Raw genomic sequence first — 71,776 nt, forward strand, 5'->3', positions numbered from 1 at the left:
ACAAAATTGAGAGATCAAAAAAGAAATGGGGGATACCTTTGATTCTCTGAAACATAACATGCTACATGTCCTCAAAACCTTACGAACAGCCGGGCACAGTGGTTCACGCCTGTAATCCCAGCACTTTGGGAGACCAAGGCAGGTGGATCACTTGAGGTCAGGCATTTGAGACAGCCTGGTCAACATGGTGAAACCCCGTCGCTACTAAAAATACGAAAATTAGTCAGGCGTGGCGGCACGTGCCTGTAATCTCAGCTACTTGGGAGGCTGAGGCAGGAGAATTGCTTGAACCAGGGAGGCGGAGGTTGCCGTGAGCTTAGGTCATGCCACAGCCCTCCAGCATGGGCGACAGAGCGAGACTCGGTCTCAACAAACAAACAAAATTAGCTGGGCGTGGTGACGGGTGCCTGTAATCCCAGCTACTCAGGAGGCTGAGGCAGGAGACTCACTTGACCATGAGAGGCGGAGGTTGCAGTGAGCCGAGATAGTGTCACCGCACTCCAGCCTCAGTGACAGAGTGAGACCCTGTTTAAAAAAAAAACAAAAAACAAAAAACCTATGAGCAAAGTCAAAAGATATAGTGGAAAAATGTGTTTCACTTAAATAGCATGCAAAAACCTTGATCTCTTTACATACATATACACATAAATATAAAAATATATGTAGTGTGTATACATATCTTTTTTTTTTTATTTTTGAGTCGGAGTCTCGCTCTGTCGCCCAGGCTGGAGTGCAGTGGCGCGATCTCGGCTCACTGCAACCTCCGCCTCCTGGGTTCGAGCGATTCTTCTGCTTCAGCCTCCCAAGTAGCTGGGACTCCAGGCGGCCGCCACCACACCCGGCTAATTTTTTGTATTTTTAGTAGAGACGGGGTTTCACCGTGTTGGCCAGGATGGTCTCGATCTCCTGACCTCGTGATCTGCCCGCCTCGGCCTCCCAAAGTGGTGGGATTACAGGCGTGAGCCACCGTGCCAGCATCTTCTTTTAAATCAGTAAGAAAAAGACAACCCAGTGGATACGGTAAATGGAGGTAAACAGATAATTCACAAAGAAATGAGAATAGTTCTTAAAAATATGAAAAGATGTTCAATTGTTCTCATTACTAGAGAAATTTAAGCCAACCAAGTAACCATTTTGCCTATCAAGTTAGCAAAGAGCAGACCAAGCACCCTCCCTGAAGTTTCCACAGCTTTCCTGTGTTCAGAGACCATCTGACACGAAAAATTAAAAAAGGGTAGAGAAGCACAGTTAGAGAATGAAGTATCTATTATAGGGAAGCTAAATTAAGTTGCATATTTCCCTCAAATGAGTTGCTTTAAACCTGGAGAAACTACTACCTTCAGTTGGCAAGTATTAAATATTTTTCTCCACTGTTGTCTTCCTTCAGGAGTGGACACCCATGAGACTAGTTGAGATGTGCTATTTATAACTAAGTAGTATTATCACGAATAATTAACTGGGTGAATATAAAGGAGTGAAGAACAGTTGAATGTGATTGTTTGTAATATCTGTCTGATGAGAAACCTCCCTGTCTGGGCAAAGTTTACATCAAAGCAGCATGGAGCCTCCGCTTCCAGAGGGATTTTTCTGAATCCTGGACCACAGCTTGAGCTGCACACAGAGCTGGGAGTCTATGGAAAAGTATTACTAATAAATATATGCATTAAGAGCAATAGGCGAGGTAGCCAGAGGTCAGAACAATGGTTGGTTTTGTATTTAGGTGGACAAAGAATATAATTATATGGATAATCTAGATATGTTTTCCTAATACATCTATTTATATTTTTGAGGCAACCAAACTAACCAAAAATGGGTACCTGAATCAAAGGCAAACAACCTAAAGGATAATGTACGTTGTGTCTACAAGGCATGAAAGGTCTGGCAATTGAAATCTGTAATTAAATTAACCGTGGAATATGGTCAAAGATGACAACTTTTCTAACCCCATGAGAAATAGGCATATTCAAAGTTGTCTGACTATTCAACAAATTAGGTTAAGTCTATTTAAATAATTGATTAAAAGTTCCAGCCTATAGTGTCATATAAAATATCCCAATATTCAAGTCATCTACTTGATTAAATGTTTTTTTCTCTACTAGGCAGTGTTATGGGTTGAATTTTATCATACACAACCCCCTCACCCCAATTCATCCATTAAAGTCCTAACCCCAAGTACATTAGAATATTATGTTATTTGAAGATATAGTCTGTGTTAGTCCATTCTCACATTGCTATTAAAAACTACCTGATACTAGGTAATTTATAAAGAAAAAAGTTTTAATTGGCTCATGGTTCTTCTACAGGCTGTACAGGAAGCATGCCTTGGGAGGCCTCAGGAAACTTACAATCATGGCAAAAGGCAAAGCGGAAGCAGACACGTCTTACATGGTGGGAGCAGGAGGAAGAGAGAGGGAAAGGGGAGGTGCTACACATTTTTGATCAGCCAGATCTTTTGAGAATTCACTATCATGAGAACACCAAGGCGGAAGTCCGCCCTCATGATCCAATCACCTCCCACCAGCTCCCTCCTCCAACACCGAGGATTACAATTCAACATGAGCTTTGTTGGGGGACATAGGGCCAAACCATATCATGGTCTTTACAGAGATAATCAAATTAAAATGACGTCAATCCAGTGGGCCCTGATTCAATATTACAGTGTCCTTATTAAAAGGGGTAATTTGGATACAGAGACAGACACGTACACAGGCAGAACAACATGTAGAAATTAAGGCATAGAGTGAATAATGCAGCTACAAGCCAAACACTGCCAGCAAACCACCAGAGGCTAGGAGACAGGCATGGAACAGATCCTCTCTCACAGCCCTTGGAAGAACCAGCCCTGGAAGAACCAGGCCTGGGGACACCCTGATCTTGGACTTCCCGCATCTAGAACTGCTACTCAGTCTGTGGCCCTTTATTACTGCAGACCTAGCAAACTGAAACAGGAAATGAGTACAAATAATTGCATCAGAAATAACATTTTTATAATTTTAAAAAATTAGTAAAATATTAAATATAATATTTAAAATATTATAAAATAAAACAAATTATAAAATAATATTATAAAAGTAGTCTCAGAAGTGAAATGAAGGGGAGCACAGTTACTCTTGTGTGAGAGCTGTGTTCTGGTTTATAAAACACAAACTGAATCTAGACATTGATTCAACCATGGCTAAGATAGCTCCGAAAGAAGAAATCTATTAATCAAATTTACCGTAACAGATATTTCAAAATAGAAAAATCACCTCAACAGATGCTCAAAAGTATTTTGTAAAATTCAACATTCATTCTTAATTTTTAAAATGTCAACAAAATTCAATTGGATGGATATAGTCTCTTCATAAACAAAATATACACACGTTCAAAAGACGACATCATGGTGAAAAATATGCATTTCCTTTAAAATCAGAAGAAACACGGATTTTTAAAATCAACGCCATTATTTAACACTGTTTTATGGGTGGTAGTGCAGTGTGAAAACAGAAGGAAGGAAATATAAGAATTGGAACAAAAATATTGTTTTATAATTAAAATCCTCCCTACTCACCAAGGATCACAAAAAGTTCTATGGCCCCATAAGTCTTCCCAGAAAATATGACTAATACTGCTCTTTCTCTTTTCTTATTAGCCCATGTTTAATACATCTTGGCACCTTATAGAATATGACACAATGGAAGCTGGAAGGACTAGGCAGGTGAGCTACAAGACAAAAGGGCAGAATGAGGATGGATTATGGGGATCTAAGTGTGCATTCCCCTCTCCAAAGGCATCGTTTAAAAATTTTTACAGGTATTTTAAAGAGCTACTATAGCCAGGCACGTTGACTCATGCCTGTAATCCCAGTACTTTGGGTGGCCGAGGTGGGCTGATTCCTTAAGCTCAGTTCAAGACCAGCCTGAGCAACATGGCGAGACCTCCTCTTTACTAAAATGCAAAAATTTAGTCAGGCGCCGTGGCACACACGCCCAGCTACTCAGGAGGCTAAGGCAGGAGAATCGGTTGAACCCGGGAGGGGGAGATTGCAGTGAGTGGAGGTCAGGCCATTGCACTCCAGCCTGTGCCACAGAGTGAGACCCTGTCTCAAAATAAATAAATTAAGTAAACTAAATTAAAATTGAAAGCCACTATGATTGGCCAAGAATGAAAGCATTTAGTGCCGTTTTTGTTATGTTTTGTTTTGTTTTTTTCCTAGAATAGTAGTTTATGAACACTAACAAAGATCTTCCACCTCTTTCTAACAAGGAGGAAAAGGAAGCCTAGGAAGATGAAGTGATTTACCCACAGTTGTAAAGGCACACACGAATTAAAAATAAGATGGCCGGGCATGGTGGCTCACGCCTGTAATCCCAGCACTTTGGGAGGCCAAGGGGGGTGGATCACATGAGGTTGGCAGTTCGAGATCAGCTTGACCAACATGGAGAAATCCTGTCTCGACTAAAAATACAAAATTAGCCGGGTGTGGTGGTGCATGCCTGTAATCCCAGTTACTCAGGAGGCTGAGGCAGGACAATTGCTTGAACCCGGGAGGTGGTGGTTGCGGTGAGCCGGTATTGCATTATTGCACTCCAGCCTGGGCAACAAGAGCAAAACTCCATCTCAAAATAATAATAATAATAATAATAAGAGGTTTGCTTGAGGTGATGGATAGCTCATTTATCCCTTTTGTGATTATTACACATTGTACGCCTCTATCAAAATGTATCACGTACCCCATAAATATATATACTTATGAGGTACCCATAAAAATTTAAAATTTTAAAAAAGAAAAAAAAATAAGAGGCTTCATTCTCCCTGTTGAAAATAAGGGAATATACTCCTACTCTATCCCTTCCCAATTTTCCCCAACCCCTTCCTCTTTGCCTTTTCTGAGAGCATCTACTTATAAAAAGCTTGTTATTTCTCTTTGAAATGCATATAAATCTTTTTAAAAGCTAATAAACCTCCCACCACCTTTATGACCTATGATTGTCTTTCTAAAGGACCTGAGAACTATCTCTTTGAAATTTTATCAAGCAAGATAGTGTCCCTGTCTGACGATTTCTGTAAGAGGGTAAGGGTCTAGCTTTAGCCTGCAGGTGCCTTGCTCCAAAACTGCGTCCCACCATTGAATTTTCCTTTGGATAAAGCCAATTAACTAACACAGAGGGTTACCCCAATTTAGGATGAACTATGAGTGACAAATCGTGCTATTAAGTCTTTGAGAACTAGTTATTGTTCATCACTGAATGGGTTGTATCTGGCTATATTAAAGGGTGAGATTTATTTCTCCGCCTTTGCAATCTCTTCTGTGATTGCCTGTGACATCACCTTCTGGTTTAATGCTTATTCAATAATAGAACTGTCTTCTTTCTCTTCTACTTTTTGTGGAGAAGTTTTCTGAATTGGCAGGAGCTTTTGTTTTAGTTATATGTCCCCAGTAAGGTCACACAGTGAACAAGAGCTGAGTCACAAAAGGAACTGTCTGACTCCTAGCGTGGTATTCTTTCCAATGGCTCACTGCCTCTCAGGAGCACATGATTTTAGCTCTGCTATTGTTTACTGTGTACCTCTTTTCTCCCTCCAGTGAGCCTTTAAGCTCCTTGAAGACAGGACCTGTGACTGATACATTTTCTGCTTTCTCAGTTGCTAACAAAGTGCCAGGGATATGGCAGATATTCAATAAATGCCAACTGGATCACTGAATTTGGAAGAATAAAGTCAAGTCAATTGTGATCTTAACTCTGACAAAAAACGAAGCAAAAAAAAAAAAAAAAAGAACTTGGATGAAATGGAAGAGTGCAGTGTGGTGTGGCATAGAGAAGAGGAAGAATTCCGAATTAGGGGTAAGAAGATCTGGCCTTGAATACTAGTTCTTCCCTGGTTTCAGTGAAGTTACCGTCAATTTCCTTAATTGTAAAGTAACAAAAAATATATAATGTTTATTATGTAAGATTCCTAGGCTGATGACCAAATGAGGATGTGAAAATTCTTTGTAATAAAGACAGCTACCACCAACACAGTGCTTATGATGTACCAAGTATCATTTTAAGCACTTTCCATATATTATCTATTTATTTAACCCTCACAATAACTCTCTACTTTACAGATAAGGAAACTAGCCATACAGAATTTAAGTAACTTCGGCCGGGTGCAGTGGTTCACGCCTGTAATCCCAGCACTTTGGGAGGCCAAGGCGGGTGGATCACTTGAGGTCAGGAGTTTGAGACCAGCCTGGCCAACATGGTGAAACCCCGTCACTACTAAAAATACAAAAATTAGCTGGGTGTGGCCACGGGCGCCTGTAAGCCCAGCTACCAGGGAGGCTGAGGCAGGAGAATCCCTTGAACTCAGGAGGTGGAGGTTGCAGTGAGCCGTGATCTCGCCATTGCACTCCAGCCTGCGCAACAAGAATGAAACTCCATCTCAAAAAAAAAAAGGAATTTAAGTAACTTAACTGTGTAACCTGAAGTTACACAGCTAGTATGCAGCAGAGCTGGGATTCTAACAAAGACAGTGTGGCCCTGGGTTCTGTTCTGCTAACTAGTGTGCTCTATTAGGTAGTGATATTATTATCCTCCGGGAGATTCTACTGCAGTCACTTTGGCCACTCTCCCTTCCATGCCTTGTCTAGCTTGCTACTCAGGATGTGCTATGTTTGCATCTCTTCGAGCCCCTCCTCTGACTCCTCTCCTGTTTTTCAGTGGGTTTCTTTCTGGCTTACTTTCTTCAAGAATGTCCTGGCCGGGCACGCTGGCTTACGCCTGTAATCCCAGCATTTTGAGAGGCCGAGGCGGGCAGATCACGAGGGCAGGAGATCGAGACCATCCTGGATAACACGGTAAAACCCCGTCTCTACTAAAAATACACACACACAAAAATTAGCCGGGCATGGTGGTAGGCGCCTGTAGTCCCAGCTACTCTGGAGGCTGAGGCACGAGAATGGCATGAACCCGGGAGGCGGAGCTTGCAGTGAGCCGAGATCGTGCCACTGCATTCCAGCCTGGGCAACGGAGCAAGACTCTGTCTCAAAAAAAAGATAATAATAATAATAATAATAAAACAAAATAAATTAAAAAAAAATGTCCTTCAGCCTTTTGGCAACACTGAGCTCCCCCAGGCTCATTCACATTTGAACCTGAACTACAAGCTAAGAAGCTTGAGAAGTATGGTAATTGAATGCAAGCCCTGAGAAACACTGTCACAGGAAGTGAGTGAAGACATCCCAGGCAGCTGTCAATTATTTCAATGAAGGGAGAAGCAGCCCTGCCAGGAAGGTCAGTTGAGTCAGGAGAACACAGGGCAAATCAAAAGCCAAAGTCTCGCTCTGTTACCCAGGCTGGAGTGTAGTGGCGCCATCTTGGCTCACTGCAACCTCCACCTTCCGGGTTCAAGCAATTCTCTGCCACAGCCTTCTGAGTAGCTAGGATTCCAGACGCCCGCCACCACCAAACCAAGGGGTTTCACCATCTTGGCCAGGCTGTTCTTGAACTCCTGACCTCGTGATCCACCCGCCTCAGCCTCCCAGAGTGCTGGGATTACAGGCGTGAGCCACAGCGCCCGGCTGGTCATTGAGTTTTAGAGACAGTAAGCAATTTGCCTGAGGTCATCCAGCCCGTGAACAGGGAAACCAGGACTCGAACCCTAGGTGCCCAGCGGTAAGTCGGCAGAATATCCAGGCTAACCCCATTTGTGTGACACAGAGAGGATGACGAAGAGGTTACTGAGGTTCCTTAGAGATTCCTGGAGACTGGCCTTAGCAAGTAGGTGGTGTCACTGGGGCAGGGGATCGCAGCCTGGGCCTGGAGTCAGTTGTGCCCGGATGTGAGTGGTGACTCAGGGACTAAAGCTCCCTGGGCCTCATAGGTGGACTTGGGATAATAATGGCAACAACCGTGCGACCCAACGTTTATTGAGGACTTACTGTACAGATTCACTATCTCAATTTTCCTCATCACTAAATTGGGAATAACAACAAGAATAGCAGTGAGAATAATAAATGATAGATACCATTTACTGAGCATTTATTTTATAAAAATCTCTGTTCTGAGAGATATACACAGCTTGGTGTTCCTCATCTGTAGCCTGGGAATAATAATAATAAATCATATGAACCACTTACTGATCACTTAATGGACAGAAGCCTCTGATCTAAGTGAGTCACACGTCTCAGTTCCCATTCTCTAGGGACTGGGAATAGTGAATCATCCCAACAGTATGTGACAGTTGGCATTCACTGAATACTGACTGTGTGCCAGGTCCTCTTCTACACACCTTAGATAGTGCCCAACTTGACTGGTCCTTGGCAACTCTCCAGTTGCCGTCTCCCATCCCACTCTAACTCATTCAACTCCACCACTCCGGCCTCCTCCAGACGGCTCCTCAAACACAGCGAAGTGCAGCCTCATCTCCCGGCCCTGGCACGAGGCATGTCTTCTGCCAGGTGCACCTTTCCCCAGACACCCACAGGGCTCACTCCCTCGCTTCCCTACCTCGCTTCTCTGCTCAGATACCACTTCCTAGGTGAGGCCGTCGCTGACCGCGCTGTTTAAAATCCAGGGCTTAGAACAGTGCCTGGTACCCAGCAGGCAATCGGCAAATGCCTGCTTAGTCGGTACATGCTGTCAATGGCAGCAGCCTGGTGCTGGGTGCCTTTGGAGTTGGGTCCCCAAGGCCGGCCTCCGGAGTGGCGGACACATTTAACAGATCTGAGGTTGCCTGGGGGATGTGACCCCACAGAAAGACGAGTAGGGCAAAGACCCCGAGGGGACACGTGTTTTGTAGTGTTTGAGAAGGGTGGAGAGGCAGCCTTGGCTAGAACCCAATTTGTGAGGGGAACTCAGATGGGCGGGCATGTCCCAGAGCCAGCGCGAGTCTGCGGGTTTTGCAGACTCTGGGTTTCCTGAGACCACCGGAGACGCACAGGCCCCGATGACCGGAAAGGGTTAACACCTGCCCTCTAGCCCCTGTTGACAACACAGATGGTTTGGGAACTCGAGATGAGGCCGTGGGGCGGGGGATCCTGACACCCACTTACTGTCTCTGAGCTCAGGAGCATTTACCGAGCCTCTGCCCGGCGCTCTGGGCTCGACTGGTGGGCGGGGTCCGGCAGAGGCCCCGCCTCGAGATCCCAGGACGCCCCGCCCCGCTCCGCCGTGTAGCACAGACTCCGGGGAGAACGCGAGTATGGTCAGAAATCATTGCCTTTATTTCTTGGCCGGTCTCGAGGGAGGGTCGGGACCAGGCGGGTCCTGCTGGCCTAGAGGGCGTCAGGGGCAGCCACCGGCGGCTCCGGATCCTCCTCGTCGCGGGAGCGGGGGAGCTGAGGTCCCGCCTGCCGGGGGCGGGGTGAGGGCTGCGGACCCCGCGCTCCTCGCGTCCGCCCGTGTCTGCCCTAGGCCTCCACCGCGGCTTCCTCTGTCCCCGGGGCCGCCCTGCTCCCCACAGACCCCACTCTCAGGGGCCGCTCCCAGGACCCCCGCCCGCTCTCTGCTGACTCGGTCCCTGCCCGCCCCGCCTCCCTTCCCCGGGCTCCCTACCTCTCCCTCGCTGGCCCCGACCTCGGGGGCGCTCTGGACCTGCTCCCCGAGTATCTCCAACTCCGCCTTAAGCCTGCAGAGAAGGGGCCGAGGAGACAGGAGGAAGAGAGCGAGCGTCCAGGGGACGAGGAGGAAGCCACGGAGACGCGGAGACCCGACGACGCCGAGGGAGGCACAGGCCGAGGAAGGGGCAGGCGGGGGCGGAGCGGGGGACCTGGGCCGGTTCCCCTCCGCCCTGCCCCTGCCCTCCTCGCCCACGCCTCCCTTCCCCTCACCTGTCATTCACCGCCCTGGCGCCCTCGACCTCAGGCGGCGAGCGCAGCCGCCGCTCCACCTCCCGCAGCTTGGCGCGCTGCAGCCTCCCTGCGGGTGGGCGGGCGTCAGGGGCAGGGCCGAGGCCCGGGCACATCCCCCTCCCCCCGCCCACCTGGCGCGGGAGGCTCACTCTCCGAGAGCAGCTGCTCCTTGCTCCTCTCCAGGGCACGGATCTCCCGGGCCAGTCGCTGCTCCAGCATCTGCGAGGACAAACAGGAGTCCCCGTTTGGCCGTCCTCTTGGCTACACGGCCCGCCCCTCCCCTTTTGTGCTTCTCGCGAAGTCTTCACCTATATTAGGTCATTCATTCATTCAACTATTTATTAACTCAATGTGCAGTTTCTGCTGTGGCTGGAGACCCACCCACCTCCCCCCAAACGCTCTCCATGTCTCTAGACACCTCTCAAACTTGAACTCTTCCCAGTCTCCTCATCCTCCACTCCCCAATCTGTGGCTCCTCAAAGGTTTCAGGCACCGTCCAGCCCCAGGGCCTTCCTTCTGCACCCGGATTCCTGCACGGCTTCTTCCCTCACTTCCTTTACCTCTGCGTTGAGATAGCACTTGCTTAGAGGCCTTCCCACTGAAGTTCCACGATCTAGCCACTAACTTTCTTGGTGACTCCACTGTCCCCAACCAGCTTGGAACAGCAAAGACGTGGCCTCTTTGATCTGCTACCCTCTCTCCCTGCCTCAAATGCTGACCGGTGCAACCACTGACATTAGCTGAATGAAGGAATGACCTAACCATGGCTTCCTCTGGGCTGCCATTTGCCACTGCAAGGTGAACATACACTAGGTGAGCAGGGGGAAAGCAGGATCACAATGGTACTGCACCCGTCTGGGCAGGTGATGCTGGGTGTGGCAGTGGGGCATGGTGAGACGTAAGTTGACTTTAGATAAAAGCTGAGGGACTGAATAGGTGGGGAAGAGGAAGCAAGGAATCAAGGACTATCCCGCAGCACTGGGCCTGGGCAGGGGTGGACTCTGGGCCAGTCAGTGGGACACTAAAGCCAGGGGAGGAGTGGCTTTGGTTGCAGGCAATGATAATGGCTCACGTGGAATTCCCAGAGGTCCGTGTGCTGGCCCATCAGATCCTCCAGCTGTCCTTTGACATCCAACCTGGAGGCCGACACCCAGGAATGAGAGAACACATTCTAGGCCTGACATCCTGACGGGGGCTTCTCATGCACACGCCTTCAGATCTTGCCCATGCTCCCTCTGCTGGGAGCCCCTTCATGGTTTTATCCTCTAAGCTTTGGCTCCCGTAGCACCTCTTCCAACAAACTCTCCCTGATGCAAGCCCTGTTCCCACTTTCTACACAGTGGCCTGCCAGGCCCCAGGCTTGGGAGTTACCACAGATTCCTCTGTTTGGAACTCTGAAACCTGAGAGTTATGGACAAAAATTTGTTCCGTGCACTCTTGCAACATGTGCTTCCTGGGAAGGGAAAGACAACCCTCAGTCATATTCTCTGAATGACCCATCATTCACTCCAGCAGGAGTGGGAGTGGGGATGTCTGTTCACAGCATTCACCTTTCTCGTTTCTCCTGTTGAATGAGAACCTTCATGGGCCTCTGTTGAGAACACTACCCTGTCCATCCTGTCCCCCATGGAATGAACTCTGCGGTCCCAAGAAAGCTTTATGAGGCATGTGGTAATTTGGCACCACAGATTCTATAACATCCTGGCTTGAAGCCTGATCTGTTACTTCACTGTGACCCTGGGCAAGTTACTTAACCTCTCTGGGTCTCAGTTTCCTCGTATGTAAAATGGTGGTAGTGGTGGGAGGGTGACATTAGCCTTTAACTCCTATAATTGTCATTGTGAGGATTAGGTACATAAATGAGTATAAATGCTCATCAGACAGTGTGAGTAGTGTGGTTAAGTGTACACACATTAGCTAACATCAGGTTTCCCCATGCAATTAAAATCATGGTGCACCAGGATGTAAGACCTCTGGTAACAGGAATGTGCTAAGTAAAGGTTCAGAGGATGCCAGGTGTGGTAGCTCATGCCTGGAATCCCAGCACTTTGGGAGGCCAAGGCAGGCAGGATCACCTGAGGTTGAGAGTTCGAGACCAGCCTGACCAAAATGCAGAAACCCCGTCTCTACTAAAAATACAAAATTAGCCAGGTGTGATGGCGCATGCCTGTAATCCCAGCTACTCGGGAGGATGAAGAGATGGATGGATACATGGCTGGATAGACAGTTGACTGGATGTGTGAGTTGCTGGCTGGAGAAATGATAGCTGATTAGTGAAATGATGACTAGAGGAATAATGGCTGGATAAAGAAAGGATTGATAGAGGGACGGATAGATGTCTGGAAGGATGGTTGGCTAAGTGAATATATGATGGGAAGGATAGAGAGATGATGAACGCATGATTAGATGGATGAAGATTGTTAGGTGGAAGGTTGGAAATAAAACAACCATCTGGCTGGATGACATGGTTGGATATTTGGATAGATGGATGAACAGATGAATGACTGAGTAGGTGAATGGCTAAATGGGTGGGTAGACAAATGGGTGGGCAAGTGGATGACTGCGGCTTAAAATAAGCAGACAAATAAGCAAGTGAATGGATATCAAGAGCCGGATAGCCAACAGAAAAAGACTGAGGCTAACACCAATGGATGGAATATATTTGATAAAGAAATTAGTAACAAATAGTTAAATGAGTAAATTAATCTTAACATGATCATTTAATATCAGAGATAACCAAGGAAGTTTTTTGTCTGGCTGCTCTGTTTTATACAAAGGTAAAATGAGGCTTCCGTGTCCAAGATTCATTTCCATAGCTCTTGCTCCCTCCTTTTTCAGCTGGGAGCAAGAGCTATGGAAATGAATGGGGAAGACCTGAGGCAGGGCCTCTTACCTGTGAGCCTCACTTTCCTTCTCTTGGCAGTGCATCTGGAGGATCCTCAGTTCCTCTGTGGGGAAGGAACCAAGGGGACCCTTTGAGAGGTCTTGGGGAGTCAGGCTTGGCCAGAGGTAATGGGCCCCACATCAGGTCAGGCATTGGAGGGCACTGTGAGGACTTGGGTGTTTACTCCCAGTGAGGTAGCAATCCAGGGAGAGATCTGTGCAGAGAGGGAAGCACCCTGCCTTAGGTTTCAGTGGGATTGCTCTGGCTGCTCTGAGGAGTATGGACTTTTGTGGGGTGGAAGAGTAGAATAAGGAAGACACAGCGACTGGTAAATACTTTGATTTTTGCTCAAGACCTCCTCTAGGTGCACTTTCTCTCCATTCACTGGAAAACACAATGATACTTGCTGCCTCCAGGCACCCCACTGTCATCTCCAGTGCAACTTCATATAAGGGGAAAGCCACACAGAAGGTGCAATACAGCCCTAGGAGAGGTGAGGTATCTTCTTGCCACCCTTGCAACCATCTTCCACAAGGACCATCCTGATCCAGCTTCTCCCCCTCTATGCCCACATTCCTTGTAAATGTTGAAGAAGTGAAGACCCTGAAGAATGTACAAGATTTACACTGAGGAGAGAGATGGCTATAAATACACATACAATGTCAGGTGGACATAAAGGCTCTTAAGAAACAAATCAGCCACGGGCGTGAGAATGACCAAGAGAGGGCGGGATTCTATTCTTAGATGAGAGCATCAAGATAGGCCTATCAGGCTAAAATTTGAGCTGAGAGCTGAAAGATGACATGAGACAGTGAGAGGCAATACAGATTATGTGAGCTAAGAGCATTGTAGGCCAGGGAACAGCCTGTGCAAAGGCCCTGAGGTATGCACAGGAACATCCTCAGTGTTGATGGGTCTCTCTTTTGGCCCCACTTACAGGAGTCTCATTCCCTATGCAGGGCCTCCCAGAGAGGGTGGGTCTCTCTCAGTTCCTCACTGGATTTCTTCTTTGCTGGGACAAGAAGGGAAGAAGACACAGTGTGAGTGTAGTCTCTAACCTTGCTGTTCTCTCACAAATATGACATTGCATATTCATCTTCAAACAACCCTAAAGGGGCCTAGATTTTATAGATGAGGAGGTGGATTCATTATAAATCCAGTCCCTTCCTGCTCACCCCCGCTGGCCAGTCTAGGTCCCCAAGTTTACCTTGCTGAAGCTCGTTAATCCGACTAATCGGGTCCTCTATCTGTGGCTCCAGGCTTCCCTCTGAAGAAAGAAAGGAAGAAAGACTGAGCCAGAGAAGACTGGTGTCTGGCTGTCCAAGGCAGACGGAGAAGAACTGTCTGCTGCTATCAATTAATAGGCATTTATTGAGAACCTGCTGTGTGTTGAGCTCTGCCAGAGCCCCTTGAAGGGCTTGCATTCTGGGTTGGTAAGATGGACATTGAGCAAAGTTAAATAAATCAATTCAGGTGGCAGTAACTGCTGTGAAGAGAAATAAAGTGAGGCAAAGTGTTGAAGAGCAAAAGGGTAAAAGGCGTGTCTGGAGATATGGAAAGGCCCCAGATGAGAAGACGGAAGTAGGTCCTGCAGTTCTGTAGGGGTAAAGAGTGTGGAGGGGGGACCCAGTCCAGGCAGAGTGCAACAAGGCAGAGGGAACAAGTGCAAATTCCCTGTAGTGTGGCAGGAGCGGGTGAGGCACGTGTCCAAAGTAACAGGAGGGGCTGGTGTGGCTCAGGTCTAATGAGCAAGTGGAGAGTAGCAGAAGGTAAGGTGGGGGAAGTGGGAAGTGATATCACTAGGGCCTCTTGGGCCATCATGGAAGCCTTTAGATGTTAACTCTGAGTGTGGTGTGAGCCAATGGAGATGTCCCATCTGCCCTGCCCTGTCAAAAGCCAGGCAGGAAGGGTTGTCACCCTGTCAGTCTGGGCTCTGGTACTGGCCTCATCTGAGAAATGGGGAAACCCTGCTTTTACACTGCTTGTGGCAGCTTGCAAGTTTCCCAGTGACAGGGTGATCACTATCCCTTTAGGGAGTCACCTCTAACTTCTCATAGCCCCTGTTTCAGTGCTCTGTATGCAGAAGACTTCCTTCCCATCCCTCTCTGGCTTCAAGGTTGCCAACAAGGAACTGGGGCAAAAAGCTGCCCAACCCTTGCCAGGTCTCACTGCTGACCCCTCAGACACTCTGGGGTTAATAAACTCAGACCATGGATTTTCCAAGGTCACCAACTCCAGCTTCTGTGATTTCCAGGAGAGTAGGTACTCTCCACAGTGCTGATTATGACAGACAAAAAACTCTGGGGGTCTTTGTTTTACTGGAAATGATCAGGTTGGGTCACTGCATTTCTAGCCCTGCAGTTTCTCTGCCTAATTTTACCGTAGGCAGCAGTCTCAGTGCACTTCTTCTGCAGGAAGCCACAGAATGGGATAGGGGGAGGCTGCTGCTTTTGTTTGGAATAGACTGACGTGATAGTATTTTAAGATGAGAATGGGCTGGGGGTCTAACCTCTGGCCAGCACTGCCTCAGCTCTGATGTAGATACTGGGTGCACACTGGCTCCCAGATTTCCTGCAAAAAGCAAAGCAAGGTGCAAAACCAACTGCATTGCTATTTGTATGTAAAAAGGGAGGACAAAAAATATACATCCATGAATGCACTTTTTAAAAATCTCTGGAAAGATACTTAAGAATTGAAAAACAATAGCTGCTTGCCCGTGAGTCAGGGAAATGGATGACTGGTGTGTGGGGGGAGGGAGTAGGGATGGTGGGAGAACTGGTTTTTCCATTCCTTTAAACTTCTTGAATTTTGAACTGTGGGACTGTATTCTTGGTTCAAAGAATTAAATTGTATAAGAGGGAGAAAGTGCAACGGGATAATTTCCTGAGGTTGTGAGTTGAGGGGGCTGAATTTGTACCATGTCTTTCTGACTTGAAACCCCAGGCTGAGGCTCAGAAACAAAGAGACACATGACCTTTCTGCAGCTTTATCACCATTGCCAGCAAGTCTTCAGTCTTCCAAGACTCGGCTTGCCCTGTAGAAAGGAAAATCAAAATTACAGGACACAGCGAGAGTGATAGGGGAGAGAGAAGGGAGGTAGGAAGTCCCAGTGGGCTCTGCAGACACCCGTGGGCTAGGGCTAAGGATGGGATGAGGGACAGGTTTCCTTCCGAAGGAGGGCCCCCGTCTCCTGCCCTTGAGGTTTATAGTGTGTGCTAGATAAATCAGGACCCCTAAGGGTCAGATTCTCCCTGAGGGGTTAAAAGACACCACCACAAACATCCCCTTAATGAAACTCAGGGGTGAGAGAAGGGAATGCATGTTTGCTGATGCTGCTGTTCAAGATCATTATGAAGTTCTAACCGGAACAATAGGGCAGGAAGATTTCATATGAATTTCTTTGAAATAATTATAGCTCACAATTTATAAATTCTTAATGAACTGATAGATCTAGGTAACAGTTACTAATGGCTACTAACATCAAAAAAAGACAGCTGGATATTATGAGCCACTCTCTTTTTCTTTTTATACCCTGCAGCTCCAGCTCAAAGGATTTTTATTTTTAATATAGAGAGTTTATTTCAGCTAAGTTTGAGGACTGCAGCTCAGGATGCAGTTACTAGCTGCCTTGGGGAGTGCTCCCTATGAGCCTCCAGATGGAGGAACACAACACGGCTGATGAAGGATTTTTGCCCCAAAAACCCCCACCAAGAACAAAAAAGCCTGATGGAATCTCATCAGGTTTCCACATCTAAATACGAACTCAGAGGAAATACAAAGGGTAGGAAAACACATTAAATGACACGACTGGGGAAGTGCTCAACATCATGTGGACTGTGGGAAACTGCGCAGGAAAACCTGGCTTCTTCCACAAATAAGTTGTAAAGAAGAAAATGAGGGAGAGGGAAAATCCTACAGATTAAAAAAGACTTGAGGCATATATCAATCAATTAAATGAACAGACCTTATTTGAACCCTGATTCACCACACTTTTCACCATATATACTTCTATGTATATATGTATGTATACATATATATATATGTATTTATTTACTTCTGTGTATATTTTAACAGGAGCCTGTGTTACTTCTAAAATTCAAACAAGAAAAACCACAGGAAAATATTAACATTAAAGTCTTGAAATCAGTGGTAAAAGTCAAATCTCAGTGGCCTACGCCTCTCTAAGGAAAATTGAACAGAGAAGATGAAAGGCAGATCACAAAACATGATAGCCAAAAAGTTAATGAAGAAATGCTTACCCACAATAGTATACAGTGAAAATTCCATCTCCCTCAGATTTTAAGTTCTCCAATTCTCCTCCCCAGAGGCCACTAGCATTACAAGCTACGTGTAGATACTTGGAGATAATTCAATGTATATACAAACATACCTCCCACATTTTTTTTTTTCTTTTTTTTTTGAGATGGAGTCTCGCTCTGTCACCCAGGCTGGAGTGCACTGGCACGATCTCAGCTCACTGCAACCTCTGCCTCCCAGGTTCAAGCAATTCTCCTGCCTCAGCCTCCTGAGTACCTGGGACTAAAGGCGCACGCCGCCACGCCTGGCTAATTTTTTGTATTTTAGTAGAGACGGGGTTTTACTGTGTTCCCCAGGCTGGTCTGGAACTCCTGAGCTCAGGCAACCCTCCCGCCTCGGCCTCCCAAAGTGCTAGGATTACAGGCGTGAGCCACCGCAGCCAGCCATATCCCACATTTTCTATATAAGTGGTAGCATGTTGTACATGATGCACCCCATCTTTTATTTTTCATTTGACAATGTACACCAGTGATCTTTTTATTCTTTTTAGTGGTTGAGTGGCATTCTACTGTGTGGATATACCGTAATTTCAAAGCAATATCCTACTGAGAATATTTGAGCTGTTTACCTTATTTTGCTGTTACAAAGAATGCCACAATGATCATCTGCCTTTGTGTTGTCAGGCTGCCATAACAAAGTACCACAAACTGTGTCTTCCCTCTGTGTCTGTGTCTTCACCTGCCACTCTCATATCTTTATGTGTCTATATTTCCCTCTACTTATAAAGACACCAGCCATTGAATTATGGCCCTCCCTAATCCAGTGTGACCTCATCTTAACTAATTATAACTGCAAAGACCCTACTTCCAAATAAGTCACATTTCTGAAGTTCTGGTGGACATGAATTTTAGTGTGACACAATTTAACCTAGTATAATAATAATAATACTACAATAATAATCCTTGTACATTATTCTTTGTGCTTGCATTAGAGTATATCTACTGGGTACACATAGAGTACTACCGAGATGCTACCTGTTGGATCAAAGGGAATGTATATTATGAAATCTGGCTGATAGGACATTGCTTTTCACCTGTCTCAAGCCCAAAAAGTGTGATTTTCTTACCACGCAAGTATGTTTTTAATCTTCATTTTTTTTTTTTTGCCAACTGGACAGGCAAAAACTCTTTCATTTCAAACTTTCTGATGAATAAATACCAAAACCTTATTCATTTCCTCTTGATCAGAAATTCCACTCCTAGGAATGTGTCTTAAGGACATAATTAAGAATGGTGGGCGAGATGTTGTTTCACTGCTTATAATTTTAAACTTGGAAGTAACGGCCGGGCGCAGTGGCTGACGCCTCTAATCCCAGCACTTTGGGAGGCTGAGGCGGGTCGATCACCTGAGGTCAGGAGTTCGAGACCAGCTTGGCCAACGTGGCAAAACCTCAACTCTACTAAAATTACAAAAATTAGCCAGACATGTTGATGCGCGCCTGTAATCCCAGCTACTCGGGAGCCTGAGGCAGGAGAATCGCTTGAACCTGGGGGATGGAGGTTGCAGTAAGCCGAGATGGTGGCACCACTGCACTCCAGCCTGGGCAACAAGAGCAAAACTCCATTTCGAAAAAAAAAAAAAAAAAAAAAGGAAGTAACTTGAAGATACCTTAGGGGATTAATTACAGCATGTTTGTAGGATGAAATTCTTTGCAGCCATTAAAATCCATGTTGTAAATCAGGGTTTTTTTAACCTGAGCTTATTAGATTTTTTTTGAAATATTTGGTGGTATGTTCACCTTCTTTACGTCTTTTTGTTTGGCCTGAAATCCTTTATAAATTAGTACATATTATTTTAATTTGCATTTTAATTTTTAAATTACATAATAAACACATGTAGAATAACTTACACAATAAACAAGTGTGGAAGAATAAAATAAAAAGGAAACGTCTCCCCTCACCAGCAGCCCCTTCTCCAACTCGCTCCCCTTCCCAGAAGTAACCACTGCCAGCAGTTTGGTGACAACACTTGGTCTTTTAGTAAAATACATTTCATGTATTGCTCTAATTTTTACTTTCTTACTGAAGTAAAGTTCTAAGAAAATTCAAACAAAGAAGTGACGTTAACAATGACATTTTCTCTTCTCTCCTTAATCCTAAATCTCACTGCTTCCCCGATACAATCACTGTGAACAAGCTGGCATGTCCTCTCCTGAGATATTTTTAATTTCAAAAATATTCTTAATATTTTGGAAATAAGACAAAAAGTAAAACTACTTTAATAACAAGGGGAGGTGTTTGTGATTGTTTTATTTTTAATACCTTATTATGAGAACTTTCAAATGCACAAGAGAGTAGAGAGGATATTATGATTAACTCTGATATGCTCATTGCCCAGATCTGACAATCATTAATATTCACCCTATTTCTTTCAGCTATGTTTTTCCAGTGTTGAATTATTTTTAAGCAAGCCCCAGGCTTCTTGACATTTTATTCCCAGATACTTCATTAGGAGTCTCAACTACTTAAGGACATTTTCTTAGATGACCCCAATCCTATAATCACAACTGACAAGATTAATACTCATCATATGGCTGGCATTTGCAACCATTTCTGCAAAAGCTCCATCTGTGTTTTTCCCCTCTCTGCTTTCTAGTGCTAGTCATGAAATAAGGCCAAGAGTGGGTAATAAGTAAATCTTTTAAATAATCCAACTAACATTTTTGACACACACACGCAAAGTCCATTACAAAAGAAAAAGGCCAGCACAGTAAGAGCACCCTTTTAAACATTTTATTCTGAAATAATTTCAGATGTAAACAAAAGTTGTAAAAATAGGCCACAGTGCTCCCATTTTGCCCTTATATCAGATTCCCCATTTGAGAGTGATTCTGAACAATAAGTTGCAGACATCTTGGCCCATTACTCCTTACTTTTCCGGTGTCTATTTCTTATATACAAAGGGAATCTACCAGGTAACCACAGTACAACAATCAAAACCTGGATGTTAATACTGATCCAATATGAACATAGGATCCTCAGTTACCATTCAAAATTTTGCCTCTTCTCCCTTATATTTTAAAATTATATTTGACTACTTACATTTTTCTAAAAGAAAAATAGAACAATAAATCACAAAAATGCCTCTACCTCTGCACTACTCCCAAAATCCAAATCCCTTGTCCAGAGTTATCACTTAGGCCTTTACCATTCAGACACTTTTTCTATGCAACATACACAGGGCTATACCCCCCTCCATTTTTGTTTCAATCCCAACTGGCTTGTCTCTAATATAAATAAGATCTCTTTTGGAGCTCCTTGTGTGTCAATAATAATCCTATTAGCTTATAATTGAATTTTAATACACTTAAATTTGAATTTTTTTTTCTGCCTCTTAAAAAAAAATCCACCACAGAGACACTCCACGGCATGCACACATAAACCTAGACTTAGCCATTTCTGTGACTATTTCTTGTGTTGTGCCTACGTCAACACTCTAGTGACCATTCCTGGTCCATACACTTACGTATTCTCCTTTGATTACATAGCATGGTCACTGCAGAAGTGGAAGAGCATTTTAGATGCTAAAAATACTCTGCCAAACTGCCTCTAGCAAAGTCTTTACTTTGAGTCAGCTCTCTTCCCTGAGGCAGGAAAAGTCCTCCTTCTCTACAAGGTCGTCAATACCAGATACTATTCTTCCCTTTATAAAGCCAATTTGATGGGCTAGAAACGGCAACTTCATACATCCTTCAATTTTTCCTTTGCTGGTGAAGTTAGTCATAACTTTAATTTTGAGGAATTTGAAAGGTTGATACTAAAATATTTTTTTAATTGCAGTGGCAGCTGCATTACACAGTTAATAAATGAGATTTATTTGCATCCGTCTTATTTCCATCTGTCTTTTGTTGAATGCTGGCACTTAGTATGTGCCTCTAATCTAAAAGAGTTCTCTGATCTTGAAGTTATTTCATTAGTCACACATTAAAAAATTACTGAGCACTTACTTTACACCAAGCAGGCATTGTTTTAGGTGCAGGGGAGCGAGAGGTAAACAGTCTCTGTTCTCATGGAGCTCACATCCTAGGTCAGGCAATAAGCAATAATCATTACTGTGATGTCTGTATGGGTAGGTCTGGCAGGATGCAGTCTAATGTGTTTATTAATACAGTGGTTTAAAGAGTGTGCAGAAAGGGGTGTTCGAGATAGATAAAAGTGGGGCAGAAAGGTGACAAGAGTTAAAGCATACTGATGGGTACACATAGGCTTTGTTTAAAGCTATTTTCTCTACGTTGGTACACTTTGAATATTTCTATAACAAAAAAATACTAGTGGCATACAAATGCATTACTGCCTTGGGAGATTTTTTTTTTGTTTTCTGTTTTTTTTTTTTTTGCTCACTCTGTCGTCCTCACTGGAGTGCAGTGGCGCAATGTCAGCTCACTGTAACCTCTGCCTCCCGGGTTCAAGTAATTCTCCTGCCTCAGCCTCCTCAGTAGCTGGGACTACAGGCGCCTGCCACCACACCCAGACAATTTTTGTATTTTTAGTAGAGACGAGGTTTCGCCATGCTGGCCAGGCTGGTCTCAAACTCCTGACCTGAGGTGACCCACCCGCCTTGGCCTTCCAAAGCGCTGGGATTACAGGCATAAGCCACCAAGCCCGGCCAAGGGAGAATTTTTTCTTTTGAGATGGAGTCTCACTCTGTCAGCCAGGCTGGAGTACAGTGACATGATCTCGGCTCACTGCAACCTCCACCTCCTGGGTTCCAGCGATTCTCCTGCCTCAGCTTCCGGAGCAGCTGGGATTACAGGCCCACAACACCGCGACCGGCTAATTAGTATATATATATACACACACACACACACATACACACATACACACATATATATGTGTGTATGTAGTTTTTTAGTAGAGACAGGATTTCACCATGTTGGACAGGCTGGCCTCGAACTCCTGACCTTGTGATCCGCCCACCTCGGCCTTCCAAAGTGCTGGGATTACAGGCGTGAGCCTCTGTGCCCGGCCTGGGATTTTTTTTCTTTTGGATGTAATACAATTTCCAATAGTGTCTAGGCCCACACCCCTCCACCCTCCTTTGCCTGTCATTCAAGTCAATACCCTGGAGAAAAGAGGCTGTGGGGGAGGCCATGTTCGATTAGGAGGTTTAAGAGTCCATCAAAGTGTCATATGCGTTAGGTGTGAAATGGCGACACTGGGAATTACTGTTAACAAGGGGTGGCTGCAGCATGGTGATTTTTATGAGAACATCCACACCGCCCCACTTTTGTTTGAAGACTTTCATACTGAACTACGTGTTGTTTACGTTCAACAATGTATACGCTAGAGTTGACAAAAGTTAATCTCGGTGATAAGAATATGCCTGTTAATTTATCTCCACTCTGCTCAACAGTTAAAAACTGTTTTTCTTCAACAACAAAAGGCTTTTTTATTAAAAAAAAATTAGAGTATCATTATTTCATTATTGTAATGGGATGAATCCTCCTCCCTCCTTTCTGCCCTGGTTGGAGAGAAGGGAGTGCAGCCCACTTGCCCTCACTACCTTCAGCCTCCTCGGCGGCTTCTGGCGCCTCCACATTCAGAGGTTTCAGCTTCCCCGCCATTTTCCAACGCGGGACCTGCGCGCAAGCCTTGCTTGATGACTGGTTAAAAAAGAAACCACGTGAGGGTGAAAGGCTTTTCAGCGCGCATGCGTGCAGCCCGCGGTTACGCCAGCGGTTGAATCGGGAGTCAGCACTGGGCAGGCGCCGAACACACTGCGGCCCTGACTGCCAGCATGCATGCTACAACCTTGAGGCTGTAACTCCACAAACAAGGGCAGAACTAGAGTAATGGCCGGTTGGGGAGTGAGGGTAGTGTGCACACATACAAAACCCTAGGGAGGTCTCTCCTGCTTTAGGCTGCTTGTCTTGTGCAGGTTGTCAGAGTCTGGGACAGACGTGCATGTGCTATGTGGTAGTACATAATAGTTTGAGTCTGTTTTCGTTTACAAATCTTCATCAAAGAGTTCATGAGAGAAGGTTACTTATCTGTTTCACAGATGAGTAAAATGAGGCTTAGAAGCCAAGTGCATTTTCTATGTAAAAATGCTGGATTTCAGCCACTGTGTGCAGTCAGGTGCTGTGTCCTGGGTTCCACAGGTGGACACTGGAGGCCACCTTCTCGTTAATGTTAGCAGCAGGCAGCATTGAGGGGGGATCATTTCTGGAAGGGTAAAGATGAAGAAAAGTACAAGAAGGGCAAAGGAATATCCTTGTGAGTCTTACTTTTAGGGCTTTTATGTAGTTTTTTTCTTTAAAATACCCTCAGGCCAGTTCCAAGCATAGCCTGGCTCTGAAGTGCCAATTCCAGCACCCCTGTGGGCCACCCTAGAGACCAGATTTAAGGCCAGATCTGGACATTCAGGGCTGAGATTCAACTGAGGAGGCAGACCCCTGAAGCAAGTTTGGAGGGGACAGTCCCTCACAGAGGCTAGAGCATCATCCAAGGGGAGGAGATGAGACAGAGGGAAGGGAGAGGGAGGCTTAAGGATTTCCCCAGAGGGGAAGGTACATGACCGGGTGGGGAAAGCAGCCTGCTCGCCTGGCGGCTGCCACCATCTCTCTCATTGGCGGGCCCTCAGATCTTGCCCCATTGCTTAGGAAGACAATGACTGGCCACGGACACACCCCGACCCACATTTCCAGGGTGGACAGAAGGTAAAAAAAAAAAAAGGTGGTTGCTCCCAGCACTGCCTGGTCTGGGAGCTCCACTATCAGAGTCCAGTGAACAAGCCATTATGGGCAGCTTGGTCCGTAGAGGCGGCTGGTGGTGTGGAGTACTTGGGTGGGTAACGAATGAAGAGCCGGTCCTCCTCTTTCTTCACCCAGCGCAGGAGTTTGGTCACTACCAAGATTGCACCTGCCTTGGTCACCAGAGGGCTGAGGCAGGTATAGAGCTCGAATTTGGAGGTCACCTGGGGATTTGGGAGGAGACAGAGTCAGATGAGCCAGAGTTGGCTATGGACAATCCTGCCTACCCCAATGCAGCTACATGTCTGCCTCCTGCAACCTGGAACCTGTACCTGGCAGCACCTCCTACCGGGTGCTCCTAGATACTGGGCTAAGGTAGGTAAGCTGATACTGTGCAATTAATGAGCCAAGGGTCAGGTGGACCTAGTGGCTTCAACTGGGTGATGCTGGTTGTGTGTGTGGGTACTCTCTAGACCTGTTTGCTCATCTGGGGACTGGGGAAAACAGTAACAATGTTTAATATTCTCTCAGTAACCTATTGTGTACAAGGTCCTGCTCTAAGCTCATACAACTATGTTTTCATCATCTACAGCCAGGGAATAATATAAAGATGAAATCAATTCATGCCTCACACCACATGGAGAGGCCTGACCCCACGCCTTTCCTCTGCCACCTCCCAGAACTCTCCCCTTCACTCCCTCTGCTCCAGGCACTCTACCCTTTCCTTGCTATTCCTCAAACATAGCCAGGCTCAGTCCCACCTCACAGCATATCAGATATCAGTCCTTTCCCTCTGCCAGTGTACTCTTCCTCCTAATATCCATGTAGCTCAATACCTCCCTACTCCACTCAGATGCCATCTGCTCAGGGAGGCCACCCTGATCACTTGGTTTAAAATTCTGCTCCTAACGTATCTTTTTTTTGTTGTGGTTTGTTTGTTTGTTTGTTTTGACACAGAGTCTCAATCTGTTGCCCAGGCTGGAGTGCAGTGGCATGTTCAAGCGATTCTCCTGCCTCAGCCTCCCGAGTAGCTGGGAATACAAGCGCATGCTGCCACACCTGGCTAATTTTTTGTATTTTTAGTAGAGACGGGGTTTCACCCTGTTGGCCAGGCTGGTCTCGAACTCCTGACCCTGTGACCTGCCCCCGCACCCCCCCACTCCCCCACCCCAGCCTCGGCCTCCGAAAGTGCTGGGATTATAGGTGTGAGCGACCATGCCTGGCCCATATCTTGGTTTTTAAATTCCAATCTCTACTAAAATGTACAAGGGCTCCATGGAAAAATGGCTGAGTTGAGGACTGGAATAGAGAACGTCAAGTAAGATGTGCTCACATAGTGAGAGGGATGTGTCAGAGACACAGGGATCAGCCTGCCTAAATCAGGGTACCCACTGGCTAAATCAGAGGCAATTTGAACACCAAAATAAATGCTAGAGAAGGATTTTAGCTCACTGAATTAAAGAAAAATCCATGAGACAATATTGTTAGAAAATTAAAAATTCAATAAATAGAAGAAGGAAAAGTTATTCCTTTTTTTTTTTGAAATGGAGTCTTACTCTGTTGCCCAGGCTGGAGTGCAGTGGCACAATCTCGGGTCACTGCAACCTTTGCCTGCCAGGTTCAAGTGATTCTCCTGCCTCGGCCTCGTGAATAGCTGGGACTACAGGTGGGCACCACCACACCCAGCTAATTTTTGTATTTTTAGTAGAGATGGGGATTCGCCATGTTAGCCAGGCTGGTCTCGAACTCCTGATCTCAAGTGATCAGCCTGCCTCAGCCTCCCAAAGTGCTGGGATTACAGGCGTGAGCCATCACGTCCGGCCCCATGTTATTCTTTATAGTAATAATCCTAGCCAATAAATGTAGAAAGAATGATGGAGTTAGGAAAACCACCATCTGGCCAGGCGTGGTTTTCACTACGCCCTTTATAACTCTTTATAAATATAAAAACTCTTTATATTGTTTTGGCAACTTCTTTCTAAGTCTAAAGTTATTTGAAAATGAAAGTTAAAAAAATTTAAAAACAAAATCCTTAGCCTAGGGCAATGCCTGATCCACAGCAGTCAAGCAATAAATTAATAAATATGCATTACATGGCAGGTGCCATTTCTGATGAGGTCCCCTTCACTGGCCTCCCTTAGTAGCTGACCTTTAGGAAACGCATAGGAAGTGAGGGCTGGAGCCCAGAGGAGACCCAAGGGAAGGATACCCCAGGTGGAGGGCACAGCAAGGGACCAAGCCTGTAGTGTCTGCAGAGTGCTGGGGACTCATGGAGTCACAATGAGCTGGTGATGTATGGGGTGCCTCCAGACACATGGATTGGGCTACTGGGGAATCGGCAGGCACAGCAATGGTGGTTAATGGGGTCTCTGGAAAGTCAAAGACACTGTCCTTGTTGCTAACTGGGGAGGAGCACACAGGAGGATGAGGCCGATGTCGGATTAGAGACACGGTCATTAGTTATCATGGGCTTCAAAGATGTGTGTGTAAAGTCAGGGACAGTGTCACAGGCAAGGCACAGCCCAGCCAGAGGCCTGCTGTGTTTGGTGGAGGCGCTATGGCTGGAGGGGATACAATATAAGGAAAGGAGGCTTGAAGTGAGGAATTAATTCACTCAGAGCCCTGCCCAACTTACCCAGGCCAGCAGCGTCTCCTTCTCAGCCACGTGGTAAATGAGGCGCAGGGGTCGGGAGGTGCTGTGGAGACGAGCATGCAGGCGGTGGTACAGGTCGGACAGCCGCTGTCGCTCCTCCTCTCTGCTGTAGGGGGCCTCTAGCTCAGGGCTGCCAAGATGGAGGGAGGTGGAGGGCAAGGTTAGTCCAGGGCCTTCTTGGCCGGCCCATTTCCTCCCTCAGTCTAGAGATTTCAATTACATGAGGGAGCTGAGCCTCTCCCATGAGACTTGAGGATTCTCAGGGGTTGGAGGCTGACCTTCCCTCATCAAACTAGGGGAGTCCCTGAGTACTAGGGCCCTGCTCTCCTCCAGAAGAGGGGGATTCCTTTAGGTCTGTGGCTGATGCTTCATCATCAAACAGAGACTTGTTCTCTTCCCTCTTTCTTAAGCATGGCCGGTTATCTCTCCTGAGTCACATCCCTGAGATGCTGAACTTCCTGGTTTGACAGGCCTTCCCACCCAGCCAGTTGCCTTAGGGTCAGGGCCTACCTGGTAAACTGGGGCAGTTGGCGGTGGTGGTCAGGGATGTCCAGCGGCTTATACAAGAAGTGCCGGAGGCCTGGCGCCCCCACAGCCTGCACGCTGTAGGCAGGAGCACTGGTTGATGAGGCATTAGAGAAGCTGGCAGCCTCCCCAATGGCACGCATGGCACCGAGGGCATGCATCCCATCTTCGACCAGGCGCCGGCAGGCGGCCATGGCATGGAAGGCTTCACGTTGGGTGCCAAGCAGCAGCAGACAGACAGGCATAGCATCCAGGCGGGCCACGTAGGCATAGAAAAAACCATCAGGGTTGAAGCGGGGCAGGCACACGGGTGCCCAAGCCTCACCCGCCGCAAAGGCTGGTGCACCCACCCAGTCGAGCAGCAACTGCAGGTCAGCTGGGTCCAGCCGGCACTCAGCCAGCACATTCCGCTCCTGGGCTGCTGTTATCAGTCGACCGCCTACTGCCAGCACTGACAGCGCCAGGCCAGGTGCTGTGCAACGTCGGAGGAGTGCACCCAGTGCGTCTCGCAGCGGGCGGGCAAGGGGCACACAGCGCACGGCACCCAGGAGCAGGGCTCCTGGGTCCTGCTCCACACTGTCCAGAAGTCGGTCCAGTGTGCGCTCTGAGCCAGCCAGCAGGCGGCGGAGGTCATAGTTCTGCTTGTGTGCGAAGATGCGGGCGACACTTGCACGTGTAAGTGTGCTCACGATCTGTGCGTGTACAGCTAGCAGCTCCCCCCGCAGCTGGGCTGCTGACTGAGAAGTCCGTGACATGGCCACGAGCAACAGTGGGCCCTGTTGTAGGAACACCAGCTTGTGGTCCTCTGGGGAAGGAAGGGGTAAGAAGGGTGGGTAAAGCTGGATCAGGAATGACCAGAGGGAGACAGTGGGGCTCTTCCGCCCTCTCCTACCATACACACACTGGACCCGAGTCCACATGCTTACTCTGTGGGTACCTGGACTGGGGTAAGGACAAGCTGGAGGAATCTGGACATTTGCAGAGACATGATGGGATGGACAAAGGAACAGGTAGGTTAGATACAAAGCACAGAGCACGGGCAGGCGGGGAGAGATGGTACAAAGGCTGACACAGAGCCAGAAAGACACAGCTCAGCCACACAGCCCCCACAGTCATCCTCTCAGGCGACACAGAAGTATCCACCTAGTCACTTAGACCCCAGCAAGTCAATCATTCAGAAACCAGCAGACCCGACAGAGATGAACCCCCCATCTCCCGCCACTGACAGTTAGAGCCCTGGCTGACCATCCACACACAGGGACCCAACCCTGGCTGGCTGGATAGTGCCTGAGGCAGACAGACCTACCCGTGCCAGCCATATTCCCAGTCACTGTCCCCCATTCTGCCTCCCACCTGTTTGCTCACCAGCGTAGATGGCGCGGATGGCATCTCCTGCACTCTGCACAAAGGACACCAGGGCGGTCATTACACCCATGGTAGCCGACAGCGCCTCCACACTACCGTACCGCGAGTAGATGGGCTTGCCAGCCTCACTCAGCACAAACACATGCTTCCGCTGGCTGCGCCACTCCTCATCACTGGGGTCCCCGCCCTGGCCTCCAGAGCTACTCTCAGGGCTACGTGTGGGACTATTCTCAGGGGCTGCAGGACTCCAGAGCCGACAGGTGCTTGACGGGGCCTCTGACTGGGGCGGTGGTGATGGGCTGGGTGGCTGGTTCTTGTCCTCGGATCCTGAAAGGGAGCCCCTGGTGGGTCATCTGCATGTGAACTCCTAACTAACCCCACATCCCCAAGGACCCACCAAATATCTACTAGCCCTTCTATGACCCCTGCATGCTGACGCAGAACTCCAAGTATCTCCTATGCCCCTCAATGACCAATGACTGCCCTAGGACCCTGCAATGATCTCCACTAACATTTAGGTTCCAGTGATCTCCCTAAAACCCTAATAAACCAACATATTCTCATTGTTATTCCACTGGATCTGCTAAGTTCCTAAAGACCAATTACTTTCCTTTCAATAACTGTCATTCCAAAGTCTTCAAAGCACCCCATTGACTCTGGATGACAATTATTCATCTTCAATGATCCCCCATTAACTCCTCTGACCCCTATTTTTTCTCCTGATATCTGCTCATCCAATGGCCACCATTAACATCTATTAATATCTTAAGTGTTTGAATGCCCCAAGCCCCGCAACTACCCTATCAGTGATGCCCTCTGATACCTGATGACCCCTACTAACTCTCCTGGTCATCCATTTATATTCTTGGTAACGTCCACTATTTCTCCCAATGACTGTCGTTAATATCCACTAACACCCAGATATTTAGGACTCCCCTAATCCACTATTCACTCCCACTGTGGTTCACAAACACCCCAATGACCCCACATTAACGATCATTAACACCTGGTTTTTCAATGACCCTCCATGACTGCCCCGATCCACAATTTATTCGACTCCATGTCCACTCCCCCCACCCCCAACAATGACCATCATTAACCTCCATTAACACCCAGTACTTCAGAGACCTTCACTCACTCCCCTGACCACCTTCAATCTCATTGATATCCACTCCCTTCCCTACAGTAACTATCATAATATCCACTAACACACAAGACTTTAATGACTTCCACTGCCCCTAACCATGACCATCATTAACATTCACTAAAACCCACAACTTCAATGGCCCCTACTGACACATCCATTTATTCCCATTGATTTCCATTCATCCCCCAATGACAACCATTATTATCCATGTGCAACTATGTCTCAATAATTTTCCCATAAAATCCCAATAATTACATATTCTGTCATTGACATTCACTGCCACTCCCATGTCCCCAAATATCATTATTCCCTCCTAATAACTGCTCTTACCTGCTATTAATTCCCAAGTCCTCAACCTCCCCACCCACATTTATTCTCAGTGAGGTCCACTGATCCTTCCCAATGACTCCATTTACATCCACTAATTCCAAAGTGATCAATGGTACAGACTTCTCAGTGACTTCCATTAAATCCCAAATGAACAACTTTACACATCCACTAACATTTGGTTCCTTAAAGACTTCCCCAACAGCCTACCAGTGACTTCAATGATGTAAATACTCTGAGTGACCACTGAACTCTACTGATTCCCCTTCCCACTTCTATTATTTAATAAATAACATCCTACTCCTCAAGAACACTAACTTCTCAACAGTCCTCCTTGGAGTCTATTGACTTTCTTCAGCACATTCTTTGACTTAAACACTCTAAATCCTCAGTGACCCTCTTTGGTCCTAACAGCCCCTTTTTTGATTCCTCAATGACCTAAATTTATACCAAACCCCCAGTGAACATCCGTTGACACCCAATGACTTCCTCAATGGTGTAAACTACACCATGTGTCCACAGTGACCTCCTCCTGTCCCGGCTATGGTTTAAGCCACTTCTCTCGAGTCCCAAAAGACTCCCTACTGGTCACCCACTGACCCTTCCCCCGTCCAACAATGACAACCCCTAGGGATTCCTTTTAAGACCCCACTAAGTGGAGTCATACCTGTTTCCTCCAGGCCCTCGTCTTCGGGATCCGGCAGGACCGCGTGAGCCCCTCCACCTTCTCTAGTTTCCTCACTGGGGAACTGCGTGTCCTCCAAGTCCTCCGCGCCCCCGGGGGCCGGGGCAGCAGTGTCTCCTCCGGCCTCCATCTGCACATCCCTGAGGGGGAGGGGAATCGAGGGTGACGGGCGGTGAAGGAAACTTCTGAAAAGCCTTTATAGAGTCAGGCCCCCCTTGGACACACTCCTACTGCTCGTTTCCCCACGGATTTCAATATGACGAGACATTCAAAATCATGCCCAAGTAAGTGCCCCCTCCACACTTTCCGAAAAGAGACTCTACTGGGCCTCAGAAATAGAGATATACAAACACCTGTTTTAACCCCGAATCTCAATTGGCCGGATACCATTACTTCCCCGTAGCGGCGGTGGCATCACACTTCCGGGTGCGGCCGGGGAGGTGCCACACTTCCGGGTGCGACACCTCCCAGAAGACACTTCTGGTTGCGGAGCTTTATTGGCTCCTCGCTCCCGCCGCCTACGGGTATCCCCTCATAGTTGAGATGGCGCGGCTCACTTCCGGATCTACGTCAGGTCTGTTCGGGAGCTCAACGAGACCTCTCTGCACTCCTTTCAACGGATCTGGCTACGGCTGCTAACCTGGAGTGCGAGGCCCACTTCGCTTACCGGTGGTTGTTGGCGTGAGAGGGGCGCGGCTCGCTCTAGCCAATCCTGGAGTAAACGGGGCGCGACCGCCTTCTTTCTGGGCCAATCGAGATAAGCCGCCTCATTGCCCCGCTGTCTACTCCCCCCGCCAAACCCTAACCAATACCGTGCGTTGTGTTGCGTTTGCACCCGCCTATCCATTGATTGACGTCTCCCTTGACCCAATCGAAGGCTCGAGCCTATTCCTCGTTTCACAAGAGGACTTTTGCAACCTAAGTCCCAGTGGATACCTGTGCTGGACCCACAAACGGGCTCTCCCAGAACTGAGGCAACTCCACTTTCTTTATCACTTAGCCCTGCCAAGAAAGTCAAGGGAGGGGAGAGGCGCGAATGCTTAACGGGCAGTCGCCGCTTCCAATCAGCGTGCCGCCCCAAGTCTGGTCAGTCAATAGGACTCGGATCCTAAAGAAAGAGGCAGGTCTCGCAGAAGGAGGAAGTATTCGTTGGTCTCTCCGTGTTTACCCAAAGGGCTAGGCGGCCTTTGGAAAAGAGGTAGCGTGAGCCACGGACATCCTCGTGGCGCCTGGCTAGGGGGTTGCGAAGGCAAAGCTCAGGCTGATTTGGATTTGTCCAGACCCACAAAAAGCCCGGCTGATCTCACTTGAGTGGGCAGCGTCAGCGGGCAGAACCGTGCAGAGGAAAGCCCAGGCCTACCGGTGGTGCGTGTGTGGGCGCGGCCAAGAGGCCGCGGAGTCCTGATTGGCCGAAAACAAGGCCGCGCCGATCTCCGCGCGCCGCCCTTGCCTAGCGCTACGGCCCCTGCAGCTGCGGTCCGTCCCCTGTAAGGTCTACTGTTCCCTGGAAAGTGGAGCGCAGCGGCTGTATAGGATCTTACGCGGGTGTTGCCAGCAGCCGCAGCCTGCCAGCTGCCAGGGGAAGGAAGGCGGTCCTAGCTGACAATTTTAGCCTGAGGGCGAACGCGGGTGTAGACGCGCCTGGTCTAGACTGCCCATCTCCTTTGCTCTAGGGGTCTCTGACTCTGTCTCTTCTTGCGACTCTCTGAGCCTGTCTCGATTTAGCTGCCTGCGCCCCTCTCTCTTCCTGTATTTGTGTCTCTGAATGTGCAAATGAACACCTTTACACGTCCACGTGCGCTCTCCTTCCTCATCTCCCTACCTCCGCTTCTTTCTCTAGGTCTTGGTCTCTCGGTGGTTCTTTAGCTTTCTCGCCTGCATTTCACTTACTTCCCCCTCTCTCTCCCAGGGCTGAACAGAGGCGCCCCAGGGGCCCTCGAGGGCCTATCGGATCCCGCAGCTCCGTCCCCTGCCGGGTTCCCACGTCTACCTGCAGCTGGGGGAAGAACTCCGCCAGCCCAGGGCAGGGGCGGGCACTCACTTGGACCAGGATCCGCCCGACGCCCCCGGTCCGCCAGGCGAACGGGTCTTCACTTCCTGGGATCAGTTTGGGAAAAGGCCTGGGGGCCTTGCCACGGGCGAGTGTGGGAACCCAGGGTTCGAATTCCCGCCCCGACGTTGCTTCCGGACCGAAAGCCCCCTGAACGCCTTACCCCAAGTGCCCTGGGCCTCGGTTTCTCCACCAGTGAAACAGTGTTGGGAATCGCTTGACGTGAAGTGAGTGGAGGTGCTGGCACACTTCGAGTGATTGCTAAGTGGAAGCCTTTGGTACTAGTTAGGATAATTATTTTAATTACAGTATAGTTAGGGTAATGAATTCCAAATGCCAATGTAGCATCATGTGCCTTATATACAATAGATCATCGATAATAAATATTAAATTTATATAACAGAAACAATAAATTTATGTGCATACAAAATATATTTACCCAATACATTTAGAAGTACATAATATATAATAAACATATAAAAAAGTACAATAAAATAACATAAGCAAACTTATTTATTAATCTCGCTGTGTTACCCAGGCTGGAGTGCAGTAGTGAGATGTTGTTGACTCATTGCAGCCTCCGCCTCCCGGGTTCAAGCAAGTCTCCTGCCTCAGCCTCTGGAGTAGCTGGGATTACAGGTGCCCGCCACCACGTCCGGCTAATTTTTTTATTTTCAATAGACATGGGGTTTCGCCATGTTGGCCAGGCTGGTCTTGAACTCCCGACCTCAGGTGATCCACCCGCCTCAGCTTCCCAAAGTGCTGGGATTACAGGCGTGAGCCACCATGCCCAGCCCAGGGCTACGCACTTTAAACAACCAGATCTCGCAATAATTCAGTCACTGTCACCAAGAGGATGGTGCTAAATCATTCATGAAGGATTCACCCCCAAGATCCGATCAACTCCCACCAGACCCCACCTTCAATAATGGGGATTACCATTCCACATGAGATTTTGGTGGGAACACAGATCCAAACCTTATCAGGGGAGTAGAAGAATAGTCACGCCTTCATCTAGCTTTGTGAATCTGCATTTTTACCTCAGAGGAAGCAATCAGATATGCATTTGTTTCAGGTGAGCAGAGGGATGACTTGGGGTTCGGTCCTTTGTCTCGCACCTGTGAAGATAAACTATCAATTTACGTTGTCAGGGTAAAATTCAGCAGAACCGTTTTAGGGTAAAGATCTTGCAGCCCACAAGGAATCCCTAGAGGGCAAATTATGAGGGAAGTATGTAGCTTTCTTACCTTTGTAGCTACCTTATTTAGGGATAAACTGGGAGGCAAGCTTGCCTGATGCAGTTTCCTGCTTGACTTTTCCCTGTGGCTTAGTAATTTTGGGGTCCTGAGATTTATTTTCCTTTTACACCTGCCTTGTATTTCAACAAAACCATATCACAATTAGGCTCCTTTTAAAAATTCTTGCTGATGTGCTCTGTGAACTTTAATGATTGTTTTCCAGGGAAAATGGCAGAACTAAGAACAATTGTCACACAGTCTCTTATCTGAAACCCTTAGTGCCAGATGTGTTTTAAATTCACACTTTTTCCTGATTTTACAAATGAAATTAGGTGCATGTGCCATATATTATATAGCACCCAGCAAGGGACTGGGAAACACCTGACAACTAAACTCACTTTTTATGAGTGAAACTTTATTACTCCCACTAAGAGAAACACTAAGCCATCTTATGTTAGTTTAGTTCAGGTGTTACCTCCAAGTGAGTTTTTAAAAATTATTTTTCTGGAGCTTTTTGGATTTCAAAACAGCAGACATAAGATTATGGAGCTTTATTACCATTCCATATTTGATGATTTGCCACTCTAAACAATTTCTACAATCAAAGATGAGAGATGGGAACAAGTGAAGGAACATAGGGCTATCTCTGGTGTGTCTGCCTTTTTTTTAAATCAGAAAAGCAAAGACCAAAAAAATCTCAACAAACCTCTCCAGTAGATTTTAAGTTATGGCTCATGGCTTGAACTGCAGAGTGTTTACAAATTGTGGACACACACACAGACGCAGAGTTTTTTTCTGTTTGTTTTTTTTTTTAACAGATCAAAGATGTCTTTGTGACATTATATATGTTTATACTTCCTGACTTCATGGACACTGTGTAAGTCCCAGATAATCCCAAGCTACAGAGGAGTCTAAGCAGGGGATAGAATTGCCTGATCATCTTGGACATATCATGGTCCATCACCTAGGGCTATTGACTTGGCGAATGTCTTTTCTCCATAACAGTCTACAAGAATCACAAAAAGCAGTTTTCTTTTATCTTGCAGGGCCAGGACTATACATTCACGGTACTTCCTGAGGCCTATAGTTCACCTGCTATCTGCCATAATATAGTCCTCAAAGATATTGATCATTTTTTTGAATTTTGAATGTTTATTACTTTTGTAGTTTAATCTTTTATTTATTTACTTATTTAATTAATTTATTTTTTTTTTAGAGGGAGTGTTACTCTGTCACCCAGGCTAGACTGCAGTGGCATGATCTTGGCTCACTGCAACCTCTGCCTCCCAGGTTCAAGCAATTCTCCTGCCTCAGCCTCCTGAGTACCTGGGATTACAGGCATGTGCCGCCACGCCTGGCTACTTTTTGTAATTTTAGTAGAAACAGGGTTTCACCATGTTGGCCAGGCTGGTCACGAACTCCTGACCTTGTGATTCACCCTCCTTGGCCTCCCAGAGTGTTGGGATTACAGCTGTGAGCCACCGTACCCGGCCCTAATCTTTTATTATTCACAATTTCAAACACGTAAAAGTAGAAGGAATAGTATTATAAACCCCTATTACTCATTACCCAGGTTCAACAATTATCAATATATTGCCAATATTGTTGATATTATCTTGACATTCTACAAAACATCACAGTGATCTACTACATTGATGTTATGTTGAATGGATCCGGTGAGCTTCTACATGAGATATCTTAGAAAGCCATATGCAAATGAGAGGGTAGGAAACAAATGGCATGTCCCCTCAGTGAAGTTTCTGGGAGTTCAATGACCATGACAATGTCAAGTTATTCCTCCAAGAAGAAAGACAAATTACACCTCTCACTACCACACCAAAAAAGGTGCACAATGCTTGTGTCTTAGTCATCTTTGGCTGCTATGAACATAGACTAGGTGACTTAAACAACAACAAAAAATTATTTCTCACGGTCTGGACGCTGGGAAATTGAAGATCAAGGTACCAGCAAGATCAGTTTCATTCTGAGGCCTCTTCTTGGCTTGGAGGCAACTGCCATCTCCCTGTGTGTTCACATGACTATTTTGTTTTGTTTTGTTTTTTTATTTGTTTGTTTTGAGACTGAGTCTCACATTGTAGTCTGGGCTGGAGTGCAGTGGCGCGATCTCGGCTCACTGCAACCTCCACCTCCCAGGTTCAAGCAATTCTCCTGCCTCAGCCTCCCGAGTAGCTGGGAGTACAGGCTCCTGCCACCAAGCCCAGCTAATTTTTTGTATTTTTAGTAGAGACGGGGTTTCACCATGTTGGCCAGGATGGTCTCAAATTCCCGACCTCGTGATTCTCCCTCGTTGGCCTACCAAAGTGCTGATATTACAGGTGTGAGCCACTGCACCCAGCCTCACATGACTTTTTGTGTGTGCACAGGGAGAGAGTGGAGCAAGCTCTCTGGTGTCTTTTTATAAGGGCACTAATATCATGAGGGCCCCACACTCATGACCTAATTACCTTCCCAAGGCTCCATGTCCAAATACCACCACATTGAATGGTGAGGATTTTAACATGAATTTGAGCCTGACATAAACCTTCAGTCTATAACAGCTTAGTAGGCTTTTTTATATTTTGGAAGACTTTTAGATTTTGGAGGCAACACATACCACATTTTCAGGGTGTGACTTTGACTCATTTACAGAATTACCTGTAGATTTCAAGTGAGAAGAACAAAAGAAAGTGAGTTCAGACTGCAGGTGAAGCTAATCCACCACTTGGGGCTTATGATCCAGCAGACCCATACATTTTCAAACTGTCCATGGCAAATAGGGATGCTCTACAGAGCACCTGGCAAGCAACAATAGGAAAAAAAAAAACAGTACACAGATGTGTAAGATTTTGAAATAAATATATCCTCTTTTCTGTACTTAATGATTCTTCTTTTGAACAGGTTTGGGAGCAGGCCTTGGTAAAGAATGAGCACCTAACCATGGGATGTCAGGTGATTGCACAGCCTGAGATTTTGATCACGGGCTGGGTGTTGGATACTCACCTAGCTATGAGGTTGGGTGTTTTATTTATTTATTTTATTAATATTATTATTATATTTTTTGAGACGGAGTTTCACTCTTTTGCCCAGGCTGGAGTGCAGTGGTGCGGATCTTGGCTCTCTGCAACCTCTGCCTTCTGGTTTCAAGCGATTTTTCTGCCTCAGCCTCCCGAGTAGCTGGGATCACAGGCACCTGCCATCACGCCCTGCTAATTTTTGTATTTTTAGTGTCACCATGTTGGCCAGGCTGGTCTCGAACTCCTGATCTTGTGATCTGCCTGCCTCGGCCTCCCAAAGTGCTGGAATTACAGGCATGAGCCACTGTACCCAGCCTGACATTGGACGCTTTATTATCAAACAGAAGTGGTATGTAAGAGATCAAGCTCAGGCTCAACTTGAGGGTCTGAGTTCCTGTCCTTAAGTGCTAGGCACTATTTTCTGTTTTCCTTTACGTCCTTTGCTGTCTCGCTTTGTCCTTTCTCCATATCACTATTTCCTGCTCCCTTTCTGGTATCTCTCTCTCTCTCTCCCTGTTCATCAGGGCTTCTTCCAGATGAGCTGAAATTCTGGTAAAATTCCAGGAAGCCACGCCCCATAATTCCACATATAGGTGCATCTTTGCCTCCTCTGATGAACTAAGTAGCTTGAATTCCAATGTGCAGACTTTTAGAGAAACCTAACAGTGAAATAACCAGTACATGATAACAGATTTTTTTTTCATGAACTCACATGACTCTCCTTGGTATCTGATCCTTGCAAATGGACCTACTGAAATTCCAGTCTTCCAAGTCTTTATGATCCTTACACTTGCCCATAGCCTGCTGAGTAAGCCTTTCCTCAAGCTCAGCAGCTGCTCAAGGTCACCAGCTACATCCTTCCCACAGTTTCCTCCATGCCATCAAATTCTGATTATGAATGCTTGTAATGTTCTGTTTCTTGATCTGTGTGTTGATATATAAAATAAAATACTACAGCATCTTCTCAGCTTAATTTTTATAAATTAATGGGCATATGAAAACCAGGAAAATGAAGTATTTTGTCAAGAAAAAGTAAAATCAACCTAGAGCAACCACAAGATGAACCAGATGTTAAAAATACCAGCCAAGAATTGTAAAATAATAATTATAATAATTCTTAGCGAAGCAAGGCAATATGCTTAGCATAGAAACAAAAATTCTAAAAAGAAATATATTGAAAACTCTGGAATTGAAAACTATATTAGATGAAATTTAAATATTTACTGGATGGTGGCCAGGTGAGGTGGCTTATGTCTATAATCCCATCACTTTGGGAGGCCGAGGCAGGCGGATCACCTGAAGTCAGAAGTTTGAGACCAGCCTGGACAACATGGCTAAACCCCATTTCTACTAAAATTACAAAAAGTAGCCAGGCGGGGTGGGGCGGGGCCTGTAGTCCCAGCACTTGGTGAGCCCAGGTGGGGGGACCACTTGAGGTCAGGAATTTGAGATCGTGCCACTGCACTCCAGCCTGGGCAATACAGCAAGCCTCTATCTCAAACAAACAAACAAATAAGTAAGTAAGTAAATAAATAAATAAGTAAATAAATAAAAATAAAATTTACCGGATGGACCAGCTGGTGAAATGAGATGATGGAAAAGTTAAAAACCTATTCTCCAAAGAAATGGTAATCAAGTTCCTTTTGCTGCAGGGAAATTGAATCAGAAACTTAGATCTTTGGAAAACTAAAAGCATTGGGAATACTTGGGGAAGCATTGGAGATGCTAGATAACTTGGTAAATGCAAGACACACTTTCATTTTTTAAATTCTTTTTTCTCTTAATTTCTACACAAACCATATAAATGTTTAAATAAAAACAACATTGTGCTGTGATGTTTATAATGTACGAATATGTACTACATATAAAATCTATTAAATAAAAGTTTACAGTTTTAACTATAATATAAAAGTTTAAAAGGTTAAAAGTTGTGAAACAACTCTCTAAGAAGAGGGAGCTCTGCAGAAAAAGGGCTCTGAATATCTGCAGAGTGGTCTCCTTGAATATTTGCTGGATATAAAGCTGAATGAGCATATGGGATCAACCATTAGCTGGGCAAAGAACAACTAGGGAGCTGTAAGATGACCATCTCACACAGTTAATGTGCTCATGCATTTGGCTGAATAGTCAGAATGGAATGTCCTTGTTAATTACCTAAAGCATTGGTGTGAGACTGCAGAACTGTCACACCATAATATAAGTGCTAAACTATCCCAAAGTCATAAGAGATTAAGCTGATCTCCAAGTAACTGGTTTGCTTGACAACACAAAACCTAACACTCTTAAAATAAGAAAACAAATTCGAGAACTATACAGCATAATATTTCTGATGTCAAACATCCAATTAAAATTATTAGTCATGGAAGCATGAAAACATGACCAAAACCAGGAAAAAAAATTAGTCTTTAGAAATGAATACAGTTAGCAATTATAAATATGCCCAATATATCCAAGGATATCCATGAAAACACGAATAAAAATGAAGAGAAATGGAATATATTCAATCACCAAATGGAACAAGCTATAAATGGAAAACGCAATATTTAAAAGAAAAGTTCAATGAATAGGATTAACAGCATATTAGACACTGAAAAAGAAAAGACTAGTGATTAATAATACAGAGAAAAAAACTAAAAAGAAAGATAAGTTGTGCCTCAGTGCATTTTTTGACAATACCAAGTGGCAAATATATATGCAGTTGAAGTCCCAGGGTAGAAGAATTAGGGGGTACAGAAAAAAATATTTTTAAAAATAGCAAATAACATCTTCCAATTTGATAAAAATTAATTCACATATTCAAGCAGCTTAACAAAATTCATGCAGACAAAGAATCTCACCAGGGCATATTCTCAACAAATTGCTGAAAAACAGTGAAAAGCAAACTATTATAAGTAGTCAGAAAAAATAAGACACATTACAACAAGAGCAAAGATAAGAATTAAAGCAGACTTCTTATGAAAAACTATTCCATCAAGAAAAAAATGGGAACATTATTTTAAGTGCTGTAGAAAAAATTAAATCTGTTAACCTGCATTTTATACATTTGATAAAAATTTGGAAGTTTTCAAAGGATATTTGAAAGTATTCCTAGTGAATTTTCTATTAAAATTCTTTGTCTATTTTTCTATGGACAGGTTAGTATTATTCTTATTGGTTTGTTTGAGCTTCAGGTAGCAGGAATTTTAAGGATTTCTTTTTATACCCTGTAATATTTGCTTTCAAAATGAAGGCAAAATAAAGACTTCCAAACAAAAACTGTGAGAATTTTTCAAAAGCAGATCTACACAATAAGAAAAGTTAAGAAAAATTTTTGAAAATAAAAGTTAAATAACAGTTGGAAAACTGATGTATGTAAATGAAGGAAATATACCAGAAATTGTTGACATGTGGATAAATGGTAAAGTATATTTTCTCATTTAAGAATATAATTGACTATCTAAATGCAAAACCAATATATTGTGGGGTTTATGATATTTGTAGAAATAAAATGTGTGGCAGCAATAACACAAACGACCGAAGTTATAAGTGATAGCACATTATTGTAAGGCTCTCACATTTTACATGAAGAATTATTATTTGAAGATATATTGTGAGGAATTAAAGAAGCATTTTGTTAAAATGGGCAAAAAATACAGAAATGCCAAAGAAATTTAACTAATAGGCCAAGAGTTGAGACAAAGTGGAATACTAAGTGTATGCCATCCAAAAGAAAGATGAAAAAGAGGAACAAAAGAACAAAGAACAGATGGGACAAATAGAGAACAAACAACAAGATGCAAGACACTAATTCAACTATGTTAAAAATTCCATTAAATACAAATAAATAGTAGAATTAAAACAGAGATTGTCCAACTGTATATAACATCAGGGCCTAACTACAGGCTCACTACAAGATCTCAATGTAATTATGTGGTCTGTAAAAATATAAATGGGCTGGGCATGGTGGCTCATGCCTGTAATCCCAGCATTTTGGGAGGCCGAGGTGGGCGGATCACCTGAGGTCAGGAGTTGGAGACCAGCCTGGCCAACATGGTGAAACCCTGTCTCTACTAAAAATATAAAATTAGCTGGGCATGATGGCATGCGCCTGTCATCCCAACTACCTGAGAGTCTGAGGCAGGAGAATCAGTTGAACCTGGGAGGCGGAGGCTGCAGTGAGCCAAGATCGCGCCACTGTACTCCAGCCTGGGCAAAAAGAGCGAAACTCCATCTCAAAAAAAATAAATAAATAAAAATAAATAAATAAGTAAAAACTAACAAAAAAAGGGACTCCTGTAAATATACAAAAAAAAAAAAAAGCAGATCATTTAAAAGTAAAATGTCAAAACATTAAACTATGAGATAATGCAGGTATTATAACATCTGAGGGTCTATGTTACCATCAGAATAAAATACTTCAAAATAAGAAATATTAAAACAGGACATATCATGATGATACAAAAGTCAAGAATATGTTTTCATCCAGAAGACACAACAATCCTAAATATATATATATGTGAATGCAAATTTTCAAAACACACAAATGTCAAATTGTCAGAACAGAAAGGAGAAATAGACAAACCCCTAATTATAGTTGGAGGTTTCAGCACTCCATGCTCAGTAATTGACAGAACACTAAGGCAGAAAACAAGTAAGGGTATAGCTAATGTGAACAACTATCAGCCAAATCGACCTAACTGACATTTGTAAAAATACTCCTCCCAATTAGAGTAGAGTATACATCCTTTTAAAGTGTACATGGGACACTCTCAAGGTACAGCATATGCTGGAAGATGAAACAAGTTTTAATATGTTTTTAATAAGTAAAATTATAAAGAAGGTGTTCTTCGATTACAATAGAATTAAAATAGAAATTATTAACAAAAATATCTGTGAAATCTCTAAATATTGAAAATTAAAACAACACACTTCATACTGACACATGGATTAAATAATAAATCTCGTGGAATATTAGAAAATATTTTGAACTGAATGAAAATAAAGACACAACAAATAATTTGGAAGATACAAAGCAGTGCTTATAAGAAAGTGTATAACTACATGCTTATGTACATAGGAAGAAATGCCTATAATGAATGGTCTACATGTGAACCTTAAGAAGCTGGAAAATAAGGAGGAAATTAAACCCGAAGTAACTAAGAAGTAAGGGAATAATAAAGATAAGCGTGAAATTTGGTGAGACAGAAGACATACAACCAAAAGAGAAAATCAATGCACCAATATATATATTTTTTGAAAAGATCCGTAAAATTACTGAAACTTTTGCTTAAATGATAAAACAGGAGACAAATCACCAATAGTAGGGTTGAAAGAAGGTAACATTAGAGATCCCATAGACATACATGGGTAGTAAGGAACTACTATGAGCACTTTAATGGCAAAAACTTTGAGAATATAGAGGAAAAATTACTGAAAGACGCCAATACAAATATTTATTCACAAGGAACTAAAAAACCTGAGGGCTCTATATCATTAAGTAAATTAGATTTATAATTAAGAGTTTTCCCATAAAAATTCCAGGCTTAGATGACATCAATGGTGGATTCAAATATTTAAGTAACAAGTATTACAAATGTTGTATAATTTTGTTCAGAAAAGCAAAAAAAAGGGAAAAACTTTTCAACTTTATAATTTGATAATTACCCTAATAATAAAACTATAACAAACATTGTAAAAATGAAAAAGCAACCAAATTTCTTCAAGAATATGGATTCAAAAATCTGTAGACTATTGAATTCAATATACTGACATATCAAAAGTGAAGAATATGACAAAATTTGATTACTATTCATTAAAGACATTCTTATCAACTAGGAATAAAGGAAAATGTACTTAAGATGATGAGAATATGGAAGAAAAACCTGCAGTTAACTTTATCCTTTATGGGGAAAGACCCACTACTTTCTCCCTGAGATTACGGGAAAGTCAAGGATGTCTGTTCTTGTCACTTTTGCTCAAGATTACATTGCATATTTAAAGCTAGTGTAAATAGAAAAAAAAAGAGAAAAAAATAAAAACCCCTAAATATTAGTAATGAAAATATCTCTTTTATTCTGAAACAATATGGCATTGTATACAGACATTTTAAGTTATATACATGTGACTGTAACAAGGTTAAAGAATACAAAAATAAATTACATATGGATATACACACAACAATAATACAGATAGATACATACACACACACACACACAGAAAATCAATGAAGGAAAGTAATATGGAATCTTAAAAGCTAAATACCATATGCAATAGCATAAAAACTTGAAATACTTCGGAATAATTATAATGATATATATGCTTGTATAATTATATAACTATAATAATACATATGCTTTAATTATCCACTGTAAAATCAACTTTTTTTTCTGGAGGAACTTAGAAGATTTAGTAAATTGAGATATTCACTATGTCCATCAATTGGAAACTTCTCATTATCAAAATACAAATTCCCCCTAAAATTATCTACTGAATTTTATATAATCTTAATATAAAACCTAGAATGGTTTGTAAAGACAAATTACAAAATTATTTCGATATGAAAATGCCAGTATTTTGGAATAGCCAAGACGTTTCTGAAGAACAAAGATAGACTTAAACTACATTATTTTAATACTTACTGTAAAGCTAAAGTAAGATCACATATTGATGTAAATGTAAACATATAGATCAATTTATCAAATCACACAGTCCTGATTTCTCCATACCTGTATGGTTCAAAAAAGACACCGATCTAATTAATTGAAGAGATGCTAATCTTCCCAACAAATAGAATTGGAACAGTGGACATTGACATGCAGAAAATGAACCTCAACCCTTATATAACACCATACAAAAATTTAATTTACAGTATATTATACAGCTTAACATAAAAGCTAAAATGGTATTTCTTGTGGAAAACATAGAAGAAAAATTCTACCATCTTGGGGTATATATAATGATTTATTAGTTTTGTCACAAAAGCATGAATCATCAACCAAAACAATGAGAAATTGAACTTGAAAAATATTAAAATCAGCTCAAGACAGTGTTAGCAAATGAAAATGCAAGCAATAGACTGAAAAAATACCTGTGTGCAACAAATAACTTGTACCCATCATACAAAAATTTTAAAAGGACACATTAAACTCAATAATATGAAAGCAAACAACTCAATAAAAAAATTTAAACAGAAACTTGATCAAATAAGACACAAAAGGCCAATAAATCCATGAAAAAATACTTACCATCATAATCAGTCCTAAAAAGGCACATTGTATCTAGAGTGAGAAATGACTACATACTAGCTAGAATTGCTAATATTTAAGAAAAACTTACAATACAAATTGCTCGAGGAAATTTGCAGAAACCAACTCTTTCCCATTGCTGGTAGGAATGCAAGATGGTGCAACTTTGAAAAATGCTTTGGTAGATTCTTACGTGGTATAAATACGCACTCTTATAGCATGATCCACCCATTTTATTCTCAGGTATTTAGCATGAAAACATATGTTCACAAAATTATTTCTGCACACATGCTAACAGCAACTATCTTTATAGTAAATAAAAACTGGAGAAAAGCTCCAAATATCCAACAAGAAGATAATGGACAATAAATTGTGGTATATTCATACTACTACTCAGCAATAAAAACAACTGAACTATTGATACGTATAACAACAGCATGAATCTCTAAAGTACTTTGCTGAGCAAAACAGCGAGACACAAAAAAGTACACACTTTATGATTCCATTTGTAAGAAATGCTAGAAAAAAAATCAAATCTATTTTGATAGAAAGCAAACCAGTGTTTGTCTAGCGCAGGGGCTAGGGAGGACTTCAGCAAAGAGTCACCAGGGAGTTTTTTTACTTTTTATTTTTTATTTTTTTAAAATTTTTTTCTGAGACAGAGTCTGGCTCTTTCACCAGACTGGAGAGCAGTGGCACAATCTCGGCTCACTGCAATCTCTGACCCCTGGTTCAAGTGATTCTCCTGCCTCAGCCTCCCGAGTAGCTGGGATTACAGGCACGCACCACCATGCCTAGCTAATTTTTGTATTTTTAGTAGAGATGGGGTTTCACCATGTTGGGCAGGATGGCCTCGATCTCCTGACCTCGTGATCTGCCTGCCTCGGCCTCCTAAAGTGCTGGGATTACAGGCTTGAGCCACCGCATCCGGCTGGGGAAAACTTTTTGATAACTGAAAGTGTCTATCTTGGTTTTGGGAGTAGTTACAGTTGTGAACTCATTTGTCAGAACCACCATCGGTGCTTTTCAATGGGGGCATTTTATAGTATGTAAGTTACATTTCAATAGAATTCATTACAATGAATAGGCTTGCCTTACATCCTTGCAGGTCCCAGGTCCCCCATGGACATGACCAATATACCTCAGTGGAGAGCAGCAGGCTAACAAACGGAATGAGATTCTTGGGAAAAGTCCTCAGCCTCACATATTTCTATAAGGCCCATCGTGTCACTGTGTGACAATTACCCCATGCGGTTGCACCTCATTTGCATAATCATAATCACAAGGTCCCACAACTTTTTATCTCCTGGGAACTGCATCATACTGACCAGTTGACAGAGTGAGTCAAAGGGAAGTTTTCAGTTTAGAATTACCTAACGAATATGCAAGTCCTCTCGATGTCATCACAGTCCTCAGGGTCAAATACATTGTCCTTTATTTTCAGTCCCCATCGGCAATTCTCCCAGATCACCATTTGCGTTGGGGAGTCTTAGGAAAAATAAACTCTGGGCCGGGCACAGTGGCTTACACTTGTAATCCTGGCACTCTGGGAGGCCGAGGTGGGTGGATCACTTGAGATCAGGAGTTTGAGACCAGCCTGGGCAACATGATGAAACTCCGTCTCCACCAAAAAACACAAAAATTAGCCAGGCATGGTGGTGCACGCCTTTAGTCCCCAGCTACTCGGGAGGTTGAGGCAGGAGAATCGCTTCAACCTGGGAGGCAGAAGTTGCAGTGAGCCGAGATCGTGCCATTGCCCTACAGCCTGGGTGACAGAACGAGACGCTGTCTTCAAAAAAAATGGAAAGGAAAAATTGAATACTCTTCTGGACATTGAGGGGTAAAGCCTCACGTTTCTTCACAACAAGGGGTTCTCTGAATCGTGACACTTTCCCCCTTAGGGTGCTGTGCTAAATTCCATGGTCTTCACCATGTCAGCAAGAATACGCTTTTTCATGAAATCAGCATCACCAGATAAACAAACCAACTCTTCCAACATCCACAATCTCACCAACATACAGGGCATTAAAAAACACCTCTGACCAAGGAAGGGCATGAGTTTCCAGAGTCCAGTGAATCCTGGTGAGTTATTAGGTTGGTCCAAAAGTAATTGCCATTTTTGCCATTAAAGCATTGCAAAACCACAATTACTTTTGCACCAACCTAATGCTAAGACTCTGGGATCACAAAAGCATTCCTTATTCCTCATTATAGATGATTATGGCAACCTAAGGGTATTTGACTTCATTTACATGGCTTTTAAGAAGAGTAATTGTGCTAACATCAAAAAGTGAGCAGCCCCAGTAAAAAAATTACTCATCTGGATGAGTTGCCAAGTCTCTATAGCCTTTGCCCTTTTAGCCTCTGCATGGACTCTTTCATACTGGGCCCCACCCACAAGTCCAGGAAGAAGTCCCTTTCCATGCACATTTTCCTACGTGAGGTCCCCAGTACTCTACACACCCAGACCTGGCCAACCGTGTCTAGTTCTATACTTGCCTCAGAGTGTCTTGAGCCTCTGTGACCGACTATTCCATAAGTCACAAGGAATTTCTCTGTGCCCATCTGGATACCTTGTGATGACCCTCAGGCATCTCCTTTTAGACTCCACGAATGCTGGGAAATTGAACTTGAATACATACAGCAGGAATTGGAAACTTGAGTACATATAACTGCCTATACTTCTCTGTGAACATCTTCATTACATATAATCTCTGAATCTTTCTGTACATCTCTCTCCGTATCTTTGTTACTTGTTTCTCAGCTTCCAGCTTTTCCCGTTTCTGTATAAACACCTTGGCCATACAAAGCTCTCAAATTCTCATGTTTATTATTCAGCCACACAGAGAAATCTGACCTGTTGGCCCCAATTCCAAGTTCTTCAGCAAATATCGGATGCACTCAGTTCTGGGACTCACCTCCTACGCAACACCTGTGAGCAGGGTGGGATCACACCATAGAAACGTGGCCCATGGGAACCTGCTCCTACCGTGTGTGGGAGAGCTGCTTTAGGAAAGGGGCACCAAATTGAGGGCCTAGATGAACAAAGCTACATCACCCGGAGAGAAGGCTCACTTTCTAGTTTTGCTTGGAGCAGACTTTGCTCAGGACAGTAAGGGGTAGGGGGTGGTGTCTGAGGCCCCATTTGAGTAGTACTGCCGGGTTCCGGTAGCTGATCTCCATACCATCGGTCTCTCTGGCTCAGGGAGCCGTACAGCTGGAGGGGGCATGTGAGCTGTGATTTCCTTTCATGTCTTTCTCCTCCTCCTCTTTCAGGAAAGTGTTTCTCTCTTTCTCTTTCACGAAAGCCTCCTTCCTCACTCACATGGGCCTTTTGGCGAATGAATCTCCTGGGCCCATCCTTCCCTGGACTTGTGCATAGAAGGCCCGAGCCCCCAGTGCAATCAAAGTGCCCCAGCTAAACCATAGTGTTTGGTCCAGGAAAGGGCATGTGGCCCAAGGCAGACTAATGAACATCCTCCTTGGGACTTTTTATACCTGAGCAGCAAAAGGCTACCTCTTTTCAGTGGGGTTGCTGGGCTGTTAGATGCGAGTCTGGGGCTCTAAAAGTCCCATGACTTGCCAAAGAGAGGGAGCCTGTTGGGAGAATGATGCCAGAATAGAGTCAAGGAGAGCTGTGAGATGGACAGACAGACCAAGAGCCCTAAAGACAGAGTCTTTGGGTCAAGCCAGCTCTGAAGCCGGAAGCAGTTCTGTATTCTCCAATTATGAGAGTTCATAAATCCTTTCTCTTTTGCTTAAGCTACATTGAGCTAGTTTTCTGTCACTTATAACCTAATATGCTGGCACATATGCCTCAACTCACAACAGGCTCTGAGGGTTCCCACAAGCTCCATTTAATCATTTCCTTAATGAAAGATTATTTTATTTGTAAAATCTTCAAAGGAAGACATCTAACTAAGCAGCAGCAGAGCTCTAGAATATCACAATTCATCACAGCCTTGATAGCTGTTGCTATGATTAGTAACATTTGGTGTTGCATCATGAAATAATTCATAGATTTAGGAATATTATCCTGTTATTATGTTTTCCTTTAGGTGAAAACTTTAGGGAAAGACTATGAAATAATTTTTACAAGGGCAAATTGCCTAATTTAAAAAGAAAGTCCACTAAAATTTTTTCAAGGTTAATATTAGGCATTCCTGCAGAGCTAGATAAAATATATTTAGCTACAGTGACTTCGTCGCACTGTATATTATACTGGTTTTCAGTCAATAGTTTCCTCTATAATTGCATTGTATTCTGTATATATTTAAATTCCCTATTATGTATCTAACATTGGTGCTTGTGTATGAATTTAACTACTAGAGCAGTATCAAAGCAGTTAGCAACTTGCAATATTATGCAAATACCTTAATTTTTCATTGTCTCAGGCTTTAGAAACTTTTGTTTGCTTTTCTACTCATAATGGGGCTGCTCTTGCTTATGTAGATAAGGCTGCATCAGCATTTTTAATATAACCTGTTAATTTTAAGGGAATTTATAAGCTGCCTGTAATCCACATACTCAGGATTGGAAAACATCTGTGTCTTTTGAGATAGAAATGTTCTTTTTCCTTTTCTTTTTTTCTTCTTCCTTTTATTTTCCTCCTAAAAGCATGGAATGCTATGCTTTCAGGTACCATGTGTGTCTTTAACAACACCCAGCCTGCTTTAGTTGCATTTAATGATCACTACTTCCAGTTGCTCAGCTCTGACAAAGTTTTTATTTTCTCATTTTTAGGAGTGACTGAGACCCCCTCATAAGATGTGCACCCGAAAGTCAGACTGAATCACTGATGCCCTCCTTGGTACCATGGACTCTGTACTGCAGGGGGCACTAGCACTCTTCATTTCTCTAAGCCCGAGAGCAAGTAACGCCTCAGGTAAAATTTGACAAGTGAACTCCACCTAAGTTTGGACCCCAGCTCCCTATTGCTATTGCCCTTTCTCCCCACATGCCCGCCTAAGCATGGTGGGAGGGTGACCTTGCTTGGTTGTCTGGGAGTTGACAAATGGGACCCAAAACTGAGGAGAAAGAGGCATCACAGATTAAAAATAAAAAAACAACCAAAAACCAAAAAACTAAGGTTATATGCCCAGAAAGTCTGCAAAATGTTTCTTCTGCCTCAGTCATCTTCCCATTCTCATTCCCTGCCAAGCCTATGTAAATGGAAGATTAGAAAGAAAACTCAGGGTGCCCTGTGGCTTTTCCCACTGTGATTTACACCTATGTGTTGGCAGTTTAGAGAGTCTCCTAGAGCTTTATAAAGACTGGGGGCTCGCAGAGGGTAGGACGCTTCCAAAATATAAATAGCAAATTTCACTTGCTAGAAGGATGTGTACTTTTCCAGGGAACTAGCTGGAAGAGTGGGAAAGAGAACTTGAGACAGGAGCGGAAAGGAAGGAAGATGGACTGCAGTGGTACCCCTTCATTTTCAGGGTATGCCTGTGTCTCACATGAATCAAGAGAAGTTGCTGAAGAGGAGACGGTCTTAATTCTTCTTGCTGGCTTCATCAAATAAACATCAGTTATTCTTATAAAGCCTCATAAACAACATTAATTCCAGGTAGACTGTAGGTCTATATATAAAGATAATACAATAATGATCTGAAAATAATTAAGAAGACTATCTTTATGATATTCTGGTTGATAATTTTTTCAACATGACACATGCACACACTCACACACACTTTATATACCAACATTATACAGTGACAGGTTTTTTTACATAATTTAACTTCGTTCACACAATTTTGTGTTTAAGAATAATACCCCACTTCTAAATCTTGGAAAATTAAATTTCAGCATATCGCTGACCACTGACTTTGCAAACCCAGTGGGTGCATGACAAAGATGACTTTTTAAAGAGAAAATAAGAAGCTAGTTAGAGCTTTCATGTGGATCAAAGATCAACTCAAGTTGACCTTCAGGTGGGCCACAAGAATATTTGTAGTTAAAATGTAGTCTCCTTTTACAGAGGAGCATTAGATATATTGAAATTAAGAAAAAGCCACCCCTAATATTTTCTTAAGTATATACCGCAAAACCACCTGGCTGGGGGTAACAGGGTCCAAAGTTACTAGAGCATATAATATAAAATACCAAATTTTGCACAATACATGTAAAGAAATAGGAAAGTGTGACTCATGCAGAAGATAAAAAAAAAAATCTATCAATACAGACTCTTTCAGGCCAGGGAGCTAAGGCATTGTACCTAGCAAGAATGGACTTCAAAACAGCTATTACAAATATCTTCGAAGAACTAATAGAAATAATGATTAAAGAATTAAAGACAGCACCATGACAATGACACATAAGGTGGATAATATCAATAAGGAGGTTGAAAGTATAAGCATGAATCAAATGTAAATTCTGCAGATGGAAAATACAATGACTAAAATGACTACTTTACTAGAGGGACCCGACAGCAGATTTGAGCTGGTGGAAGAAAGAACCAAGAAACCTGAAGACAGATCAACAGAGATGAGCCAATTGGAGAATGGAAAGAAAAAGTAACATAGATAAATAAAGATAACTTCAGAGACCAATTAGAAACCATTAAGCTTATCAACATGAATTTAAGTCTATACTCAGAAGAGGAAGAGGGAAAAAAGGGAGCAAAATAATATTAAAGAAATGATGGCTAAAAGTTCATTGAACTTCCAAGAAGTTTAACAAATCTGTGCACAAATCTGTGGGGAATGTGTCAATATTTGGAAGTGCGTATATTCCTGTCAGTGCACCTCGGATCACTCAGATTCCCAGTGTGCATCAGGAGCACAGTGTCCTCTGCACAGTTTCCCCTCCCGCAGCCAGCCTAAGTGCTCCTGGGAAATGTTTGTGACTTCAGCATAGGACCCTGTGCAGTAGCCGTTGACTGGATTGTATTGGTTACTTTACAACCCTAAAAACTGAGAGGACACATTCATGGTTGCTCTTTGGAAAATGCTGTAAATCAGTAAGTTAGGTCCGAAGACATTAATCAATTTCCAAAATGTGATAGGCAGATCCCATCTTTATCACAAAACTATAAATCCTTTACAACTCCAATTGTCTCCTATCTTTTTCATCGTGTTATGTTTTCTTTGTCTTTTTTTTCTTCTGAGACAGAGTCTCACTCTGTCGCCCAGGCTGGAGTGCAGTGGCTCACTGCAACCTCTGCCTCCCAAGTTCAAGTAATTCTCCCGCCTCAGCCTCCTGAGTATCTGGGATTACAGGCGCCTGCCACCACACGAGCTAATTTTTGTACTTTTACTTGAGATGGGGCTTCACCATGATGGCCAGGCTGGTCTTGAACTCCTGTCCTCAGGTGATCCACCCGCCTCAGCCTCTTGGCCTCCCAAAGTGCTGGGATTACAGGCACGGGCCACCGCGCCCGGCCCCATCGTGTTATGTTTTGATGTTGTGGGGCCAGGGAAACCTTCCTTTTCCCTCAGCCTAAGCAAATCCTAGTTCAGAAAAGCTTTGGTGTTGTCAGGTGCAGTGTTTTACCCAGGCACTCTGGATTCAGCCTTTTTCCAGGGCCCTGGGCTCCTGCTTTGTGTAGGGTGGGGAGCCAGGGGGAGCTTTGTGGTGAGAAGGATGAAGGCAGGAGCATTTGCTGGATGCCTAAGAGATTGAAAGGCAATTAGAGAATTAATTCATGTATTAACCATGTGCAGAAACTGCACAATACCTAATTGTACAGCTAACGAAGCTTCAAAAACCAAAACCAACTTTGTCACCAGAATCCAGTTGGATGGAAGGGTTTGGAAAAGCTTTGGGACATTGGGAAATGGCAAGAGGCACGTGCCCAGATAGTTGTGCCAAGTGAAGCCAATGCTTCCTTCTCTGTGGGCCCTCTCTGGAGTCTTCCAGACTCACCAATATCTGATAGGTAGTGGGCGATCTAGGGTTGCAGTACTTTACAATCACAAGAATGATAAGGTGTGCCTGACTATAGCCAGAGCAAAGCAAAGATCAGAAAGAATGCAGAGTCTGTTGTGGTCACTGAGGGATATCTGAAATAATTTGAATCATGACCCTTTCCCAGCTCAGGTGGTCCCATAGCTCTGAAGAGAAACAGGGCGAGCTGCATTTTTCTTAATGTTCAGTGGCCTGGGGTGGTCTGGGTCCTATGATCCTGTGGACAAGATGACCCTAGTCTGGGACAAGTTTCTTTTCTTTTTTTTTTTTTTGAGATGGAGTCTCGCTCTGTCGCCCGGGCTGCAGTGCAGTGGCACAATCTCAGCTCACTGCAACCTCTGCCTCCCAGGTTCAAGCTATTTTCCCTGCCTCAGCCTCCTGAGAAGCTGGGATTACAGGCGCCCGCCACCATGCTTAGCTATTTTTTTTAATTTTTTATAGAGACAGGGTTTCGCCATGTTGTCCAGGCTGGTCTTGAACTCCTGACCTCAGGTGATCTGCCCGCCTAGGCCTCCCAAAGTGCTGGGATTACAGTCGTGAGCCACCACGCCCGGCCACTAGGACAAGTTTGTAAAGTGTCTCCCCAAAATTACATTGGGGATATATGGTCACTTGCATTTTTTTCATCTTTTGGGCATGTTCATGAGGGAGATACAGTCTGATGATGGGTTCACAAGTTAATTATCATAATTTTTCCCAGTTTCCTTTACACCAGCCACTAACTCTACTTACTTGTCAGCTTTTTTTATTCTGCTTATTTTTTGGGATATTTTTACAATTTAAGTTTTTAAGAGAACTTTTTAGAATACATTTAGATTTGCAGAAAACTTGGGAAAATTCTACAAATATTCTATATATCTATGGTATATTTGTCAAAACTATGAAATTAACATTGGTGCAATACTATTCAAACTATGAACTTCATTGGGTTTAATATGTTTTCCTGCCCACATCTTTTTTCATTTCCCTGATTCAATCCAGGATAACAGATCACATTGAGGCCTCATTTAGGCTGCCTTGGCTATTAGAGGCTACTTCAGACTGGTTCATGTATCCTTTTGAAATGTCCAGGATTATTTTGTGTTTTCTCTGCCCTGACCTTCCTCCAGAGGGCTCTGGTTTCTTTTAATGAATAATTATGTTTAGAAACCAATGGTGTTTAGATCTTGGTTCCATGTGTGCTCATTCTACTGTGTGTCAATGCCTCCAGGTCTGCTCAGGGGACAGAGCCAGAAAATCATTGTATATAAGCATCTGTATAATTATGTCTGCATATGTCTATCTGAATATACATTATAATAAACCTGGGCTGGGTGCAGTGGCCCACATCTATAATCTCAGCACTCGGGAAGCTGAGGTTATTGTTTGAGGGAAGGAGTTTGAAACCAGCCTGGGCAACAAGGGAGACCCTATTTCTACAAAAAAATAATTTTAAATAAAACAAAAACACAACATGAATTCACACTGCACGGATATCTCTGATACTGTGGACAAGATGACCCCCGTCTAGGACACGTTTCTGAAGTGTCTCCCAACACCATAGAGTACAATGTAGCCCTTCTCCCCTTGCTTATGCAAAGGATTTAATGAGTTCTTTGGTGGTACTGAGAGGCCCTGGAGTAACAAACGGGAACAAGCAACTGGTCCTTGACCTATTTGTGGCCTCCTCTTGAGGAAAAAGGCTCCGTATATGGTTAAGCCCAGGGTTCATGGCCTAAGAAAGTTTGTAGGTTGTATGTTGGGGGACGGGTTGTGTTGAGGGCAGAGCTATAGGCCCCTACTCTTCAAGTGAGTTCCAGATCCATGCCTTGCCTGGAACTGAGGATTTTTAGAATAGTGGGAGAGACTAGGGTCATGGCCTCACCATGGTGAGTTGTTACCAGGTGAGGGTGTAGGGGCATGACTTTGTCCAAGAAGAAGCATGGCTAGCTTTGAAGGACAATGATTGTGGGACTAATCTCTGAGCTCTTTGCAACATCCTACAGAGTTCTTTCATATTCTGGGACCTTTCCAGGGACAAGGGAATAGTCATAAGTATATTGGCATTCTCTTTGGGAATGTTGGTTTTTCTTTGAGAAATGGGTATAGTTTCAGTACATTATTAATTTGCAATAGCACAACATTATAACTAAAGTTAATATATGACTATACACATATAAAACCATAACTACTCTGGTGGATCCTGCAGTTCCCCCTTAATCTATCTGAAATTAGGATAGTTATGATCATCATTGATATGATTATTATTTGCATTTATATTAATAGTATAATTGAAATTGATACTACAGTTGGAAATGAAGGGATACTTGTAAGCCAGATATTTACAAGTCATGCTTTTAAACTTATGAATATGTTTACATTTTAATGGATATTTTGTGGTTTAAAAGAGGTAGATCCTCATTTATTAAAGCAGTGTTAATTATTGCTAATCTATTAATAATTATAAATACTAACCATAGAGTAATGGTGATAAATATAATCCAAACGCAAAATGTATCAAGCCCTTACTTGGTTTTAGATATTTCAAGTGTATTCCATGTATTAAATATTTAATCTGGGTAGTCATCCTGTAGAGACGTTCTATATTTTTCCATATTTCACATTTGAGAAACCTGAGGCAAAGAATTATTGAATGATCTATCATGAGCTACTATAGACATGACTTAATACCACTTGAATTTTAAACCAAGCACCTTGAGTCCAGATTTTACTTAGTTAACTTCTATACTTCTCATGATGACTAAGAAATGCATATCAGAGTTACTAATATTATTTATCCACAATTTGTGAATATTATAATGTTATACCAGAGAAGACAGAAGAATGGAAAGAAGGTATTTTCCCAAATCCTCTTTTGTTCCCTGGCTCCCACCTTTCTGGTGGCCTCTGTATCCTCCTGCCTCTCAGCACTGTCTCTAGGCAGACCTGCTCTTATGCACTGTCACACCACCCATTGTTTACCTGGAAGGTGGTGAGTTTGGTGAGAATGTAGAGTCCTTCACCATGATGTCCTGCTACTATGGTATAATTATGAAGAGGTGAAAATTCTACTTCTGGTGGTTAAGGAAGATGCAAGATGTAGGTGTAGGGGAGCTGCATATTTTATTGTTTTGAGACTTGGCTGAAAGCACGTACGCGGCATCTTGAATGCCTAAATATGAGGGGTCCCAGGTAGATTCTTTCCACCCTCCCCAGCAGTATTTCTTTATTCCAGCGCCTGGTCAAGTCAGCAGAAAAATGCAGCTGAATGAGATCACATTACCAGGGTAAACCTACCAACTCCTCCCATACATGTCTCCTTGCCAAAACAGAAGACTCTCTACCCTGCTGTGAGAGAGTATGGAGCATGTTTAGAGTTTAACAGGTTCTGGTCAAACACCAAGACTATTGGTCCTGACCCCACAAATATTCCTGAGTGCTGTATACCATTTCCTCTTTCCTCCACAGATAATGAGGTCCCTAAGGAGATAATCTGAATTTATCCACACAGCCGTTGAGGAAAACTGTTATGGTAATATTCATAGTGAGTATTTTTCAGCCAAAATACATCATCTAGGATAAGCTCACACATTCCTGGACCTTTACCTTTTCTGACCCTGTATGGAACCCTCAGTTTTGGTTGACAGACCAGAAACACACACATTGTCTCCCCTGAGTAACTCAGGACATTGTCCTTCCACGACTGCCCATCCATGGCTGATTCTGTTCCCTGCACAGGGTGTCCTGAGGTTCTGGGGCTGGATCACAGAAACCACAGAGTGGACAGAGCGTGCTGACCATCAGGGTATGACTTCTGTCTTGATGAGCAGTTTGAAGATCAATGGATCAAAGTGGAATAGGTGTAGAGTGAAATATTCAAAATAGCATAATTAGAAGGGGAAAGAAGGACCCTCGATATCCCCAGGACAGATGGCAATTCTACTATGAGTGGCCCACCAGCTGTTCTTTCATTCCAAGGTCTGTTGCTTATTCTTTCCTCCTGTATCCTGCTACTTCTCCCTCTTTCTTTCCCCCTTCTTTTTCTGTCTGTCCCCCTTTTCTCTCTGTGTTTGCTCTTTCTTTATATTCCATCAGCTTCCTTTCTCTCCTCTTATCTCCGTCATTGATATCTGCTGCTCCTGGCCATTGTTTGTTCCACCTTTAATCTTTTTTGTTTCCTCCTTCTGCTCCATGCTCCTCTCTGATCCCAGGACTCTCTTCTTGTCTCATCTTCTGCTCCATTTTTCCTGTATTGCCTACATGAGTGAGGCCACAGGATAAAGATGTGGTAAGCTTATTTTTCTGCTTTTCTCACCCTCCGGAGAGTTTCCATACATTTACTGGTCACTGCTTACTCAGATTCTCAATGCGTGGGTAAAATTGTTACTACCCTGTATTCAAGGAATACAGCATACCAAGGCAAGCACCTGTCTACCCTCTGTGAACAGTCATTTGGACATAAATCATAATGCTCACAGATTTCACTTCTATCAACACTTATTTCTCCTGTATTTTTCTTCTTGATCTCGGTTCAGATGAGAGGAATACTATGATTTGTACAAGTTGAGAGTACAATGTCTTTATGACACACACACAGTTCTCTGTACAGTTTTTCTTAATTGAAAAACTTAGAAAAGCCTCAAGTATCATCGTAAGAATTTTCATCGTCATCTTAAGAAAGCAACTATTGTGTTTGGTTAGTAAGGGACAGGCTGAAGAGATCTACCCCGTTCCACCCCGCACAATGCAGTGCTCAGTATTGACCATAAAATTTATGGAAAAAGTCTCCTGAGACTGGCAAGAAACCTAGGAAGAAAAAAATCCATTTAGTGAATGGTTAGGAAATGAGAACCCTCAGAGAAACCTCATCCTAAACCTTGGACCACAAATTCAAGAGGAATGAGTCCTCGCTTCCAACACTGTGAATCTGAAGCCCTCAGTATCACCCGAGACTCATTTTCTCTGTATTTGGTCTTTTTTACTTTGGGAAGACGCATTTCCTTACCTGCCAAGTCTCAGTTTCCTAACAGTTCCATGCAGGGACTGGTAAGTAGTAGCTTCTCGTGTAGAATTATTGTGCGGGTCTGTACTGAGCCCTAGTTTGGGATTCACAACAAAGGTAAAACAGGGACAAGGTTCATTGAAAGAGAACATGGAGAAGGCAAAATGCATATTAAGGGCATATTTAAGAGTTGCTCTGGGTTAATCTAAGCTTGGGAAAGAAAAAGCAACAAAGAGAAAAGAAGAAAAATAGCCACCTGTATTGGAAATGCAGAGGGGACTTGGAGTATTGTGAAACGAATGAAACTCCATTCAAGTTTTCCTGAAAGCCATTGTGTTTATAGCTTTATCAAGTGAGATAAGAGCACGTTTTACTCCTGTTAGCATCTCATATGGTCTTCACCTCGATGACATCAGGCCTATAATAATATACATTTTGGAGTAAGTTGAAGCCTATGGTAAATTGAGGTCAACAGCAATTTATGCTCTGATCAGATCAACAGAACATCATTTCCTTATCGAACCCTTAATGCTCCTCTTGTCTGAACATCAGATATGATCTACTGAGAACATTTCCACCTGTGAAATTGTAGAAAAGAATGGAACAAAATATGCTATGTTGCACGTATCCTAAATAAATAAGTGCCAAAATCATACATATAAATACTGTTTCTAAGTTTCTCAGGGTCTTCCCTTACCCAATGGTGTTGGAAAAGAGGTACAACTGAAGGGAATATGGAATCGAAGACAGGCACAATGGCAATAGTGGAAATAAGATCAAACACATGGATGAATCTTGCCATATCCTGACACTAGACCAGTATGAATAAGAGGAAAGACCCAGGTTCCATGCCCCAGGGGACATGAGGCTGCTCTAACCTCTGGTCTCTAGAGTTCATGGCCCTGGGCCTTAGATATATCTGCGCTGATGTACTAAAAACTTTCAAAACCCTGGAGTCCTAGAGACATTATGAGTGAATCCAATTAGTCCATTCCTCCTCATTAAGGGCTAGTGTTTCCCTTTGCTTGATGAAGATTCAGGTGCAACACACCTGAGCTAATATCTATACTTGGAATCCACAGAATACAGAACAGGACTGGTTCAGGGGTGAGAGGACTCTACAACACCACGGTACATTTACGTCTTAAAAATTGTGTGAGCAAGTAGCCCAGAACCTCATATCATTGTACCAAAGCCTTTACTACATTTATAACATATCCATCTGATGGTGGAACAAAAAAAAACCAGGTTGATTAAGAAACAAGTTTGCTTGGTATATTTAAAGCCTCCCTTCTTGGTTATGTATAATGTCATTTTATGACAGTGATAAATCTTTTCCTGTTATCTACATTTTAGATACCTATTTCTTCAAACCCAGTGTATTCATTTCCTATTGCTGTTGGAATAGAATTCTCAAGAACTTTCTGGGTCTGCCACGTATATCACAGGGTTCGTTCCATTAGACAAGAGATGCCTCTGCATATTTTTCCTATGCAATTTCATCTCTATTCCTGGCTTCTGCTGATGTGGCTGACAGGATCCTTGAGTCACACACCCAGTCTCTTCAAAGAACCCTCTGTATGACTGAATACTCTGAACTTTTGTCCTGCTGAGGCACTAGGAAAAGATTATTTAGCCACACTCTTGGTTTTCTCTCCAAGCACACTTTCCTGACAGTCAATATCCTAATTTTAGCATCTTTCACAAACTACAGAGCCTGAGAATTTTCCATAGAATCAGGTCCTGGTTTCTTCATTCTTAACAATTCTTCCTTTAATCCATTTTTTTTTTTTTTTACTCTCTCATTTTACTATGAGTTGCAAAAGAAACCAGGCTGTACTTTTGACACTTTGCTTGGAGATCTCCTGACATAAATATCCAAGTTCATTGTTTACAAGTTGTGCTTTCTGTGTAACTGCAGGGCACAATTCCACTAAGCTTTCTGCTACTAAATAACAAGGATTAATTTTCTTACAGTTTCCAATAGCATGGCCCTCATTTTTTTCTGAGTCCTCACCAGCAATATCTTTAACATCCATATATTTACTGAACAGCCTTTTTATGATGATTTAGGTATTCTCTAAGGGGATATGTTTTTTCTGCTATTCTCTTTACTTCCTTCTAAGTTCTGTCTAGCAGAGTCAATAGCATCCATATTTCTAATAAACAGCCTTTTCAAGGCGACCTAATATTTTAAAAAATAATGCTCCTTAAATTTTTTTCCACCGTGATCACTGCTCGATTCTATAATCACTTCCGTATTTTTATATATTTGCTACAACTATACCCCACTACCTCTTACCAAAATGTATATTAGTTTTCTATTTCTGCTATAATAAATTATCACAAAGTTAGTAGCTTAAAACAACATAGATTTATTATCTCATACTTCTGGGGGTAAGAAGTCCAAAAAGGGTCTCATTGGGCTGAAAGCCAGGTGTATGCAGGGCTGTGTTCCTTCTGGGAGGTTCTGTGGCAGAACTCATTTCTTGGCCTTTTGTAGCTTCTAGAAGCTGCCTTATTTTTTGGATCATGGTATCTGCCTCTCTTGTGAGAGCCAACAGTTGCATCACTGACTCCTGCTTCCATCATCCAATCTCCTCTCTCTCTGTTTTTTGTTTGTTTGTTTGGTTGGTTTTCTTTGTTGTTGTTGTTGTTGTTGTTTTGAGACAGTGTCTCACTCTGTTGCCCAGGCTGGAGTGCAGTGGTACGATCTGCAACTTCCGCTTCCTGGGTTCTAGTGATTCTCCTGCCTCAGCCTCCTGAGTAGCTGGGATTACAGGTGTGTGCCACCATGCCTGGCTAATTTTTGTATTTTTGGTAGTGATGGGGTTTCACCATGTTGGCCAGGCTGGTCTCGAACTCCTGGCCTCAAGTGATCTACCCATCTCAGCCTCCCAAAGTACTGGGATTAGAGGCGTATGCCATGGCGCCCAGCCCCAATCTCTATGAGTCTTTAGCCTTTCTCCTTCACTTCCAGTAACACCTGTGACTACTTTGAGGCCAATGATAATCAGGTATCATCTCCCATCTCAAGACCCATTACTTAACCACCTCTGCAAAGATGTTTTTGCTCCTTAAGGTAACACATTCACAGCCTCCTTCCAGGGGTTGAGATGTGGACATCTTTGGGGAGGCATTATTTTGCTTATCACTTCTAGTAAATAGTTTAGCATTGTTAATCTCTAACCCTGTAAGAAATAAATTTACTAAACAGAGTTTTGTGCAGTTCTTTTCGTCTTCAAATCTATAATATTCGGTCAAAACAATGTTTTCTAAAGTTATTTAGTTTCGCTTTGTTTTTCATTATTCTCTTCAGAGAGGTTATATCACACATTTGTAAAAACAATTGGGTTCTTTTGCTATAGGCTGCACTGCATTTCACCCCGTTATCCCCAGGCATTGATCTGTCTACCTGTTTCCTACCTTTGTATTACAATCAGTGAAGTTTAACTCTGCGTGCTGTATATGCATTTTATAGTTTTGACAAATGCAGCGTCATGTGTCTACCACCTCAGTATCATATGCAACAGTTCCAGCACCTTAAAAACTCCCCCGTGCAGTCCTCCTTTAGTCATTCCCTCCCACCTCCCACAAGTCCTTGCAATCATTGGCCTGTTTTCTATCCTTGTAAGCAATGCCCGTAGGCATTCCCTTTTTATGTTTCATGAATGTGAATGTAATAATACAATATGTAAAATTTGGGGACTGGCTTTTTCACTTAGGAAAATGCACTTAAGTTTTATCTATGCTTTTGCATGAATCAGTCCATGATTACTTTATAATTAATTAATTAATTAATTTGAGATGGAATCTCACTCTGTCGCCCAGGCTGGAGTGCAGTGGGGCAATCTCAGCTCACTGCAACCTCCGCCTCCTGGATTCAAGTGATTCTCCTGCCTCAGCCTCCTGAATAGCTGGGATTACAGGCAGCTGCCACCACGCCCAGCTAGTTTTTGTATTTTTAGTAGAGACGGGGTTTCACCATGTTGGCCAGGCTGGTCTCCAACTCCTGACCTCACATGATCCACCCATCTCGGCCTCCCAAAGTGCTGGGATTACAGGCATGACCACCAGGTGTGGTCTACTTTTATTTTTTAATTATATTTTTATTTTGAGATAATTGTACATACACATGCAATTTTAGAAATAATATAAAGAAATACTGTGTATCCTTTACCCAATTCATCACAATTGTAAGATCTTGCAAAACTACAGTATAGTATCACAACCAGGATATTGACAGTGATATAATTAGCACATAATTATATTAATTTCATGTTTCTTGTGTCCTTACATTGATATTTGTGCATCACTTCTTCCAATTTTATCAATTGACTTCCATAGGAAAATACGTTTTTCAATAGATGTATCTATAGTTTTGGTTGGGTAGCGTGCTTTGGCGTTTATTCTGGGTGGGTGCAGTAATGTAGTCTCTGTATGATTTTTTTTGGCTATCACCAGCATCAGTGGTATCTGTGAATTCTTTAGTAGCTTAGGCTGTAGTCGATAGTGGAGGCTGTGAAAAGGCTTTGCTGGAGTGGGGGTTGCCAGGTAGATCAGTCTTTAAGCACCAGTGGTGGTAGCAGCATGCCCGGTGTGCTGGTTCTTGTGTCTCCAGGTGATGTGCTTAGGTTCCCGTGGTGGCAGTGGTGGGCTAAGTGGGTGGGTCCTTGAACCTGTAGGCAGCATGCATGGCATTGATGATGGCAGTAGAAGTGGCAGGCTAACCTTTGGCCCTTTGAATGGCTAGCGTGGGCACCAGCAGTAGCAGTGGCATGCTTAGCAGGCTGGTCACCAGGCCTCTGATGGCATGCGCGAGTGGGTACTGGTAGCAGCAGTCTTCATGAGCCAGTCCCTGAGCCCCTGGCATGCATGTGGGGGGGCACCAAAGATGAGTGTGTTGGGCCTATCCTTATGCCCCTGGGAAGCACCTGCATGTACCAGTAATGGCGGTCCTATTGCTGTTTTATTATCATATACACTTCCTTCCCCCCCTTTGTTACCCTATCCCTCTTATCCCTGGAAGCCAGTAATCACTCTCAAATTTTACATTTTTAAATTTCAAGAATGTGATTATGTCTAGTATTGGCAACTACAGATTCAGGGCTGAGGGTCTGTGGGTTCAATGTTAAGGCATGTTTTGGAACAGTGATGTGACTCACATAGAGAGTGAGGGAGCTATATATCAGGGATGAGGGTTTCCAGTACTAAAAATGGTGATACTTCTATCTCTGTGGTGAAGTCCTATGGACTTAATGGCAGAGAAGTCATTGTCTTTTCTTTTCAACTATAGTACAGTTTTATAATAGAATTGACTAGAGATGAAAGACTAGAAGTCAATAATAAATAATGTTAACAGTGGTTATCTTTTAAAATATTAAAAGAGGTAGAATGAGGAGTGGATTTTGTTTTCTTCTTTTTACATTATTCTGTATTTTTAAAATTTCTATGATGAAACATATATTTATTCTATAGTCAGGAAAAGAAAAACATTTTTAAGTTTTCAAGACAGGGTCTCACTCTGTCACACAAGCTGGAGTGCAGTGGTGTGATCACAGTTCACCGCAGCCTCAACCTCTCAGGCTTCAGTGATCCTCCCATTTCAGCCTCCCAAGTAGCTGGGACTACAGATATGCACCATCACGTCCACTATTTTTTGTGTGTCTGTATTTTTAGCAGAGATGAAATTTTACCATGTTGCCCAGGTTGGCCTTGAATTCCTGGCCTCAAGCAATCTGCCCTCCTTGGCCTCCCAAAGTGCTGGCATCTACAGGCGTGAGCCCCCATAACCAGCCACGTTGATTTTTTTAAAGGCTGAAAATTGTTGTTAGTGTTTTTGACATTTCACAAAACATTTTTGTTAACATTCTACAAATGATACCATCCAATGTTTCTATACTTTCTTCTTGCAAAGATGGCTCAGATAACTTTTGACTTTTATCATACTTGTTATTTTAGGGAGATTTTTCAGAGAAACCTGATGACCTTCTACTTAACATATAAAGTGTTCTTGATCTCTCTTTTTACTGTAAAAAAATTAAAATTAAAGTGCTGTTTATTGAGACATAAGTTTTTTCAAAGCCTCTAAAATAATATTATTTGGGGAAATATGGGGAATAATTTCTGTACATAGAATTCTGGTCTTTATTTTTCCCACTTTGTAGAGGTGAACTGCTTTTTTATGCCACGAGTATTTGAAATAGATCAATAATCACTATAGCATTTATTAATGAACCATTGAAGATGACTTGGACCTTTTTTATCAAGTCTTCAGCACTCTTTATGTCTTCAAATAAGAGAATGATCACTCTGCATTTGGGAAATACATCCAGCTGGTGTGTTAATGGCATTTTATAGATAAACAGAATTCTATCTTTAGCTCCCAGTCTGTTTTGGATGATCTGTTTCTCAGAAGCAAAGCAATCAACTTGGTGAAGCTTCACTGCAGTGGCACCCACTCCCTGCTCTTCCTAAGTCTGTTTCTGGCTGGGCTGGCTCTGGGTCATCAATTTTTCTAGTTCCTGGCAGGAGAAAGGCTCCTGGACGGCACCCTGGTCTTCCTTCATGGATGCTTCCTCCCCTAGCCATGTGCTATTGACTGTAGAATCCAGACGGTAGCCACAGGAAACCTCTCTGTGCCAGTTATTCCACCTGTTACATAGGCATTCCTGTCCCGGAATCCTCCTCTGATTCTAAGGTTGTTGGTTGAACTCCAGGGAGGGTGAGATGATGGATGATTGGTGCAGGGATTATGCAGCCTCCTTTCTGCCTACAAACCAAAACTATGCCCACCCAGATTCTAAATTCTTTGCCAGAAGCTCCATCTTATGCTGATAATTTTAAATGGGAAGACCTGTTCATTAGAAGGCTGAAATGAGGAGTCTGGATAAATGGGGTAGGGCAAGAGGTGTATAAATATCAGACAGTGTCTTTATTCTTTACACTGCACTTAAATCCACTTGGATTTTTGAGTCTGTGCCAGGAGCACCATCTCCCCTGCAAAGCTTTCCCTTCCAGACTGTGATAAGGTGCCCTTGGAAACCTTTGGGGCCCTAGGGGAGGAACAGTGTATATTTCAGTTTGAGGGAGTTGAGTGGTTTCATATAAACAGTGTATTTAAACCTGACATTCTAGTTGGTACGTTTGTTTTTCACAGGGTCATATGTTGACAATTCTGAAAATGCATATGTGCTAATGTTGAAAAAATAAGTACATAAATTATATAAGATAGGAGTCAGATTTCTTACTGTCAGAAACAAAGTACTAGTAATCAGGGGTTGAGGGCTAACAATGAACCTTGTGTTACTTGTTTGCACTTGGATATATCAATATGAGCTCATGTTTACATACATATATGTATATAGACAGAGAGAAACAGAAATAGTTAAAACTAGGTGTGTCTAAATGGATTAGTATTTGTACATGTATTTCCTAGTTCTGTCTAATGAGATGGCCTGGAAGCAGTGACACCCTGGTAGTAATGACTATCCCAATGCCTAGATATGGGTATCTCAATTCCATTGTCCAATTAATACAAAAGGTGGGGAGGGCATGAGCAATAAAATACAGAAAGGCAAAAATACTGGCTTTTAAGGTCGAGAAACCACCTTAATCAAGTGATGAAGGTTAACAACAGTAATGATGTCATATCAGTGTTATGTACCCATGATAAGAAGCAATGAGAAAGGCACTTCCTTTTTGTGGCATTCTTTCCCCAAATCTGTAGACCCATTCTAATCATGAAAATATAGCAGAAAAATTCAAATTGAGGGAAGGACCTTCTACAGACTACCTGAACAGTACTCTTCGAAATCATCAAGTCACAAAAAACAAAGTAAAGCAGAAGTTGTCACAGACCAGAGGAAAGCAAGGAACAGAACAACTAATTGTTATGGCATCCTGGATTGGAATTTGGTACAGGGAAAAAAGAAAAGCTAAAGAAATCTGAAAAATCTGGAAAGACTCTATCATTTAGTTAATAGTATTGTATCCATGTTAATTTCTTAGTTTTGACAAATGTATCATGGTTACATAAGACGTTATCCTTAGGGCAAACTAGGTTACATAAGATATTATCATTAGGGCAAACTAGGTAAAGGGTATTCAGAAATTGTGTGTAATCACCTTGGTACTTTTACTTGTAAATCTAAAATTATTGCAAGCTAGAAGAAAGTTTTAAAACACAAAAATAAATTTTTTTCCCAAAAATCAAATAAAGAGGAAAGACATTGTTTTTGGAAGAAGGCTGAAAAAAAGTTGATAAATTTTTTTCAAAGGAAAATTTCAATCAATTCCTCAAAATATTCATTGTCCAGACTGTGTTTGTACTATAAAGTTATAAATCCTCTACAATTCTGATTCGTGTGTCTGCCTCTTATATTTTCATAGTATTTTAGTGGTTTTCTTTTTTGAAACATTTTATTTTAGAGCAGTCACATTTATCAATATTTTTCTTCATCTTTGCCTTTTGTGTCTTCAAGTATTAAAAATGTTGTCCTTTGTGTTCTTATAAAAATTAAAAGTTTTGTTTTCTATTCACAGCCTTTTATTCTGTCAGGGAATGATTTTTTATATTTGTAGAGGAGTCTTGATTCTGTGGGAATAAGGAATATTCTTTCTCCCTCATTCAATGACGACTGATTTAGCTAATCATCTAGGGAAGGTTCAGAGCATGTCACGTGGAGCCTGACTCCAGTTTTTCTGGATCTATCCTTTTGTCTATGCCCAGAGCTTTTGCTTTTGGTAGTATGAGGAGATGGAAGAAACTTTGGCATGAAAAAGATTAACGTCAGGCATGCAGTTGCCAAATGAATGAGAGACAGAGTGAATGAAGAATTCAGAGGATCAAGAGGATTTGTCACTAGGGTGGGGTTTGTTGGCCTCAGATTTATTTTGTAAATTTTGTTGATGTATACACTACTTGCAGAAAGTAACCATAATTTTATTATTTAATTAATTTATTTATTTGAATAGTTTTTGGGGAACAGGTAGTTTTTGGTTACATGGATATGTTCTTTAGTGGTGATTTCTGAGATTTTAGCGCACCTGTCACCTGAGCAGTGTACATTGTACCCATATGTAGTCTTTTATCCCTCACTCCCCTCCCAGCCTTTCCCCCACAGTCCCCAAAGTTCATTATATCACTCTTTTACCCTTGAGTCCTCATAGTTTAGCCCCCAGTTATAAGTGAGAACAAATAATATTTGGTTTTCCTTTCCTGAGTTACTTCACTTAGGATAATGACTTCCAGCTCCATCCAAGTTGCTACAAAAGACATTATTTCATTCCTTTTTATGGCTGAGTCATAATCTATAGTGTGTATATACCACACTTTCTTTATCCATTCATTGGTCGACGGGCACTTAGAGTAACCAAATTTTAGCATACAACTCAATGATTGCTTACAAAATAAACCCAGTTCTGTCAACAATACTCAGATCAAGAAAGAGAATATTAAAACCTATGGTAAAGGCATAAGTGAAGAGCTTAGAGGAGTTGTTTTAAGTGAAGAGCTTGGAGGAGTCGTTGTAAGCAAAGAGTTTGGAGAAGTTGTATTTGAGGGCCGGAGTGAAATTCTCGTCCACCCACACCGACCAGATGTTGAGGGAACACACGTGGAAAACAGGGACTCGTCTCCTTCCCATATATCGTACTCACAGTTTGTTTGTTTCCACGTACAGTCTGTGACATCAGGTTCAGGGCAGGTGCGCCAGCAGAGAAGGCAGGGCAGAATCTAGAAGTGAAGCGGGGACAGGATGCTGTTGTTGGCATTCCCTTCCCACCTCCTGTTAACACACCCCATCCTGGAAAGATAAGCCCACCAGGGGTCTGGGTACTGAGTGATGCTACCTGGGACAGTGACGGGGCAGGGAACAGGAAGACCTGGGATAGGAAGAAGGCAGGAGAGAGTAGAGGCCTGTTAGAGGGCAGAGAGAGCAAAAAGGATCTGGGAACAGGGTCAGGGAGAAAGAACCAGTGCCCAGGCATCACAAAAACCAACCCAACATGCTGAGGCATCCACTCACTTCACAGTTACATCCTGCACTGTACACTGACTGGAAACCTAATTGCTGACGTGGTGTAAGCCGATTCCAGAAATAAAACAGATGGCATCCTGTGAAGTGCACCTTCCCCCTGGTCAGGTAACCTGTGGCAAGCAGAGCGCATGGCCTGAGAGTCAGGGCAGCAGGGAGGGTTGACCCTTGGGAAGGACATGCTATGGCTCATAGGTAGCCAGCCCCAGAAAGTACGGAAGCCCTAAGGCAGATACATTCAGCCATGATTGGCTGGCCTGGGGTTTCCTGGTAAGAATCTGTCAGACCCTGGAGAACGAGCTTTTCCTTGGTCTTTGGTGGTGCTAGAGTTGGGGAGAAAGATGGTGCTTTCAGGGGGGAGGTACGAGGTGGAGGGGCTGTGTGTAAATAGGAGTACTCACCTGCAATAAGTAATTGTGATTGGTGAGAATTCACCACTGTGTAACCACAGTCCTCCACTCTGCGGGGTGTGTAGATATGATGGATTTCAGGGGTCCCCTTGGGAGCCTTCAATATCTGTGATGGGGAGGGAGAGGGGGTTACGATCGTGTATTTTTACAGAAGTATTTGGACTCCAGAAACCAACTCCCTCAGCAAGAGCAGACTGGAGAGATTTCATTTCTGGGGAAAGGGCTAAGAAGAAAGGGGTTATTGCATTTACCTTAGTGACGTTGACTTTGAAAATTCGTCTGGTTGCGGTGATTTGTCCTGGTCCCAGTATATCAACAATTATGACTTGAAGTAAGAAGAAATGGGTCAGGGGACATAGGGGTTTACTGACTTAAGATTCCCTCATCCTAAAACCTCCCCCACCTCCGCAGTTCTATACCCCAGTGGTGAGACCATCTCCTTGGTAGAATTCCCTGGTGTTTCCCTGGACTCACCAACATCCGTCATGCAGTAAACAGTCTGGGGGTGCAGTAATTTACAAAGACAAGCAGTACAAGGTGGCAATAGAGCCAGGAGCAAAGGAAAGGCCAGCAGGAACGAAGGGTCCATGGTGCGTGCTAGAGGGACACAGGGCATAAATTCAGGCATGAACATTTTCTATCCCAGCTTCTCCTCCCCCTTCAGTTCTAGACCAGAGCTGGGCTGGATTTGAGAACCCACTCCCTTTCTTAATGTCCGGGGACTTGGGAGGGATGGAGTGGTCTAGCTCCTCTGATCTTGTGCCCCACATTTGAAATGACTCACCACTGCCAGTCTCAGCCAAGGCATACCACAGCTTTTGCAGAACACCCAGCCCCACAGACGATATATAGTCATTTGCATGCCCTTTTCAACCCTGGGGCGTGTCCTTTAGGGAGGTACGGTGTGATTACCAGGTGTACTGGTTACTTGGAATGCTCATCTCTCATCTGCATTTTCTTTTCATCCTTCAAGCGTATCAACCAGGCAGGTACGATATCATTACTGGGTGAACTTGCCACTTGGAATCCTCCTTCTCTGTATAGTTATACAAAAGGCACCAACTCCACTCACTCACGGACAATGTTATGAGCTGAATTGTGTCTTTCCTTCACCTCCCACCCCAATACATGTATTGAAGTCCTAACCTCCAATATACCTCATAATGCTACTGTATTTGAGATTGGAGCATTAAAGAGGTGACTGAGCAGAAATGAGGTAATTAGGATGGGTCCAAATCCAACATGACTGGGTCCTTTATAAGAAGAGGAGCTTTAGGAAACAGACACACAGCGTGAAGACCATGTGAAGACAGAGGAGGAAGACAGCTACATATAGACCAAGGGAAGAGACTCTCAGAAGAAACTAACACTGCTGACATCTTGGTCTCAGACCTCTACCCTTCAGAACCTTCAGAAAATACATTTCTGCTGTATAAGCCACTCAGTCTGTGGTACTTCGTTATGACATCTCTGAAAAATTAACAAACTCCTTTGTTTCATTGAAAAAAATTTATATATATAAAAAATGTCGGGGCTTTAAACAACTTAAACTTGCATTAGGAATTTGAGAAAAATAAATCACCTCCAACACCAAATGTATAAAACCAGATTTATTCAGTCACTCAACTTCTCTTCACTCTCCATACCTCCGTTCTCTGTCTCACTCCTATAGATTTTCATTTATTATGAATTATCCTCCATTGCTGTTTTAATTTTAAACATCTATAAACGTAGCACCATAAACACACGCATCTCCTTTTTTTTTTTTTTTTTGAGATGGAGGCTCGCTCTGTCACCGAGGCTGGAGTGCAGTGGCAGAATCTTGGCTCACTGCAACCTCCGCCTCCTAGGTTGAAGTGATTCTCTTGTCTCAGCCTCCCACGTAGCTGGGGCTACAGGTGCCCACCACCACGCCTGGCTAATTTTTGTATTTTTAGTAGAGATGGGGTTTCACCATATTGGTCAGGCTGGTCTCAAACTCCTGAAGGCTGGTCTCAAACTCTTGACCTTATGATCTGCCCACCTTGGCCTCCCACAGTGCTGGGATTACAGGCATAAGCTACTGCACCCGGCCGCATCTCCTTTTTTAGGTAAAATTGTAGCACACTCTATGTAGCTTTTGTCACCTCCTATTTTTAATTTTATAATATATCCTAAGATGGTACCATAGTAGTATATACATTCTTCATTCTTCATACAGTTGTATGAACTTCTCCATGTTGAAGTACCTTAGATTATCCAACCAACTCCTAATTACTGGTCCTTTGAATAATTTTCTGTGGTTTGCTCTTACAATAGTACCGCAATGAATAGGTTTGTGAGTAGAGTGGTCCCTCGGTATATATTGGGGTTTGGTTCCAGGACTGCCCACTATATCAATATCTGCATGTCCTCAAGTCCTGCAGTCAACCCTTCAGAACTTGCCTCTATAAAAATCAGACCTCTGTATATGCGGGTTTCACATCTTGCAAATACCATATTTTTGATCTGCATTCAGCTGAAAAAGATCAGCATATAAGAGGAAGTGTACAGTTCAAACTCACGTTGTCCAAGGGTCAACTGTATACCTTTTCTTATATTTGGAAATATGTCTTTAAAACTGATTCCTAGAAATAGGGTTGAGTTCGGGGCCCATTGCAATTATTTTCTGTGATTTCTCCATATCTCATGCACTTCTTTCTATAAGGTTGAGTGACTTTTCCTCTGATTTTAGAAACTACAGTTTAAAAATACTAACTCTTCATGGCATGACTGTAAATACTTTTCTCAGTTTGTCATATAACATTTACGTTTCCTGAGTTAAAAATATATGTATATTTAATAGGATCTACTTAAGAATGTTTTGACTTACTGCCACTGGAATTTGACTCATAGTACAGAGTTGTCCTACTAACAAGGATTAGAGGATTTTACCCACTATTTTTCCCTATTTATGCAATTTCTTTTTTAAAATTTAGATCTTTAACCCATTTGGAATTTATCTTGGTGTTATTGTGAGGCATGTGCCCAATTTTATCTTTTTCCTAATGAATGTACAATTAACCAAATACCACTAGCACAAAGATATCCTTTCCAAACTTAATTAAGCTGTCCTCCTTATTATATACTAAATTTCTACATGTATTTCAATCAATATCACGATATTTTATTCTATTCAATTTGTCTATGTGCCCATTCCTGCACCAATGCCACACTACAGAGACCTCTAAAATATTTTATTATGTTCTAGATATTTTGATATTGTTCTAGAGAAGACTCTCTTTGTTCTCCCTTCCATCAGCTAGATGCTAGTTGCTGGCATGCATTGGCCCATGACCCCTTCCATCTTTAGTCTAGCCACCAATGTCTAGTCAAGTCTTTCTCACATCATATCATAGGACATGGACTCTTCTGCCTTCCTCCATATTTAAAAGATCCTTATGATTACATTGGGTCAGCCAAGGTAATCCAGAACAATCTTTTTTTTTGAGACAGAGTTTTGCTCTCGTTGTTCAGGCTGGAGTACAGTTGTACAATCTCAGCTCACTGCAACCTCCACCTCCCAGGTTCAACCGATTCTCCTTCCTCAGCCTCCCAAGTACCTGGAATTACAGGCTTCTGGCACCACTTCCCGCTAATTTTTTTGTATCTTTAGTAGAGATGGGGTTTCACCGTGTTGGTCAGACGGGTCTCGAACTCCTGACCTCAGGTGGTATGCCTGCCTCAGCCTCCCAGAGTGCTGGGATTACAGGTGTGAGCCACTGTGCCTGGCCCATAATAACCTCTTTAAATTGGCTGATTAGTAAGCTTAATTCCACTTGTAACATTAACTTCCCTTTGTCTTTTAACATAACATACCCACAGGTTCCAAGGAAAAGGTCATCTCTGGTGGGCATTATTCTGACCAGCATGGGGTGGAATTGCATTCAATGTATTAATTTACTTAAGAAACATTGAGATATATGCTCCTATTCCAGGACTTAGAAAATCAGAGCTCCACTAGACATACTCCATCCCTTTTACCCTTTGTGAGGTTCATTACAACCCTATCTCCAGGCAAATGGAGCCACATTGCTGTGAATTGCAGTTTGTGTGGAAAGTGAAAGGGCAGGATGTTTAATCCCAGCTTTAGAAAGACCATTTGCCCATGAATTTCAGAGCACAGAAAACCAGGTGCACAAGGTCAGATGACTCCGAGGCCAGACTTACACACTAGCACCCCCTGCAGTCCAAGCCTGAAAACTGCTAACGATGGTATTTTGGCCGGAGATTGTCCACTGGCTTGGTTCCCTTTCTTGCCCTGCTTCTTCAATTCTCTTGCTGGTTTTATCTGCAGCACGTCCTTCATAAATAACGAGGGCCTTAGTCTTCATTTTAGAGCTTAAATCTGGAGAACCTCAGACATGCTACATCTTTCCACTCAAGTTTATATTTGTGTCTTTTGAGAGTTTATCGTTTATGTGTTTTGGAACTTCTTATTGAATAACAATGTTTTTACCTCTTTAAAAAGTGCATGCACAGGCTAATT

The 71,776-nt window shown here is 43.2% G+C and overlaps 2 protein-coding genes across 6 annotated transcripts; both read right to left on the bottom strand.

Moving 5' to 3' along the window:
- Positions 1 to 8,281: 8,281 nt before the first annotated feature.
- On the bottom strand, positions 8,282 to 22,607 carry SYCE1L (synaptonemal complex central element protein 1 like). 3 transcript variants are annotated; one of them, XM_032156376.2, is made up of 10 exons: positions 22,518 to 22,607; positions 15,673 to 15,732; positions 13,906 to 13,965; positions 12,708 to 12,762; positions 10,887 to 10,950; positions 9,964 to 10,033; positions 9,794 to 9,881; positions 9,519 to 9,591; positions 9,017 to 9,313; positions 8,282 to 8,697 (listed from the first exon to the last, which is right to left on the bottom strand). In XM_032156376.2, exons 1-9 carry the CDS (start codon positions 22,576 to 22,578, stop codon positions 9,239 to 9,241), a joined length of 606 nt encoding a protein of 201 aa, XP_032012267.1. In that variant the 5' UTR covers positions 22,579 to 22,607; the 3' UTR covers positions 8,282 to 8,697; positions 9,017 to 9,238. The 3 variants fall into 3 exon arrangements, with proteins under 3 accessions (XP_032012267.1, XP_058296457.1, XP_058296456.1); XM_058440474.1 differs by lacking the exons at positions 8,282 to 8,697; positions 22,518 to 22,607 and adding an exon at positions 20,962 to 21,039 and having other exon boundaries at positions 9,132 to 9,313; XM_058440473.1 differs by lacking the exons at positions 8,282 to 8,697; positions 15,673 to 15,732; positions 22,518 to 22,607 and having other exon boundaries at positions 9,132 to 9,313; positions 13,906 to 15,651.
- Positions 18,697 to 31,167, bottom strand: MON1B (MON1 homolog B, secretory trafficking associated). Of its 3 annotated transcripts, none has more exons than XM_058440472.1 (6): positions 31,076 to 31,167; positions 30,391 to 30,548; positions 28,250 to 28,576; positions 26,870 to 27,689; positions 26,342 to 26,489; positions 18,697 to 23,930 (listed from the first exon to the last, which is right to left on the bottom strand). In XM_058440472.1, the coding sequence occupies exons 2-6, from the start codon at positions 30,536 to 30,538 to the stop codon at positions 23,730 to 23,732; spliced, it is 1,644 nt and encodes a 547-aa protein (XP_058296455.1). In that variant the 5' UTR covers positions 30,539 to 30,548; positions 31,076 to 31,167; the 3' UTR covers positions 18,697 to 23,729. The 3 variants fall into 3 exon arrangements, with proteins under 3 accessions (XP_058296455.1, XP_032012266.1, XP_032012264.1); XM_032156375.2 differs by lacking the exon at positions 31,076 to 31,167 and adding an exon at positions 30,796 to 31,069; XM_032156373.2 differs by lacking the exon at positions 31,076 to 31,167 and adding an exon at positions 30,762 to 31,069.
- Between the last annotated feature and the right edge of the window lie 40,609 nt (positions 31,168 to 71,776).

The sequence above is a fragment of the Hylobates moloch genome, unplaced genomic scaffold (assembly GCF_009828535.3).
Source record: "Hylobates moloch isolate HMO894 unplaced genomic scaffold, HMol_V3 SCAFFOLD_6, whole genome shotgun sequence".
Lineage (NCBI taxonomy): Eukaryota > Metazoa > Chordata > Mammalia > Primates > Hylobatidae > Hylobates > Hylobates moloch.

What these genes read in the sequence shown, in the direction of transcription:
- SYCE1L (XM_058440473.1), bottom strand. Translation starts at nt 14,122, where the DNA reads ATGCAAGCCCTTCAAGGGGCTCTGGCAGAGCTCAACACACAGCAGGTT. An exon ending in GGAGCAGCTGCTCTCGGAGA is followed by an intron (nt 9,882 to 9,963) that starts GTGAGCCTCCCG and finishes GCCCACCCGCAG; the next exon opens with GGAGGCTGCAGCGCGCCAAG. An exon ending in TCGGGGCCAGCGAGGGAGAG is followed by an intron (nt 9,314 to 9,518) that starts GTAGGGAGCCCG and finishes CGCCCCCGGCAG; the next exon opens with GCGGGACCTCAGCTCCCCCG.
- MON1B (XM_058440472.1), bottom strand. Translation starts at nt 30,538, where the DNA reads ATGGAGGCCGGAGGAGACACTGCTGCCCCGGCCCCCGGGGGCGCGGAG. An exon ending in CGAGGGCCTGGAGGAAACAG is followed by an intron (nt 28,577 to 30,390) that starts GTATGACTCCAC and finishes GCTCCCTTTCAG; the next exon opens with GATCCGAGGACAAGAACCAG. An exon ending in CATCCGCGCCATCTACGCTG is followed by an intron (nt 27,690 to 28,249) that starts GTGAGCAAACAG and finishes TTCCTTCCCCAG; the next exon opens with AGGACCACAAGCTGGTGTTC.